Here is a 72089-nt window from a genome sequence, read left to right as displayed (position 1 = left end):
TGGTCACGGCTTTCTTAGCCAAGTACTTTCCTCCTCAAAAGCTGAGCAAGCTTAGAGCTGATGTTCAAACCTTCAGACAGAAAGAAGGTGAATCTCTCTATGAAGCTTGGGAAAGATACAAACAGTTGACCAAAAAGTGTCCTTCTGACATGCTTTCAGAATGGACCATCCTGGATATATTCTATGATGGTTTATCTGAGCTATCAAAGATGTCACTGGACACTTCTGCAGGTGGATCCATTCACCTAAAGAAAACGCCTGCAGAAGCTCAAGAACTCATTGACATGGTTGCTAATAACCAGTTCATGTACACTTCTGAAAGGAATCCTGTAATCAATGGGACGCCTATGAAGAAGGGAGTTCTTGAGGTTGATACTCTGAATGCCATATTGGCTCAGAACAAAATATTGACTCAGCAAGTCAATATGATCTCTCAGAGTCTGCATGGAATGCAAGCTGCATCCAACAGTACTCAAGAGGCATCTTCTGAAGAAGAAGCCTATGATCCTGAGAACCCTGCAATAGCAGAGGTAAATTACTTAGGTGAACCTTATGGAAACACCTATAACTCAACATGGAGAAATCATCCAAATTTCTCATGGAAGGATCAAAAGCCCCAACAAGGCTTTAATGATGGTGGAAGAAACAGGTTTAGCAATAGCAAACCTTTTCCATCATCAACTCAGCAACAGACAGAGAACTCTGAACAAAATGCTTCTAATTTAGCAATTCTAGTCTCTGATCTATCTAAGGCCACTGTAAGTTTCATGAATGAAACAAGATCTTCCATTAGAAATTTGGAAGCACAAGTGGGCCAGCTGAGTAAAAGAATCACTGAAATCCCTCCTAGTACTCTCCCAAGCAATACAGAAGAGAACCCAAAAGGAGAGTGCAAGGCCATTGACATAAGCGCCATGGCCGAACCTGTGAGGAGAGGAGAGGACGTGAATCCCAAGGAGGAAGACCTCCTGGGACGTCCAGTGATCAATAAGGAGCTTCCCTCTGAGGAACCAAAGGACTCTGAGGCTCATCTAGAGACTATAGAGATTCCATTGAACCTCCTTATGCCCTTCATGAGCTCTGATGAGTATTCCTCTTCTGAAGAGAATGAGGATGTTACTGAAGAGCAAACTGCCAAGTTTCTTGGTGCAATCATGAAGCTGAATGCCAAATTGTTTGGCATTGATGCTTGGGAAGTTGAACCTCCCTTGTTCATCAATGAACTAAGTGATCTGGATCAACTGACATTGCCTCAGAAGAGACAGGATCCTGGAAAGTTCATAATACCCTATACCATAGGCACCATGCTCTTTAAGGCTCTGTGTGACCTTGGTTCAGGGATAAACCTCATGCCCCTCTCTGTAATAGAGAAACTGGGAATCTATGGGGTGCAAGCTGCTAAAATCTCACTAGAGATGGCAGACAGCTCAAGAAAATAGGCTTATGGACAAGTAGAAGATGTATTAGTAAAGGTTGAGGGCCTTTACATACCTACTGATTTCATAGTCCTGGATACTGGAAAGGAAGAGGATGAATCCATCATCCTAGGAAGACCTTTTCTGGCCACAGCAAGAGCTGTGATTGATGTTGACAGAGGTGAAATAGTCCTTCAATGGAATGAGAACTCCCTTGTATTCAAAACTCAAGGATCTCCCTCTGCAACCATGGAGAGGAAGCAGAAAAAGCTTCTCTCCAAGCAGAGTCAACCAGAGCCCCCACAGTCAAACTCTAAGTTTGGTGTTGGGAGGCCACAACCAAACTCTAAGTTTGGTGTTGAACTCCCATATCCAAACTCTAAGTTTGGTGTTGGAGAGTCTCAACAAAGCTCTGCACATCTGTGAGGCTCCATGAGAGCCCACTGTCAAGCTATTGACATTAAAGAAGCGCTTGTTGGAAGGCAACCCAATGTTTATCTAATTCTTATTTTTATTGCTTTTCATGTTTTCTTAGGTTCATGATCATGTGGAGTCACAAAATAAACAAAAAAATCAAAAACGGAATCAAAAACAGCAGAAGAAAAATCACACCCTGGAGGAGCATCTGTCTGGCGTTCAAACGCCAGAACAGAGCATAGTTCTGGCGCTGAACGCCCAGAATGGGAGCATCCTGGCGCTGAACGCCCAGAACAAGCATGGTTCTGGCGTTCAACGCCAGAAATGGCAGCAAATGGGCGTTGAACGCCCAAAATGGGCACCAACCTGGCGCTGAACGCCCAGAGTTGTGTGCAAGGGCATTTTACATGCCTAAATTGGTGCAGGGATGTAAATGCCTTGACACCTCAGGATCTGTGGACCCCACAGGATCATCTCAGGATCTGTGGACCCCACAGTATCCCCACCTACCTCATCATCTCTCTTCCCATTCATGATCATCCCTTCTACTTTCCATTTACCACTCACATCCATACACCTACTACCTTCAAAAATTCAACATCTCTCTCCCACCCAATCCCACCCATATGGCCGAATACACACTCCCATCCATCTCCTCCATATCTTCTTCTTATTCTTCTATTCTTTCTTCTTTTGCTCGAGGGCGAGCAACATTCTAAGTTTGGTGTGGCAAAAGCATAGCTTTTTTGTTTTTTCCATAACCATTGATGGCACCTAAGGCCAGAGAAACCTCTAGAAAGAGGAAAGGGAAGACAAAAGCTTCCATCAAGGGTTTATAGCTCAGTGGTAGAACATTTGACTGCAAATCAAGAGATCCCTGAGATACCTCAGGGGATTCATTTTCTTCCACACAATTATTGGAAGCAACTAAGGGTGGAACATCAGGAGCACTCCATCATCCTTCATGAAATCAGAGAAGATCTAAAAGCAATGAAGGAGGAACAGCAAAGACAAGGAATAGACATAGAAGAGCTCAAGGACATCACTAAGGTGGACTCATTCCTTGTCCTTACGTTATCTGTTTTTTTGTTTTATATGTTATGTGCTTATCCATGTTTGTGTCTTCATTACATGATCATTAGTAGTTAGTAACTTTGTCTTAAAGTTATGAATGTCCTATGAATCCATCACCTCTCTTAAATAAAAACTGTTTTAATTCAAAAGAACAAGAAGTACATGAGTTTCGAATTTATCCTTGAACTTAGCTTAATTATATTGATGTGGTGACAATGCTTCTTGTTTTCTGAATGTATGCTTGAACAGTGCATGTGTCTTTTGAAGTTGTTGTTTAAGAATGTTAAATATGTTGGCTCTTGAAAGAATGATGACTAGGAGACATGTTATTTGATAATCTGAAAAATCATAAAAATGATTCTTGAAGCAAGAAAAAGTAGCAAAAAAAAACAAAGCTTGCAAAAAAAAAAAAAAGTAGGCAAAAAAAAAATATAGAAAGAAAAAGAAAAAGCAAGCAGAAAAAGCCAATAACCCTTAAAACCAAAAGGCAAGGGCAAATAAAAAGGATCCCAAGGCTTTGAGCATCAGTGGATAGGAGGGCCTAAAGGAATAAAATCCTGGTCTAAGCGGCTAAACCAAGCTGTCCCTAACCATGTGCTTGTGGCGTGTAGGTGTCAAGTGAAAACTTGAGACTGAGCGGTTAAAGTCAAGGTCCAAAGCAAAAAAAAAAAAAGAGTGTGCTTAAGAACCCTGGACACCTCTAATTGGGGACTTTAGCAAAGCTGAGTCACAATCTGAAAAGGTTCACCCAATTATGTGTCTGTGGCATTTATGTATACTGGAAAACAAAGTGCTTAGGGCCACGGCCAAGACTCATAAAGAAGCTGTGTTCAAGAATCATCATACTGAACTAGGAGAGTCAATAACACTATTCGAAATCTGAAGTTCCTATAGATGCCAATCATTCTAAACTTCAATGGATAAAGTGAGATGCCAAAACTATTCAAGAGGCAAAAAGCTATAAGTCCCGCTCATATGATTGAAACTATGTTTCATTGATAGTTTGGAATTTATAGTATATTCTCTTCTTTTTATCTTATTTGATTTTCAGTTGCTTGGGGACAAGCAACAATTTAAGTTTGGTGTTGTGATGAGCGGATAATTTATACGCTTTTTGACACTGTTTTTAGTATGTTTTTAGTAGGATCTAGTTACTTTTAGGGATGTTTTCTTTAGTTTTTATGTTAAATTCACATTTCTGGACTTTACTATGAGTTTGTGTGTTTTTCTGTGATTTCAGGTATTTTCTGGCTGAAATTGAGGGACTTGAGCAGAAATCAGATTCAGAGGTTGAAAAAGGACTGCTGATGCTGTTGGATTCTGACCTCCCTGCACTCAAAGTGAATTTTCTGGAGCTACAGAAGTCGAAATGGCGAGCTTCCAATTGCGTTGGAAAGTAGACATCCAGGGCTTTCCAGCAATATATAATAGTTCATACTTTGGTCAAGAATTGACGACGTAAAATGGCGTTCAATGCCAGCCTTCTGCCCAAATCTGGCGTCCAGCGCCAGAAAAGGATCCAAAACCAGAGTTGAACGCCCAAACTGGCACAGAAACTGGCGTTCAACTCCACAAATGGCCTCTGCACGTGCTACACTTAAGCTCAGCCCAAACACACACCAAGTGGGCCCCGGAAATGGATTTATGCATCAATTACTTACTCATGTAAACCCTAGTGACTAGTTTATTATAAATAGGACCCTTTACTATTGTATTAGACCATCTTTGGATTACCTTATGATCCTTTGATCACGTTTTGGGGGCTGGCCATCTCGGCCATGCCTGGACCTTCACTTATGTATTTTTAACGGTAGAGTTTCTACACTCCATAGATTAAGGTGTGGAGCTCTGCTGTTCCTCAAAGATTAATGCAAAGTACTACTATTTTCTATTCAATTCATCTTATTTCGCTTCTAAGATATCCATTCGCACCCAAGAACGTGATGAAGGTGATGATTATGTGTGACGCTCATCACCATCTCCCCTATGAACGCGTGCCTGACAAACACTTCCGTTCTACATGAATTAAGCCAGAATGAGTATCTCTTAGATCTCCTAACAGGAATCTTCGTGGCGTAAGCTAGAATGATGGCGGCATTCAAGAGAATCCGGAAGGTCTAAACCTTGTCTGTGGTATTCTGAGTAGGATTCAATGATTGAATGACTGTGATGAGCTTCAAACTCGCGAGTGCTGGGCGTTAGTGACAGACGCAAAAGGAGGGTGAATCCTATTCCAGCATGATCGAGAACCGACAGATGAATAGCCGTGCCGTGACAGGGTGCGTGAGCATATGATTCACTGAGAGGAGGGGATGTAGCCACTGACAACGGTGATGCCCTTGCATAAAGCCAGCCATGGAAAGGAGTAAGACTGATTGGATGAAGATAGCAGGAAAGCAGAGGTTCAGAGGAACGAAAAGCATCTCCATTCGCTTATCTGAAATTCTCACCAATGATTTACATAAGTACCTCTATCCCTATTCTATTATTTATAATTCGAAAACCACATAACTGTTTTATATCCGCCTAACTGAGATTTACAAGGTGACCATAGCTTGCTTCATACCAACAATCTCCGTGGGATTCGACCCTTACTCACGTAAGGTATTACTTGGACGACCCAGTGCACTTGCTGGTCAGTTGTATCGAAGTTGTGACAGACTGTAAAACTAGATCAGAGTATCTGGCCTAAGAAGCCATTACCAGAGATCACAATTCGTGCACCAATCCTCGTGACTCCTTCCATCTGTAATTATTTCGACCTTGATGCATGTTTCTGTTATAGCTTCCATTCCTTTCAACAACATTAGAATCAAACTCAAAGCGACGGGGGTGAGAATTCATAGTAACTAATAAAAATTAAAAACAAAAATAAAAATAAATAAACAGCAAAATAAAATATTTACAATAACCATTAATAAGGCACACGTTTGCAATTTCCCGGCAACGGCGCCATTTTGACGATTAGATTCTTGCTGGTAAAGACTTTTATGAAAATAATCGCGTTGTAAGTATAGTTTCTAAACCAACAAAGAATCCTTTCATACAAAAACTTTGGTTGTCACAAGTAATAAAACCCAATAAAATTTATAACCGAAGTATTTAAACCTCGGGTCGTCTCTCAAGGAATTGCAGGGAGGTGTATTATTATTGGTTATGAGTTTTCTGAGAAATTTGGAGTTTGGGCAATGGGCACAAAAATAATTATAATTTAAAGCAATGAAAAATAATAAGAGATTTATGTAATTAAAATAAAAAGTCTTGAATGAAAGAATGATTAATTGGAAGTCCTATCCTTGTTGGAATTCTCTCAAGTGTAGTATAAAGAGGTTGTTGTTTTCACTTAGTTAACCCTTTCTAAATAAAGGAAAGTCAAGTGATTGAGCTAACTCTTATTCGCAAATCCTAGTCCTCTCCCTTGGGAAGGTCTAGCGTTAGTAAATATAGAACTAGCCAACAACTTCCAAATTAACTATCCACTTGAGCATTCCAACTCAAGTGTCTCCTCTTAATCAATTCATCAATTAAAGTAAGAATGTAAAAAGCTAAATTAAAATCATAAATCTGAAATACCTCAAATTGCATTTAAACATAAATTCAAATCTAACATGAAGAGTTTATAAACCAATTTGGCTAAATAAATAATTACCAAGAGAAATAGAGCAACTAAAGTAATAGAGTAAATAAAAGTAGAAGAGAAACATAAATTAAAGGAACATTGAACCTGGAATGAAGAAATAACCATTAAATTAAGAGAAATCCTAATTCTAAAACCTAAGAGAGAGGAGAGAGCCTCTCTCTCTCTAAAACTACATCTAAAACCTAAAATTGTGAATTATGAATGTTGTGTTTGTTGTATATTCTTACGAATGGATGGATTCTCCCACTTTATAACCTCTAATCTGTGTGTTCTAGGCCGAAAACTGGGTCAAAAACAGCCCAAAAATTGCCTCCAGTGATTTCTGATACGTACAGGTCGCTGCAGAGCCACGCGTACGCGTCATCCACGCGTTCGTATGGATTGCATTTTTTCCAGGTCACATGTCTTCGTAATCCACACGTGTGCATCGCCTATCTTCAGGGCAGCTATGACAAATTATATAATGTTGCGAAGACCCAGATGTTAGCTTTCTAACGCAACTGAAACCGCCTCATTTGGACCTCTGTAGCTCAAGTTATGGTCGATTTAGTACCAAGAGGTCTGGTTGGACAACTTTAGCAGTTCCTTCAGTTTCTTGTATTCCACTTTTGCATGCTTCCTTTCCATCCTCTAAGCCGTTCCTGCCCTATAAACCCTGAAATCACTTAACACACATATCAAGGCATGGAATGGTAATAAGAGAGGATTAATAATTAGCAATCTAAAGGCCCAGGAAACATGTTTTCAATCATAGCACAAAATCGGGAAGGAAAATGTAAAACATGCGAAATCTATGAATAACTGTGAGTTTAGTGGATAAAATCCACTCAATTAAGTACAAGGATATACCATGAAATAGTGGTGCATCAGCCAGCTGTTTTACCACTTCTCAACTCAATGGCCTTGCAATCTTTTCTTGGGTTCACCACTGTATCACCTAAAAATGTACTTGCAGACCTCTCAGGTATTTGCTTGCTCAGCTGGCCCATTTGTACTTCTAAGTTTCTAATGGAGGCAATGGTTTCCTGCATAAAACTCCTCATTATCTCCCAATTGGAATCTTCTTGGGATTTAGAGTTTGCCTGCTGAGTTGGTTGTTGCTGCTGAGACTGAAATTGGCAGTTATTGTGATTGTTCTGTTGGAAGCCGCCCTGAGAATTATTGTTGAAATTCTGAGGTCTCTGAGGTTGGTCCCTCCACCCAAAATTTGGTTGATTCCTCCATTTCGGATTGTATGTCTTAGAATATGGATCATTGTTGGGATTTCTAGGGCCACTCCCCATGTAATTGACCTGTTCAGAAGAGCATTGAGCATAGTCATAATTATCATTTTACACAAAGTTACCTGTCATGTCATAAGAGGTCTCTTGAGATGGGTTTTGGGTGTTGATAGCTGAGACTTGCATTCCATCCATCTGTTGAGTAATCAGATTTATTTTGCTGAGACATAAGCTTATTTGTAGCAAGAAGAGCATTAAGAGCTTCTACTTCCATAACACCCTTCTTCTGAGGAATCTCAGAGTTCACAGGATTCCTGTTAGATGAGTATAAATATTGGTTGCTAGCAACCAATTCAATCAGCTCAATTGTCTCCTCCGGTGTCTTCTTCTTGTGTAATGAACCCCCTACAGAATTATCTAAGCACATCTTGGATATTTCACCCAAACCTTCATAAAAGATGTCTAGTTGGGTTCATTTAGAGAACATGTCCAGAGGGCATTGCCTAATCAGTAGCTTGTACCTCTCCCAAGCTTCATAAAGAGTTTCACCATCTCTCTGCCTGAAGGTCTGAACCTCCACCCTAAGCTTAGTCAGCTTCTTTGGTGGGAAAAATTTAGTAAGAAACTTCGTAACAACCTTGTCCCAAGTATTCAAGCTCTCCTTGGGTTGGGAATCTAGCCATAGCTTTGCTCCATCCCTCAGAGTAAATGGGAAGAGCATGAGTTTATACACCTCTGGGTTCACTCCATTTGTCTTCATAGTATCACAAATCTACAAAAAAATTAGAAATAAACTGATTTGGGTCTTCGTGAGGAATACCATGATACTGGCAGTTTTGTTGCACCAAGGTGACCAATTATGGCTTTAACTCAAAGTTGTTCGCAGTTATAGGAGGCACCACAATGCTTTTACCATAGAGATCTGCAGTAGGAGTAGAGTAAGAGCCAAGCACTCTCCTTTGTTCTTCACTCCCGTTCGGATTTGCCACATTGGCATTAACAGCATTATTGTGATCCATGATGGATTCTGCAGGCTTGCTAAGTCTTGCTTGTTGTAAACGTCGCCTACAAGTCCTTTCAGGTTCTGGATCAAAGTCTAACAGAGGTTCCTTGTCTCTGTTCCTACGCATAAACAAACAAAATAACAAGAAAAAATGGGATTCTCTACGTCAGAGTGCAGAGAAGTCCCAGTGAGGTATTCTGTGTAAAATAATAAAATAAAAATACTAAATAAAATAATTAAATAAATTTTGAAAATAATAACTAAAATTAAACAGAAATTTTCAAAAATTAACAGGAAAAATAAACAAGACAATTAAAATAAAATTAACTAGGTGACACCAAACTTAATTTCAGAAATTAAGGAAAAATATTAGTGTTATTTTAAAAAAAATTCGAAATTAATAAACAAAATTTAAATAAAATTAAAACTAAAATGCCTAATCTAAGCAATCAAACAACTAATAGTTGTTAATCACAGTCAATCCCCGGCAATGGCGCCAAAAACTTAATGCGGTATTTCTAACCACAAACTAACCGGCAAGTGCACCGGGTCGTACCAAGTAATACCTCAGGTGAGTGAGGGTCGATCCCACGAGGATTGATGGATCAAGCAACAATGGTTGATTGATGAACTTAATTAGGAAAGTAGAAAATAGTGTTTGAATATTCAAAGAGCATTAAACAATTGTACAGAAATTAAAATAGTGAAGTGAATGGGTTGGGAGTAAAGTATGGAGAAGGCAGTTAAGGTTTCAGAGTTATCTATTTTTCTGGATCAACTTTTCTTACTAACTATTTCAATCATATAGGATTTAATTTATGGAAAACTATATGTGACTAGACCCTAATTCCTTAGACCTTTCTAGTCTCCTCTAAAATTCATCAACAGCCAATTCCTTGGTCAATTAATTCCAATTAGAGGGTGATGATCAAATTCCAATTTATATGCCACAAAAACTCTAATTACCCAAAAATAAAAGAATTATATGTCATGTATCCCGTTAAATTCAGATAATTGAAATTTAGGAGAATATGTTTTCAAGCTGTTGTTCAAGTAAAGAGCTTTTCCAAGTTATACAAGAACTCAAATAGAAAGAGGGTCATACTTCCGTTCCACCCAAATTCATAAGATAAACAGCAAAAACAATTCTTAAATTATAAATCCATACATGAATTAAAATAGAAAAAGCAATAAAATCAATCCATACAAATAGACAGAGCTCCTAACCTTAACAATGAAGGTTTAGTTGCTCATGGTTCAGAGGAGAAAACTAGGATTGTAAATCGTGAATTGGAACAATGTTGTCTTCAAATCACCCTGTTGGAATCCCCTTTTTATTTCTAATCCTAATTAATTTAAAATCTATCTTCTAAAACTAAAATAATATCTTTTCCTAAAAATAATATTTGAATTTAAATTAGAATTAATTAACAAGTTTTCAGTTGATGGGTGGGGACCACTTGTTTTGTCCATTCTGCAGCTTCTAATCTGTGTTTTCTGGGCTGAAAACTGAGTCAAAACAGCCCAGAAATCGCCCCCAGCATTTTTCTGCGTTTTCTGCACGTGGCGCATGTCATGCATACACGTCAGTCACGCGTACGCGTCGATGGTCTTCTTCGCATGTCACGCGCACGCGTCAGTCACTGTACGCGTCGCTGAGCAAATCTTCAAATCACGCGTACGCATCAGTCACGCGCACGCGTCACCATGGAAAGCTCCAAATCACGCGCACGCGTCAGTCACGCGTACACGTTGTTCCTCGCTGTCATCCCCTTTTGTTCTTGTGCTTAGAAACTCCATCAAATCCAGCCGAATGCTACCTAAAATAAACAAAATTGCAAAAGACTCAAAGTAGCATCCATATTGGCTAAAAGATAATTAATTCTTTATTAAACTCAACAAATTAGATGCAAATTCACTAGGAAAAGATAGGAAAGATGCTCACGCATCAATAGGTTCAAAAATATAAAAATGATATTTTAAAACTAAAAAGGTGAAATTTGAATTTAATGAATTTTTCTGAATTGAAAAATGTATATTTTGCGAAAGATTTTTGTAAAAATGTGTATCGGTACTTAAGCCGGCAATACCGGCTCTAGTCTGTCTGATACCGTGTTTTAAGAAAAATAAGATTTTGAAAATTTAATTTATTATTTTGAAAGGAAAAAAATAATTTAGAATTGAAAACCGGGCGCTAATCTTAAAGGTTTCGACCCAAAGTAGGTCAAACGGATCTAAAACGCTAACGAGTTAGATCAGGCCGAAGTTGGGCCCAAGCCCAACTTATATAAGACCTTTAATAAGGATTTGCATCCTCATTTCAGCATCAAAGAGAGAGAGAAACGCGAATTGAGAGAGAGGGGATTGTGGTGCTATTCATCACTATCTTCCGAGAGCCATATCTTGAGCAACGGAGCTCCAATTGACGAGCCGTTTGCAGCCACGCAAAGCTCTTGTCGAGCTCTTCATTTCTATCTAAATTTTGTTGGTGAAAAATTGAAACTCAAGCTCCAATTTCCAGCCATAATAATTCTGCATTTTTTGGTTTGGTTTTTGAGTATGTTTTGTGATTTTGATTGTTTAGGTGATCTCTAGTAGCGGGTAACTGTTGAGTTTTGCTCCTAATCTTCTAATGTTAGTTTGAGCTTTGGTGCTTGTTGAAGTTGTCTTGGCTTTTTGGAAGATTGTGGGATCCAAGTTTTAGTGTGTTGTGCATATTAGGGATTGGCCAAGGTATGGTTTCAGTTTCTTCTACGTAATACATAATATTTCTAGACACTTAGGCTAGTGGACCTTAGGATAGGATTGAATTGATTGTTGGAAATTGTTGAATTTGATTATGCATGATGGTGTTGTTCATTTGATGAATTGTGATGTTGAACTTTAATGTTGTTATTCATTATTGAAATGAGGTTTGAAAATGATGATTGGATTGTTGATCGTGAATTATGAGCTTATTGATATTGACAAAGGTTGGAAATGGAGAAATGATGCTTCGAGTGTAAACATTGATAATTTGAGGAAGGTAAGGGAGAATTTTGGATGAAATTAGTGAAATTTCATGATGGTAGGATGAGGAATGAATTGGAAGGTGTATGAACATCATTTAGGTTTATTGGAACTGTTTTGGTTGTAGGATATTTGGTTTTGATTGTGAATTTTGGAAGTTTGAGAACCTCGTTAATTTTTGGTAAAAATCAGTTTTTGGTTAACTTTGACAGATTATAACTTTAGCCTCAATTTTTTAAATTAGTTGAAATTTGTCTTGAATTAAAGTTAATTTAAAGATCTTTAAATTAATATAAAGTTTGATGAAAATAAATTTTTGTAGAGGAAGTTAATTATGAACGTTTAAAGTTTGGTGTTAAAAAATTAATTTCTGCAACTTTACAAAATTTTGCGATTCTGGAAGGGTATGTGTACGCGAAGCACTCATATGCGAGCATGCCATTCTTTTTGGCACCTATGCATATGCAAACTCTTGTATGCGTATGCAAGAGGGGTAAATTCTGGAGGTGTATGTGTATGCGAACCACCCATACGTGAGCGTGCCATTCTGTTTGGCACCAATGCGTACGCGAACTCTTGTATGCATACGCAAAATAGGCAAAATTTTATGTATGCATATGCATACAATGGGTATGCGTACTCATAGACCCTGTTTTCTAAAAAAATTATTTTTCTTCGTTTTCAAGGGTTCTCTAACTTTCTAAACTTCCTTTAAATGCTGTTTACGAGTACTATCGAGGAATTAGGTTCTCATATTACTAAAGATGAGTTAGTGATTTATTTTAGTGAATTTCTATATGAATTTAGAAGATGGAGACTTAGGGTTCTGGAGTACTGAGGATGGATTAGTTGAGTAAGATGGCGGAGTGTTATAGTGACGATTGAAATAATGAATTGTGAATTTCATATTGATGATGTTGAGACGAGTCAAGGGCTCGGAGTGGGCTGAATATTGAAAATGATTTGTGAAAGCCCCTGATATATTGCTTTATGCTGAGACTGTTGTGTCTTTATGCACCTCGGGCAAGGATTGTGGCAGTCTCCCACTTGTCGAGGTCGTGGCGCTGGCGTAAGGACGGTGGTTAATCCCACTTACGTTGAGATGTGAGGGCTGAGGTTGTATCCCGCTCGCATAACCTTCTCTGCTGTATGAGTGTGCAGAGCCTATATCTCTGGCGTAGCAAACTCCCTGCTACATGAGTGTGTAGAGCCTATATCTCTGGGCATGGCAGGAAGGCTACATCTACAAGAGTGTGTCGGGTTGGTATTTGTAGACCGATAAGTGATATCATGAGCCAATAGGAAAGGCATTCATCATATTCATCTTCTACTTATTTGATTGCTTTGCTTAATTTCTGTTATGCCAAAATGAATCACATGTTTACTTGCTAATTATTCTATTTATTGTACATGTATCTTACTTGTGCTTTACTTGTCTGCATTACTTGTGTTTTCTGCTGGGATTGAGGAAGTTTGGTAGGCGGTGTCGATGGGATTACACGAAGGTTAGGTTGGCGAAGGCTATGGGATACAGCGGTGTGATTAGTATTAGTTAGAAATCCCCTAAGTGTAGATGACCCTGTTATTATTTATGGTTTAAGTTATTTATTTTGCTAAGTTGGATATCTGTTTGGTATGAAGCTCTAGGATTGCCTCTGGCATCCCAGGGTCTTACATCTTACATTACTGGGTACTATTACCATATTGAGAACCTCCGGTTCTCATTCCATACTTTGTTGTTGTTTTTTAGATACAGGGCGTAACCCACCTCAGTGAGTTGCTTGATGGTGACAAAGCGGAGGACCTTTATCATGTTTTGGAGTCTTTTGGTTATTTTGAATTAGTTCTCTCACTTTTGTACTTATATTTGCCTTAGAGGCTTACTTTGAGAGAGATATGGTATAAGCTATTTTTTTTTTACTTTCAAAACTCGGTATGTCTGTATATACTAGTCGGCTTAAACTCCGCGGGTTGCGGCTAGTACTTTATAACTATCCTACTTATATATCTATGTATGTCTTGATATCTCGTATCTATATCTTGTGCCTCGATTCGTGTAGCTTCGTGTGAACGTTTCGCGCTTTTAAAACTCTATTTTTGAGCTTACTTCTTCATCGGGCTTCTAGAACTATTATTTCTTTCTATATATATACATTAATATAAAAGCCTTAGGATTGTCGTGACCTCTGATTACCCTGTGCTTTACGACATAAGGTAAGGCTTAGGGTAATTAGGGTGTTACATTTAGTGGTATTAGAGCTGTTCGTCCTCATGAGCCTGTAGAATGGACCGATTGTACTTCATTGCATACTCTGTGTCTTTTTCTTTCATGCTATTTAGGTTATCTGTTTGATATTGCATAGCATGCTTGTTTGTGAGTGTCTTTTTGGGATAATTGAAGCACTAGGTTTTTGATATTGAGACTGATCACCTTGATATCGACTATTTAGTGTAGATAGGAACCCTAATGGCTACTTGTGGATGAGGTCATACTCGTACCCAGGGAGGAACTGAGAATAACCAACCGGCCGATAACCATGCCGAGTTTATGGCGGCGATGGCCAACTTGGCTCACACCATGGAGGCGAATGCTGCTGCGACTTTACAAGCTGTACAGAGATTGGGGCAACCGGCGGGAACGGAAACAAAAATGGGGATGGAAATTGCAATGGAGACGGAGACAATAATGACTTGGGAGGTGCTCCAATGACTTCGGCTTCGTTTATGAAAGTTCACCCACCGACATTCAGAGGATCGACCAACTCAACTGAAGCGGACAATTGGTTCCGAGCTATGGAGCGTGCACTACAGGCTCAACATGTCCCGGCTAACCAATACGTGGAGTTTGCGGCCTATCAGCTGTTAGGAGAGGCACAACATTGGTGGCAAGGAGAGTGCAGTTGCTGTGACTTTCGAGTGTAGAAACCCTTTGGGATGTGTTTCAAATGGCGTTCTATAAGAAGTATTTTCTGGAGTTAGTGAGAGAAGCAAAGGAGTTAGAGCTTATGCAGCTGAAGCAAGGCTCAATGTCAGTAGCAGTGTATACAGGCAAATTTGAAGAGCTCTGTAGGTTCTCAAGGGTATGTCAGGGAGCCCCTGAATCTTATGAGAGTTGGAAATGTATCAAGTACCAAGGAGGTCTCAAGGATGACATCATGACTGCTGTAGCTCCCTTGGAGATAAGAATGTTCTCAAAACTAGTGAACAAAGCTCGAGTTGTAGAGGACTATGCTAAGAAGGTAGCTGAGGCAAGAGGAACTTGTGGTTATACTGACAACCGAGCTCGTGGCGACCAAGGGAATAGAACTTTAAGAAAGATGGACACACTCCTCAACATCTTCAAGGTCAAGGAAACTTCAAAAGGGACAACAATATTCAGTTCCACCAGATGAGGGAAAGCCGTCTGTGCTATACTTGTGGGCGTCCTGGACATATATCCATGTATTACCACCGTGGGAGGAACCGAGAGGTGGGTAGGAGTCAGCAACCAGGCCGAGTATTCACTATGGATGCAGGGGAGGCGACAGAGTCGGATCCAATAATGAGAGGTAAACCTATAAAGTTGTTATGATATGTTTCTAAGAACCAGTTGGCTTAGTTTTATCTTATGGAAGGTTGTCGTAAGTTTGGTTGAACTTAGAGATTCGTTAGAGGGACTAATGGAGAAGGAGGCTTTTGATAGATGTGGCTGAGTAATCCGGATTCTTAATGATGATAATAAAAGTGACGCAGCGGAAGGCGGGAGGGAACATCGACACGATAGGATGACGGTGGACAAGATGCTTTGGCAACTTTTTTGGGTTGACAACGTTGATAGTAGAACGCTTCGTGGAGGATATATCACGCAATTCGAATTTTGGGGACAAAATTCCTTATTAGGAGGGGAGGATGTAAGAATCGGAGTTTTCACGTAAAACTGCTTTAATAAAATAATAACTTTAAATTGCCCGGGATAGGTTCAAAAATATAGAAATGATATTTTGAAACTAAAAAGGTGAAATTTGAATTTAATGAATTTTTCTGAATTGAAAAATGTATATTTTGCGAAATATTTTTATAAAAATGTGTACCAGTGCTTAAGCCAGCAGTACGGTTCTAGTCTGTCCAATACCATGTTTTAAGAAAAATAAGATTTTGAAAATTTAATTTACTGTTTTGAAAGGACAAAAATAATTTAGAATTGAAAACTGGGCTCTAATTTTACAGGTTTTGGCCCAAAGTGGGCCAAATGGACCTAAAACACTAACAGGTTGGACCGGGCCCAAGTTGGTCCCAAGTTGCATCCTCATTTCAGCACCAAAGAGATAGAGAAACGCGAATTGAGAGAGAGGGGAGGGTGGTACTATTCATCACCATCTTCCGGGAGCCATATATTGAGTTACGGAGCTCCGATTGACCAGGCATTTGCGGCAACGCGAAGCTCTTGTCGAGCTCTTCATTTCTATCTAAGCTTCGTTCGTAAGAAATTGAAACTTTAGCTCCAGTTTCCAGCCCTAATAATTCTGTGTCTTTGGATTTGGTTTTTGAGTAAATTTTGTGATTTTGATTGTTTAGGTAATCTCTAGTAGCAGCTAATTGTTGAGTTTTACCCCTAATCTCGTTGGGTAAGGTAAAGTCTCACAAAACCCTTATGTTTAGTTGTTTTTGTGAACCTTAGGTTTTGATTTTGATATATATATATATGATGTTAGTTTGAGCTTTGGTGCTTGTTAGAGTTGCCTTGGCTTTTTGGAAGATTGTGGGATCCAAGTTTTGGTGGGTTGTGCATATTGAAGATCGGCCAAGGTATGATTTCGATTTTTTCTATGTAATATGTAACATTTCTGGACACTTACGCTAGTGGACCTTAGGATAGGATTGAATTCATTGTTGGAAATTGTTGAATTTGATTATGCATGATGGTGTTGTTCATTTGATGAATTGTGATGTTGAACTTTAATGTTGTTATTCATTATTGAAATGAGGTTTGAAAATGATTATTGGAGTGTTGATAGTGAGTTATGAGCTTATTGATATTGATAAAGGTTGGAAATCAAGAAATGATGCTTGGAGTGTAAACATTGATAATTTGAGGAAGGTAAGGGAGACTTTTGGATGAAATTAGTAAAATTGCATGATGGTAGTATGAGGAATGAATTGGAAGGTGTATGAACATCATTTAGGTTTATTGGAACTGTTTTTGTTGTAGGATATTTGGTTTTGATTGTGAATTTTAGAAGTTTGAGAACGTAGTTAATTTTTGGTAAAAACAAGTTTGTGGAAAATTTTGACAGAGCATAACTTGAGCCTTAGTTTTTTAAATTGGTTGAAATTTATCTTAAATTAAAGTTCATTCAAAGATCTTTAAATTGATATAAAGTTTGATGAAAATAGATTTTTGTAGAGGAAGTTATGAACGTTTAAATTTTGGTGTTAAAAACTTATTTCTGCAACTTTACAAAATGTTGCAATTCTGGAGGGGTATGCGTATGCAAACCACCCATACGCAAGCGTGTCATTCTGTTTGGCACCTATGGTACATGAATTTTTGTATGCATACGCAAAATGGGCAAAATCTTATGTATGCGTACGCATAAAATGGGTATGTGTATGCATAGACCCTGTTTTTCTGAAAAATAATTTTTTTCGTTTTCAAGGATTCTCTAACTTTCTAAACTTCTTTCAAATGCTGTTTACGAGTACTATCAAGGAATTAGGTTCTCATATTACTAAAGATGAGTTAGTGATTTATTTTAGTGAATTTCTATATGAATTTAAAAGATGGAGACTTAGGTTTCTGGAGTACTGAGGATGGATTAATTGAGTAAGATGGCGGAGTGTTGTAGTGACGATCGAAATAATGAATTGTGAATTTCGGATTGATGATGTTGAGACTAGTCAAGGGCTCAGAGTTGGCTGAATACTGAAAATGATTTGTGAAAGCCACTGATATATTGTTTTATGCTGAGACTGTTGAGTCGCTATGCGCCTCGGGCAAGGGCTGTGGCAGTCTCCAACTTGTCGAGGTCGCAGCGCCGGCATAAGGACGATGGTTAATCCTGCTTACGTTTAGATGTGAGGGCTGAGGTTGTATCCTGCTCGCATAACTTTCTCTGCTGCATGAGTGTGTAGATCCTATATCTCATACATAGCAGACTCCCTGCTACATGAGTGTGCGGGGTCTATATCCCCGGCATGGCAAATTTTTCTACTGCATGAGTGTGTAGAGCCTATATCTCTGGACATGGCAGGAAGGCTACATCCGAAAGGATGTGTCGGGTTGGCATTTATAGACCGACAAGTGATATCACGAGCTAATAGGAAAGGCATTCATCATATGCATCTTCATTATATGCATCTTCCACCACTTTGTACTGTACCCCACGTTGGATGCTATATGTCTTCACACGTAACACGGCCTCCTCTTTGTTCTGAAACTGGCTGACCAACCTGAAACTCTGATAGACCTCCGGTATCCTGAGTATCTTTGGCACCAAATCCAACAGGTTTGCCAAGAACCCCCTCCTGTCTCATGGCATCCAAGTCCAAAGATAAAATGTGCGGGCGGTACTACTGAGTTCCTGAGCTGGACGCGCCGCCAGCCCCAGCTGGATAGGTGGATTACTCACTGTTATGTCATCACCGCTATCATTGGCAATGATGTCTGGCTCCACATCATTAGCGTCATCATCATCCGGCAACGCATCGTCTATACGATCCGGTGTCCCACGCTGTAATGAAATTGGCGTCTTATCAATAATACCAACTTCTCCGTTACCATTGCGGTCGAGATCAACTGCAAAGGACGGGGAGGAAACCACCATTTCCTGAGGTGCAATAACAGGCACGGATGAAGATGCACAAACGGGTCTCGAACTAGAACAGGCTGCCGTTGTTGGAGTTTGGGAATTCTGGTTCGAACCACCTGAGCTGGAGACCACATCTACAAGCTTTGCTAACAGCTCAGGTGTCCTGACCTTGGAAAACTGCCGACGACAATGGAACAGAACCTCCAAATCCTCATCACTCCGTATGACAAACAAATCGTATTTCACATCATGTCGTAGAACTGAGATTAGAATGTGATAAAATAACTTCTCAACCCATTTCACGCCTTGCAACCCCAGTTTCTGTATTATAGAATTTAGGAAGTCAGCGAAGCTCGTTGTAGGTTTCAGAAAAATACTGAGGGGATCCTTATCCGTAAACTTAATACCAGAACGTGTTCTTTTCTTAATTGACCCTCTATAATGCACCAACACTAAAAAATTCTCCTCACTAGCCATTGTATTTCACTCTAATGGGAGAAATTCATGTTCACACCATATTTATACACGTTGGGTGCTTGCTAATTCGAAGCAGTCAATTTTGAATTATACACACATAAATTGAAACAGACTCATTCGAATTACTAGGGCTCTCCTTGCATGTATAATTCGAATCACTCTAATTTGAACTACCTTAACACTATATGCATGTCTAATTCGAATCAAGCTGATTCGAACTACGTAAGACTTACATCCATGCATAATTCGAATTGGACTAATTCAAATTAAAAGAACCTCTACTAATTTGACTTTGTCTAATTCAAATTACTATTGCTTTCCCTAATTCGAATTACATAGGAAGGTCCTTTTGTGTGATCCAGGTAACATTTTTTAATATGGTAGAATTAGGTAATTTTGTTCTCCATTTGGTTTAATTGTGTTATTTGCCCTATATAATAACAATGTAAGAGTATATTATAAAAAATAAGAGTAAAGTATTATTTTAGTCACTAATGTTTGGGTTGAATAATTTTAATTTAGTCCCTAATAGTTTAAACGTCCTATTTTAATTTTAAAAATTTTCAAACGTCATATTTCAACCCCAAAAAAGTTTTAAGCAGGTTAAATATTGTCCTACCATTAAATTTAACATAAATAATTTGCATATTAAAGAGTTGATAAACCCCTATTTTATGATGTATTTTGTGGTCAATTGAGTGTTTTTATCAATCCTTCACCCACTTATTTATGTAAATTGCATGGTTTTACTGTTCCTTCCTTATTTTATGATATATGTGAAAACATGTTTCCTATGCTTTAAAAATATTAAAATTAATTATCCTTTATTACCATTCGATGCTGTGATCTGTGTACTAAGTATTTTCAGGCTTCATAGGGCAGGAATGGCTTAGAAGACAGAAAGGAAACATAAAATGGATGAAAAGCACAAAAATGGAGTTTTGAAGAGAAAGGCAGCGACGCGTACTGATGACAAGTCATCTTAGCCTATTTTAACTAGTCTTTTTCTTTTGTTTTCATTAGAATTATGCACTTTCTTGAGCTACAAGCAAGCCAATTAGGTAGATTTTCATGTTTCCTTTGATTTAATCAACCATGTATGAATTCATGCTATTTCATGAGGTTTTATACTATAATTGTTACATATTATGAAAGAATGAATATCTCATGATTTCAAGCATAGCTTTGATGTGTTTGGTTGATTAATGATAGGTGAAGAAAGCTTGGAGAAAGGTTGAAGCAAGAAGGAATAGCTAGGAGTAAAGAGAAGACAATGGAATAAGTGAAATTAAACCAGGAAGCAAAAAGCTGGACCTAAAGTTAGCCTCAAACTTTTGCACAAACTTTTGGGTGAAAAGTTAGCCCCAACGTTAGCCCCCTAACTTTGAGGCTAACGTTGGCATGAAGAAAATCTCCCTGGGCACCAAAAGTTTGCGCCAACGTTAGCCCCCTAACTTGGTGGCTAACGTTGGCACATGAAAATCACAAGGGGAGGAGCAAAAGTTTGCGCCAACGTTAGCCCCTAACTTGGTGGCTAACGTTGGCGCCACAAGTGCACAAGGTAAGGCCAACGTTAGGGCCAAAGTTAGACCCCTAACTTTGGCACCAACGTTGGTATCAGATGGATATAGCTGCTGATATGAAAAGTTTGGGCAAAAGTTAGCCCCCTAACTTTTGCTCAAACTTTTGGTCCAACTTTTGCAAAACTCAAACCCGGTTCAATTGGTTCGTTTTGGTTCCTCTTCAAACTCCAAGAGCAATCAACCAAGGCCTCTTTCAACCCAATTCCACCAAGAGCAAAGGCCCAACTCAAGGCTTGAAGATCATTGGAAGAAAGTGTATAAATAGGATAGAATTCAAGTTCTTCAGAGAGCTTTCTTTTGGAATTTTCATAATAGTTTTCGGAAAGCTTTTGATATTGAGTGATCTTTAATTTCTTTGTCTTGGGGAAGGAGAATACACTTCTCTTCCTCTCAGTTTTATTACTTTCAATTTCAATTACAATTGTCTTGGATTTTTGGGTTGGAGAATTGAAGAAATTCTGTTTCAATCTCAACCTTGGATCTGACTGCTTTATTTACTGCTTGATTGAATTTCAATTTCTGTTAATTGCTCTTCATCCACTTTCTTTGAATTTCAATTACAATTTCTTGTTGGATCTAGGAAGGCATTGAGATCTAGACTTGGTTTTCTAGTCTCTGGGTCCTGAGATCTAATTTCCCAATTTTACATTTTCTGTTTACTGTTTTCATGTTCATTTACTTTTCTGCTTCAAGATCCAATCTAACCCAAACCTTCTTCTACTTCTCTGTTTGATGCAATTTACTTTTCCTTGTTTAAATTCTGCAAATCCAATCCCCAATTCCCTTTACAATTCCAGCCGTTTACATTTCTTGCACTTTAAGATTCCGCAATTTACTTTTCTTGCATTCTAAGTTTCTGCTATTTAATTTCTTGTTCTTTAAGATTCAGCACTTTAATTCCCTGTTCTCTTTACTTCCATGCAATTTAATTTCTGCAAATCACAAAACACTCAACCAAATCTTGATTCGCTTGACTAAATTAACCACTAAGCTAAAATTGCTCAATCCTTCAATCCCTGTGGGATCGACCTCACTCCCGTGAGTTTTTTATTACTTGATATGACCCGGTACACTTGCCGGTTAGATTTGTGTGTTTTGGGGAAAATTTATTTTTCACCAAAATACTCATCACGTACGCATGGACGACGCGAACGCATGCCTAGCGCAAAATAGCAGCGACGCATACGCGTGGACGATGCGGACGCGTGCTTTGAGCAGAACGCAAATGACGCGTATGCGTGACCCACGCGCACGCGTGACGAACGCCACATGCAGGAATCTGCAGAAAACGCCCTCAGCAATTTCTGGACCCTTTTTCGGCCCAAATCCAAGCCAGAAACACATAATATATGCCAGAGAATGGGGGAATAAAAAACAATGAGTAGAACGATTCATACAACATTCATAATTCACAATTTTAGGTTTTAGATGTAGTTTCACTACAAAAAAATTATTTTTAGTGGCCATTTATTTTACTTTTAGCGGCAATAAAAATAGCCACTAATACATTTACCGGCAATTAAACATTAGCCGTCTTATGCTTTGCCGCTAAAACCTTTTAGCGGCAATTATAACATTTGCCGGTAAAGACTGTATATAACTTTTAGCGGCTATTTTCTTGGCAATTTATATGGCCACCAAAAGTAATTCTAAGATTGTAATGTTGTTCACTTTTAGTGGCTATTACTATTGCCGCGAAAACCTATTTTACCGGCAATTTATATGGCCACTACAAATAATTATAAAATTGTAATGATATTCACTTTTAGTTGCCATTACTATTGCCACTAAAATCTTAAGACTTTTTAATTATACTCACTCTTTTAGAAATAATAACCTATCATTTTTCTAAAATTTCAAATTATTTTTACCAACAATTATTATTATTGTACATAATATAAATATACTAAAATTAATTACTACAAAATTAATTACTAAAATTATTTTTAATTACTACAATTAATTATTATTATTATTATTATGGAGGCAAAGTGCTTTGACTGTCATTTCATTGGTGACATTCATTAGCAGCAGACATGAGATTCACTAAAATACCACAAAACTATAAATTGATCTTTCTAAACATATGGAACAGATTCAGTTGATTATACCATTCTCCAAAAAAATATCCATGCCTGTAAATGGTCCACACTCTACAAACCACCAATATAATTGTTGTGAAACCAATTATGATAGTAGATAGATACACTACATGTAATAAAATACACAAAAATTTATTGTAGATGATCACTGAAAAAAGGATAATAAAATGCGATATATTAACATAGCATAGCATCAAAGTTTACTATATTTCAGAATAAACACAATTGGAATCTATCTATCTTAATTGTAGGATTCATTTTAGACACAGGCTGAAATTCTGCAACTGTACTTAGCTTTGGATTTCAAACATGGACTGTAACATACCCGAGGATTTAGTGAAGAAGCAACAGTTCGATACTGCAGGCAAGTTTGCAAGCAACTCAGGAAAGAAATACAACAACCAATGTATATCATCAGTCTATGGTGATATAATGTAATCAAACAGCCTGTGATAGTTGAAATTCAATAAAATGCCAGTATTCCACTATAACCAGAAACTAATCATATGGACTGCTGAATTGCCAAAATGTCATATGAATACCCGTCATAGAAAAAAAACTGTTCAATGTTAAGAGACATACTAAACCAGACATAGAAATTGATGTGTTCTATTTGTCATATTCTAACACTCAAAATACTATGATTCTATGAAGGAAAGATACCAACTAACATTGAATTAACTTAACTGGAACCTTCAGTGATAAAACCTTCCTTGTGACCTTCAAAGCCAGGCCGCAAAAGCTTTTTCTCTCTCTTTGCGATTTTATGCATCTTCTTCTGATGAATCCTCTCAGAAATATTATCTGATCTCTTTTGCTGCTTCTTTGCCTTCAACTGGTCCCTTGTTTGAATTCCCTCTTTCCATTTCTCTGCATTCTTCTGTTGCTTCTTCTTCTCTTTACGAATGCTTTTTTCTAACAGCTTGGGATCATCATCATGAACCTTAATCCCCGATGCTCTATCCAATGCTGCTTTCCACATTTGCTTCTTTGCAACAGCCTCACCTTTCTCGGGATTATTCTTCACTTCCTCCAACTTCTTTGCCCTTTCAAGTTCCTTATGATTTGAAAGTTTCCTCTTCTTCTTACCTTGCATCTCACCATCTGTAAGTTTGATATGACCAAACACAAGCTCATTTGAGGTCTCGGCAGCATCCTTCTTCACTTTCTATGTAGACTCTTTCTTTGCAACTTTATTTTCTTCATTTTCACTACCTTCTTGCGTTTCCTGTCCTCAAACCTTCTCTTCGCATTTCTATCCTCCCTCTTCTTTGCCCTTCCCGAATTCTCGCAACTTGAATGAAACTCCTCAAGCTTACGATGAAGCTTTTGCCGAAGCTCTTCATAAGTCATAGACCGATTGTCCCCTTCAAGGGCAATGGGCTTAGCCTCACCGTCCTCCTCATCGCTACTCTCATTTGCTTTCTCCTTACCCAAGTTCTGCTTCAACAAGTCAAGAGTAGTGGCAGGGGGATTTTCAGGATCCAACCGTTCCCTTCAAGACTTCTTAATATTCTCCTTAGTTTCCCTCTTCACCTCAGCTTTCTTAGCCTTGCTGAGACCCTGAAACCACGGCTTATCCTTATCGTCGGTTAGAAGGAAAAGCTTGGCAGGGATGAGTTCAATCAACTTGTCAAAGAAAAGAGTATGGTCATGAATCACAGAGTCTAAATCTTAAACTGCATCAGCCTCTGCAACAGATTGTTGCTTCTTCTTCCTCATCTTCTTCTTCCCTGGGTCACAGAACTGAAATTAGTTTCCATTAGAGTTTAAGGTGGGAAAGCCTAGTTACTGAAACCTATGTGAAACTCAAAAATTCATCACTAATAATGGGAAAGCTTGTTACGAAATTGAACCTATAGATGATAAGAAAATGGAGGAGGGAAATTGGCACCTAAACCTTAGTGCTCTGAAGTAGAAAACCAGCAAATAGATGGAAAACGGAATAGCTGATCTTTTGCTATAGCAAATAGATCCTGCCACAGAAATATAATTTTGATTTCGAATAACTGAGTCAGAACAATTATTTTTGCAGCAATAAAACAATCAGCTGAAGGAATAATATAATATTGAAATACAAACCTCACCAATGGCAGAAAGAGTCTGTGCCTGATCTGGTGTCTGGTTAAGCAGATTGTTCAAGAAAAATTGTACAGATCTTCTTACCTGCAAGCCAAACACCTCTATTGCTTGTTAAACTAAATAATCAACTTAAGGTTCTTACTGATGATAAGTCCCCTGTAGGTTGAAGTGCTCCTAGGTCTATGAGGCTTTGCATTACCTGCATCACATATATGTCAGATTCTATTTTCTTCTTGGTGAAGAAAGAGCATCACTAGACAACAATGAAGATATATATTAGGTAATGCCTTTTTTATCTACCAGTCAAATATTTGAGTTGTGCATCACGCTTTGCACCATAGCGAATTCTTGAAATTGAAGGGACTAGTTGTGGCGGCTGAATCCATTTGAATTATGTAACACAAAAACCATTAATTACTTGTATATAGGTCAAGTATATTACTGCTAGTATAAGTCCTATTCAAATCATTGAGTATGACTATCGACTCTTAAAGAGAAGAGAAAACAAAGAAAATAGGTAAAAAATCAAAGATACTGACCCAGTTTTGATCTTCTTCGTCTTCCTCTGCTCCAGCACCAATGTGATGACTCCATTGATGAACTAATGAAGGATTCTTGTCAGTTTCATCTTCTTCTTGGGTCTACCTCTGCCTCTAGCTATAGTACAATCCTACCTCTGATTCACTATCCTAATTTGAGCCTATAACCAAAGATTAAATTGAACCATTATTCTCTATAATCAACTCTAATATAGCAATTCCTACCTCTGATTAGTTGACAATGTCAAAACATCAAAGTTAAACTCACACATCAATAAAAAAGGAACAAATCTGTAACAAGGAAAAAGGCACTGACAATCGAAGATCGAGAGACTGAAAACCCGCTCTTGGCTAAGTAATGCTTCACCAATTCATCAGGTATCTGAGAAGAAGAAAGAGTTGGTCCAATGTTCAATCAAATTTAGGAAACAATTCTAATCAAGGAGCTCAAGCATAGATATTACATAAATAGAAGAAAGCAGAACGAACCATAGGAGTATAATCCATTAACGAAGCGAGAAACTCAGTGTGTGCAGCATCGCATCATGCCTCCTCCATCGCTTGATTGCGGATTATGGTTAGGGTTCATCTCCTCCTCACTCTATCTGTACAATAATCTACCTTGCAAATTTATCAATTTTCTTAGAATTTACTTCAAATTCATATACACGAGCCATTCACATTATGCTAAGTTTGTAAATTAAGGATTAAAAAGTCAAGAGAAAAATTTTCAGTACGCAAAAATATGCATTAAACTAATCAAATTGAGAAGAGTGACACGCAATTGCTTCCTATCCTGCCATAGAATGCTGACAGAGAATGCAACAGCATCATTCATAAATGAGATGTGTTAACGGGAGAGGCTCTTTCTCTCGATCTCAGGGGATTCCGCGTTGCTACAAATCTGGAGATGATGCATTAGCGGAGCTCGATCCCATAAGCTTTATGACAGCAGCGAAAAGCAAATGAACAACGGTGGCGGGGACGACGGCTACGACGAACTTAGGGTTTTGGCGATGAACTCTCTCTTCTCTTTGAATCTCTCTTTTTCTGACACTCGCCACTCCTCTAATCTCACTCTTCCTCTATTTAGTTGGGTTTTGCCGTTTTGCCGTTTTGGGAGAGTTTTAGACTTTTAGTTTAATTATGAATATTGATAATAAAGCTTTTTTTTAGTTATGTTATTAAGAATAATAGCGGCAATAGACTATGGCCACAAAATTTTGTTAATAAAAACATTTTTTTTGTATTTTTCAGTGACAACAGATATATGATTACTAAAATTTTTTATTAAAAATATTTTTTGTATTTTTTAGTGGCAATAATAATAATTGCCACTAAAATATATACTATTATTGGCAAATATATAATTGCCACTAAAACATAACTTAAATAAATAAAACAATGGCTATTATATTATTGCCACTAAAAGTTTGTCGCTAAAACTAACTTTTTTTGTAGTGTTTTCTAGAGAGATATGTTCTCTCTTCTCTCTTAGGTTTTAGGATTAGGATTTCTTTTACTTTTTGGTTATTACTTCAATACCAGGTTCAATGTTCCTTTAATTTATTTTCTACTTCTATTCACTCTAATACTTTTATTTGTATTTGACTTATGTTGCCCAATTGGCTTATGAACTTTTCATGTTAAGATTTGAATATTCTATTTAATGCAATTCGAGGTATTTCAGATTTATAATTGTTTTACTCTATTTATGATGCTTTCAACTTAATTTAGATTTTTTTTTTCTTTTGGCTTTGGTTAAGTAATTGGTAACACTTGAGTTGTCAAACTCAGCAGTTGATTGAGATTTGGGAATTGCTGATTAATTTGGATCGCTCTAAAACTAGTTTTTTCATGGGAGTTGACTAGGACTTGAGGGTCAAATTAATTGGTCCACTTGACTTTCCTTTATTTAGCAAAGGTTAACTAAGTGTGAGCAATAGCAATTCTCATCACACCTAATAAGGATAACTAGGATAGAATTTTCAGTTCTTGTACCTTGCCAATAGTTTTTTTTATAATTATTAATTTATTTTTCTTGTCATTTAAATTACTTGTTCCTTATTTTAAAAACCCAAAACAAAATATACTTTTTCCATAACCAATAATAAATCATACCTCCCTGCAATTCCTTGAGAGACGACCCGAGGTTTCAATACTTCGGTTATCAATTTTATTGGGTTTGCTTAAGTGACAAACAAGTTTTTGTATGAAAGGATTATTGCTTGGTTTAGAAACTATACTTGCAACGAGAATTTATTGTGAATTCTAAACCATCAATCTTCAGTTCATCAAGAGTCAATAGCATTCGATTTTAGTATGGAAGTAAATCGATCCACCAATGATTACTAATATAAAAAATTTTCCTTTGATTTTTAAGCGTTGATAATTGATTGTTAGGATTTGGAGTTTAGAATAAGAAGAAAATTGAAGAGAAAAAGTATTACAAGAAAGTTTTGGTTATGTTTTTCTAACACAGGGAAGAAGATATGATTTAACTAGAAACGTTATTAACATACACATCACTCATTTTGTTAACTATCAGTGTCAAATTTAATGGTAGGACAATATTAAACATGTTTAAAATTTTGAGATAGAAATAGGACGTTGAAAACATTAGAGACGAAATTAGAATTTGGTCCGAACATTGGAGACCAAAATAGTATTTTACCCTAAAAATAAAAAGAAAATTGCTCTGATATTTTTCAAAAATTAAAAAATAAATTAATTTTTCTTATATATTATTGTATAATAGGTTTGTTTTGCCTATTTTTAATATATAAAACAAAAATAATCCAACCGATGGTTAAAGTTTGAATAAAAGTAAACTTTTAAAATATATATTAAATACATTCTAAGATTTTATAAGTATTTCTCAAATTTTATAGTCTTATAAGAATAAAAATGATTCAATATGTTAATCATCCAAAATTCAATTCAAATATAATAATATTCTAAATTGAAATAGAAAATATAAACAAATCTATTTTATGTGTTAAATGTGTATACAACTAACTAAGCTTATTATGCAATAACATATCACAATTTACTCTTTAATTTACCGAACTAATTGCCTAAAAGAATGTTATAAATGAGTTGAATGTATGTACATATATAGTTTTCTTTCCCCTACTTTTCTCTTTCAACCGAACATCTCATTTATCATTTATGTATGTTTTCGCAATATATTATTACCTACACTCTGCCATTTCGTAGGATTGGTGGTTGTGAATATCGTGATGCTTCATCTATTATTATTACCTATTGTTTCTGATTGTTAAACAAAAAGAAGGCAATGTCTGCAAATTCCTCAAGTTTTATCAGATACAAGCAGTTGTAGCAGTATTCTAAGTACGGTATTTGAACTATTAACAAATAACAATAGCAAACTTCCCATTTATTTATTAGGCCCATGCCTTGACACATGATGACAAACTGTGACCACCTTTTGTTCAATCACCGATTTAGGCGAGCATTAAATATTCTCCAATTATTTTTCATCTGTAAATTACTACCACTAGTTTCTATACTTCCATATCTAGCGGTAGGTGAAGAGAAGGAAGGAGACGCGCGTATTGTTTCATTGTTTATTTGTACAAAAGCACACATGTGCTAATTAATGCAACGGATTTCATATAAATAGAATACTTGTATCAGTTATGCTCTAGCTAATATGAACCATTACTAATTAAATAAAAATATACTGTATTTTTAAATTATTTATCTAAATCTTAATATTAAAATAACCATTCACACATCTAATAAAATAAACATTTAATATATCTATTGTTCACATTATTTAATATTTTTATTGTTTACCTATACTTTTCCTACTTGTATAATTATATTATTCTAGACTGTGTTTGGTTTAAAATATGGGATATTGAGTCAAAAATACAGAAACATAAAATTGTATTTAATAGATGAGATATGAATAAAAATATTAAATTAGTATATTTTATTTTTATTCTATTAAAAAAGATATATAAACATTAATAAAAAGACACAATTTATTTTTTATTTTTTTATTATTTTTATTAATTTTTTATAATTATATTTTATTATTATATCTTTTTTTTCAAATTTTTGAATGAAAAAAGAATGAAAATAAATTAAATTTTTATAATTTATTCTAATTTATTGCTAAACAAAATACAATAACACTAATTTTTGTATCTCTATCATTTATATCTTATTCTTGTCTTAATCTATTTTCAGAATCAAATGCAACCTTAATTTCTTTCTTTGGTTTCAAGAGATATACCATAAATTTTGAAGTTAGTTCCATGGTGGTTATTACAATGATATGAAATTTTGATAATACTTAAAAAAAAATAAACACCTAAATTGATATTTAAGCTCGTTAATAAGTTATAGTTCAAATGACATAATCTTTCTATACTCACCTAAAAAGTTGTGGGTTCAAATCTCCCTATCTTCAGTAAAAATAAATTAAACTTTCATCTTTTATTATTTTTTATATTTAGTTTATCATTAAATAAAATACAAAATAACTAATTTTTATATTTTCTCACTTGTGTCTTGTGTTCTTAAAATTAAATACAACCTAAAAAAATTTCAGATCAAATATCTAAGTTCTTTATAAATTTTTATTCTTTAAAAGTCTTCAAAAATTTGATAGGTTCTTGTGTCCTTTTGAAGGGTCCGTAATTTTCATTGTAGAATTATGCTAGCTAGATAATATTACACAAATATATATTTATTTGTAAAAGTATATACTAATTTCCCTGGGAAAATTTGATATCCAATAATCCTGCTACGGACATAAGTATTTGAAGCAGGAAAAATATTATACAAGATATGAATAGATTCTCTCAATTTATAGTTACGTTAGCAAACACTGCAAAGCCAATAGGACTAATAAGGAATACCAAACAGCATTCTTGGATGATGATGAACCATTGATCACCCTCACCCCTGCTTCTCTTTTTTTTCCAACAAAAAATTGAATGGAGGTTGTGTTAAATTCCCCTGGAGAAACATTTCAGAAACAACCTTATACATTGCCTCAGTTAAATGAACACCATCCCAATTAATGTAATGTGAAGGGCTAATGCATGCAGTGGCATTTGGTGTTCCACACGTGGCATAAACACTGAAGTTGTAAGGTGGTTCTCCATATCCACAACACACTTTGAAAACTTCTGTGAAACCATACTTGCTTGGGTTCTTCATTACGGCGCGGTACGCGTTCCAGTAATCGGCATAAACTATGATGGATTCAGGGTACTGTTTTCTCAACTCTTGAATCTTTTCTTGCAGCACAAGGTTGTGGTTGTAGCTCTGGTTGTTAGCGCTTTTGACACATCCTATGTCGTCCCTGTTGTCCGGCGAAGCGAGGTACATTGCCAGTGGCAAGCAACCAGTGAGTGGCAGACCCTGCACAACAATGTACTTGGCACCCTTCTCAAGCAGACTCTGCACACACACATTGTTTTAAACTTGTTGATGGATCTGCTTAGTAACTATATTTTACCCAAAAAAGCATGCTTTTGGGTTATAAAAGTTGGTATAAAACCATGTAATTTGTAACAAATTCTTTAGAATAGCAAAATTCTAAATCAAACAAAAGAAAGAACTGCCATAAGCTATTGACTGCAATACAATATCAAGTTTATAAATAATGCTATGTGTATACTGTGTACAAAAAAATCAACCTTCGTCAACTAATTATTTTGTATTTATGTATAAAAATATGCATTGTTTAAATCATTTTTAATGTGTATTTTATATTTTAATATATATTTTATAAGAATAACTAATTTTGTGATTAATTTTTAATTAGTTATTCTTGTCCACCTAACATCTTTAAAAGTTTATTATAATATTTTTCAATTTTAAAGACACGGATAATCATATTCATATAATAATTGTTGTTGTAACTGACAAGTGTCTTAAAAATATTAATATTACTGAACTATTTTGAATATTAATATATTCAGCATATTATAAGCTTTTAAAAAAGTTATATGAAGATTTTTTATTTATAATATCTTTAATTAATGTCCTAATTATTAGCATGACCCTTCAAATTATTATCCTGCAACTACAACTGTGGTTGCAGTGTACTAATTCAATAACCTAAACCATCAAATGATAAGTGGGTACAAAAAAGGAGGTCAAGAGGGTTGCTATTTAAGTATTTTACCTGCAAAACTCCAGTGGTACTACTGATTGCTAGCTTCCTTATGGTATCATCAGGAATATTGGATCCAAGAGTGTAAGCATAGTCATTCACTCCAATCTCACCAAACCAAAATAGTGTCTCATTGAAATCAGTGCACCCTGATTCTACTCCTTCACATCCTTGGCTCTCATTAAGGTATCTGTTACCAACCGTATAAGAACAGAAACCAATGAGTAAAGCTACAATGAGATTTAGTTTGCATACTATTTTCTATGGGTGTTCGACAGTGCACTTTGAACAAGTTGAGTCAAAAATTTATTCGAACTAAATATTAATTTTATTTGTGGTACGATTTGAAAAAAAATCTGATCTAATTTCAAAAAGATTGAATTGAATTTATGATTTTATAAATTAAAAAAATTAAATTTACATAATAAATTTTAATCAAATTATAAATAACTAACAATAATTTAATAAGTCTCAACAATATTTTGAAAAACCAAAAATAACATAATAATAAAAATATAATTATAGATTAATTAAAATAAAAAAATAAATAAATTTCATTTTGAACCTAACATATTTATTAAATAAAATAATACATGAATAATATAAAAATGTATAACAAATTGAATATATTATAAATAAAATTATAAATATAATAAAATAATATTATAGCACATTATGTGATTTGGATTGGATTAGATTAGTTTTAAAAAGTATATTCGAAATTTGATCTATTTCCATACATTTTGCAAGAAATAGAATCAATCAAATTCAAAATTAATACGATTTTAATTGATTTTTTGTTTGAACTAAATTGCATGAACGATCTAATTTGGATTGATTTAGATTTGTTAGACAGAAATAGAGGTTAGGAGTAACCGTTAAACCATAAAAAATATCACTAATATAATTAGATATTTGCTATGATATAAAATTATAGTGTACAATTGCCAAAAAAAAAATAGTTAATATCTAATTTAAAAGTATAAAAATTAATAAATTTTAAATATTTAAAATTTGTTATAAAAAAATTAATTCGACAAAAATTTGACACAATAATAGACACTTGGTTATGTAATTATCAAGTTATACGATGTACATTACACTTTGAATGCACTTGATGACAGAAATACAAAGATAAAAAAATACATAAAAATTAAAGAATCATTTGTATACTCTCTTCCATTATAAAATTATATATTTTTTTTGTAACACTAGAGAATCTAGTAATTTTTATAAGATTGCACCTCTATAAGAGTACCTGTTAAACCAAATAAGCTGTGATTGTATAGATTGAGGGGTAACATCAAGAGAAAGATTGTTCCTCACAAAGAATGCATGGTTTATTGCTGTGGAACCAGCAACAGCAAAGTTAACACCAAAAGTGTCATTTTTACCCTTCTTCAAGTGCTTGTAAGGCGGCAAATACGGCATTGAGAGTGATTCAGTTACAAAATCTATGACAAGTCTTCCATCGCTGTATCTGTTTGTGGAATGGTTGAAGAAGGTGCTGCCGTACGGCGCGTTCGACACGTGGCCGAATCCGCTTGGGCCATTGGCATTCTTGGTGTTGCCGGTGTCCGTGAATGAGTCCCCAAATGCATAGATCTTCTTGAAGAGTCTTGTTGTTGTGGCAGAAGTACTTGAAATCATGCATATGGTGGTTATTGTTAGAACGACGAAAATTGGCAAAGAAGAAAAAGATCTAGAAGAAGCCATTTTCAAATGGCTCAACTATTTTGTTTTGCTTTCAGTGAGTAATTGGAAACTTGATTTTTGATGTTGTGTTTAGAAGCTTATCTATTTATACACGTGACTTTGAGATATGTATACATATGTATTAATATACTATTATACTATATACATACACATGAAATCAGAATAATTTGTACATACATTTACAAATCATAATTGTGTTTTTTTTTTTTTTTCTCTCTCTCTCTCTGAGTATTAGCTAAATATAGTTAAATATACTACTCCTGCATCTAGTAGCTGCCCATACTGAAGAAAATTAAAAGACTAGGCGAAAATTAAAGAGGACTTATTTATATATATATAGCAGAGGTTACTTATTAGGGCTATACACTTAGGTTTGTGAAATTCAATAAGAAAAATTAAAATAATATAGCATGAAAATTGTTTTACAATATTCAGATTTCAGACATGATGAAAATTGAAATATTAGATAGAAATTTAAAATTTCTATAGAATTTAATTTTGATACGCTATCAAATAATTTTACATGTATATTTAATTGAGTTATGTTATACATACAAGTTTTTTTGACTTATAAGTCTTACAAGTTGAGCCAAATCTAACAAAAATTGCATTCACTCACTGCATTCTCCTTTTGCTTTGCGTTTCTCCTCATTTTTCTTCCCGTATTTCATCTTTATCGTTGTTTTTTTATTACCATTGTTGTTGCTGCATTTTTTTCCTCCTCCTCTGTCATTCTATTGATTTTGCAATATTATGTTTTCTTTTTTATTTGATTTTTTCTCCCAAGAAAAATTATAAGAAAACGAAATAAGAAGACGAGGAAGAAGAAGCAGTAGAAGATGAAGATGCAATAGAAGATGAAGAGGAGGAAGAGATAAGAATAAAAATACACCCAAAAATTCTTAAAATACACCCAAATATCTTCGTATTACATCCAAATATTTTCGTGTTACATCCAAATTTGCTGCAAATATAGAAAAATATTTTCTCTAATGCTGCATTTTTTTCTTCTTTTTTTTCCTTATTTCTTTCTTTCTTTTAGTTAAATGAATGTAAGTTCATCCTCTTTCAAGTAATTTTGCAGCATTATGTGTTTCTTCTTCTTCTTTGTTTGATTTTTTTGTTTTTATTCTTATTAAGAAAGTAAAATAAGAAGGAACTTGAGAAGGTAAAATAAAAAAGAAAAGATGAATAAGAAAAAAAAGAAGAAAAAATTGTGATAATGATAAAAAAAGAAGAAACAGTAGAAAATGAGAAAGAGGAAGAGGAAGAGTTTTGAATTATGCATAACTTATTAGGAAAAAAATACGCCAAAAATTCTTAAAATACATCCAAATATCTTCGTATTACACCAAAATATCTTCGTGCTACACCCAAATTTGCTGAAAATACAGAAAAATATTTTCTCTAATGTTGCATTTTTTTCTTCTTCTTTTTTTCCTTATTTCTTTCTTTCTTTTAGTTAAATGAATGTAAGTTCATCCTCTTTCAACTAATTTTGCAGCATTATGTGTTTCTTCTTCTTCTTTGTTTGATTTTTTTTTGTTTTTATTCTTGTTAAGAGAGTAAAACAAAAAGAAACTTGAGAAAGTAATATAAAAAAAGAGATGAATAAGAAAAAAAAGAAGAAGAAGATGGTGATGATGATAAAAAAAGAAGAAACAGTAGAAGATGAGAAAGAGGAAGAGGAATCGTTTTGAACTATGCAGAACTTATCAGAATAAAAATACACCCAAAAATTCTTAAAATACACCAAAATATCTTCGTATTACACCCAAATATCTTTGTACTACACCCAAATTTGCTGCAGAAAAATCTTTCCTCTAATGCTATATTTTTTCTTCTAAATTGAACCACACCTTAGCCTTGGATTCAATACAATAATCAATTTCGTTCTTGTTCAATTGACAATTTGAACCTGAATTATTTATTATTTTCAACAAACGAGATAACTGATGAAGAAGGAGAAAGAGAAAACGAAAAGAAGAGAAGAAATTTCAATGAAAAAAGAAGGAGAAAGAGAAGAAGAAGGAAGAGGTGGTGTTGATGACGACGATAACGAGAGAGAAAAATTACGAAAAAGAAGAAGAAAAGACACGAAGAAGACGAAGAAGAAGAAGAAGAAGAAGAAGAAGAAGAAGAAGAAGAAGAAGAAGAAGAAGAAGAAGAAGAAGAAGAAGAGGAGGCACGGAGAAAGAAGAAGAAGAAGAAAAAGAGGCACAAAAAAAAACGTGAAAAACGCGTGAATATAAATAATTTGTATGACTTGTATGGAAAAACGCTTGTATATGGAGAATAACTCTATCTAATTAGATAATGTCACATGGATAAAAATAGCTACTTTTTATATTATTCGCATGAATGATCATCAAAAAACACGCAAACACTTTACAGTGTCTGCATCAAAATTAAACTCATTTCCATAATCATGCAGAGTTTTATTTTTGATTCGGTTTCAGATTACGTTAATAGGCCTACTAACACATGGTAGGAGAGAGTTTGCTGTTGTTGATTTATGGTTTGATACATAAATAGATAAACGTATTTAAATACTGCACATCAATTTTCAAATAAATAAAAGTGTGGTTGATAAAAGTATAAAACGGGAGAAATTTCTCCTTAAAGAATTGAAATAGCTGAGGCCTTAATAAATGAACATGTGCACACACCAACGGTTTTTGAAGGTGATTTAGTGCAACATCAGAAAAGCATGATAGAGAGTGCAGTGATGAGCGGTGACAAGTAGTAATAGTAGCTGGGTAGTTCTTATCTTATGGTATGTAAGGTGAATTTAAATTTGCTAGCAAATTTTGGTTGAATTTTTGTGTGCGTCTCATTAATGGCCACCAACGACCTCTGTATCAATCACTCCTATTGATTAAATGAATGAATTGGGATGTGTGTGCTTCATTGTCCCGACAACATAGTAAATATTATACAAAATTACAAATAAAACAAAAGTAGTTTGTAAAATTTTTTGAAATAAATCGACTAACTTTATAGAAACTAATAAATTCGCCGATCATATTTCTATACAATTTGGTTTGTATTTCATTTTTCGTTTAATTCACATCATTTAAAATTTAAAATTTAAATACATATATTATTCATATTTTGCCCAAACTCATAAAGGCCGGACTCAATAAAGATAAAAGTCCATCCAAAAGGCGGCCTGTACTGCATATCCTATCTCTTTAAAGAGATTGAGAACAATAAAAGAAGTCCAGCTCTACTTGTTTAAGCAAGTAATTGTCTCAGCGAATCACTCCAACTATCTCTATCTTTTCCGAAAGATATATTCTAACAAATTCCTAAGATAAAGGGAACGATTATCCATCAATAAAAGTGAAACTACTCCAACAAAGGTCGTTAACAACTCTACTGTAAATATACTGACATTCCTCAGGTATATACACATTCTAACCTACTAAAATTTGCTTAAATCCCTTGCTGACTTAAGTATCGGAGTTTTTTGCAGGTACCACTCACCACCTCCTCACGAGGAACTCGGACGGCTGCACCTCGGTGTAAGAACAAGTCGGACGCTGCCTCAGAAGGAGTCTGGACCTTGCGTTCAAATCCAAAATTAATGTTTTAGGTAACCCTCGGAATATTGGCGCCTTTGCCGGGGACCTGCAGCTTGACCATCGACAATGGCAGATAATCTGTATGAAGACGGCCATACGGCATCGCAATCAGAACCCGAACCTCAACGAGACGACTTCGCACTTTCAATACCCCCACCACGCGAGAGGATGCACATTCCTCACAGAGAAGGAACGTCCGAAAACCCCCGGTTGAGGTGGATTCAATCAGAGATACATCCACTGAAAGAGGAAGCACCACCACATTCCACAGAGATACTAGGTTTGGTCCACGGCCATGATGGATGACTGGAGCAGCTCGAACAGGAAGCTAAACGTCAACGGGAAGCAGAACGGAAACTGCTAAGATAGGTACGATGGTGAAGGAAGCTAGAAGAAAAGCTCTTAAAATTGGAAGCCGATCTTTGAAAACGGAGCACTCGAGCATATCGGGAGAAAAGTCCTCTAGGAGGTGAGGATTTGTTCCTGGAAGAGATCATGCAGGCTAAAGTTCCAAGAAATTTCAAAACTCCTGACATGGATCTCTATGACGGAACAACCAACCCGATGCACCATCTCAACAACTTCAAAAGTTGGATAAATCTGTCCGATGTCTTTGATGCTACCCATTGCAAAGCATTCCCAACAACTTTGACTAAAGTTGCGATGAAGTGGTTCGACAACTTTACCCCCATGTCGATGACTTGTTTTGAGGACCTAGCAGAGAAATTTCTGACAAGATTCTTGATTCAGAAGGATAAGGTAAAACATGCCCCGAGTTTGCTGGGAGTTAAGCAAGAGATCAGAAAAACACTCCGAGATTACATGGAGAGATTCAATAAGGCGTGCTTGGAGATTCAAAACTTACCCACTGAAGCAGTAACAATGGGATTGGTTAACGCCCTTAAAGAAGGACCGTTTTCTCAATCTATATCCAAGCGACACCCGACTTTGTTGTACGAAGTACAAGAATGGACAAAAAAATATATCAATATGGAGGATAGCTCACGACTAAGAGAACCACTCACGACTAAGACAAAGAAGCTAAGAAGAAGGAAGAATACACCCCAGAGAAGCCTTGAAGATATCACAATTACACTCCTCTCCGGGTCTCTCTTGTAGATGTTTACAGAAAAATATGTCACACCGAGAAGCTTCCACCTCCTCGTCCATTTAAACACAAAAAGGTTGGAAGTCAGACAGAATACTATCAGTACCACAAACTCTATGGGCATTCTACCAACGACTGTTATGATTTTAAGAATGTCATAGAAAAGTTAGCCAGAGAAGGCCGACTAGATAGGTACTTGGCGGGTAGGTCGGATGACCCGAGGAAGAGAAAAAGAGATGAAGAAGGAGGACGACCAAAACATCCACCTCAAACCCCCGACCGCCACATACACATGATTAATGGAAGATTTTCTAGAGGAGGAATATCAAAATCATCATAGAAAAGGCATCTTAAAGAAGTGTACTAAGTCGAGGAAGATAACAGATCTCCTGACTTGTCCACAATCTCGTTCACTAAAGAAGATGCTCAAGGGATAACACCTAGCCATGATGACCCCGTGGTGATAACTATGATCCTCGTCATTGCAAACCTCTAAAGAACACTAATAGATCAAGGCAGCTCGGTAGATAGACTATTTAAACTTGCTTTTGACAAGCTCGGACTAGAAGAAAAGAATCTAAAGGCATACCCGGACAGTCTCTTCAAACTAGGAGACACTCTGATCCAACCTCTTGGATACATTTCCCTATACACCAATTTTGGAAAGGATGCAAAGTCAAAGACATTGAGCATCAACTACATTGTGGTTGACATCACCTCGACATACAATGCCCTAATAGGACGGACAACCTTGAACCGACTTGCAGCTGTTGTCCCTACAACCCACCTATGCATGAAGTTTTCTATAGCAAAAGGGATTGCCACCATAAAGGGAGATTAGAAGCTAGCTGATGAGCGGATAATTTATACGCTTTTTGGCATTATTTTTAGTATGTTTTTAGTATATTTTAATTAGTTTTTATTATGTTTTTATTAGTTTTTAAATAAAAATTACTCTTCTGGACTTTACTATGAGTTTGTGTATTTTTTTGTGATTTCAGGTATTTTCTGGCTGAAATTGAGGGACCTGAGCCAAAATCTGATTTAGAGGCTGAAAAAGGACTGCAGATGCTGTTGGATTCTGACCTCCCTGCACTCAAAGTGGATTTTCTGGAGCTAAAGAAGCCCAATTGGTGCGCTCTCAATTGAGTTGGAAAGTAGACATCCTGGGCTTTCCAGAAATATATAATAGTCCATACTTTGCCCGAGATTTGATGGCCCAAACAGGCATTCTAAGTCAGCTCAAGAATTCTGGCGTTTAACTCCAAAACTGGCACAAAAGCTGGAGTTAAATGCCCAAACTGGCACAAAAGCTGGCGTTTAACTCCAAGAAAAGTCTCTACACGAAAATGCTTCAATGCTCAGCCCAAGCACACACTAAGTGGGCCTGGAAGAAGATTTCTGCATTAATTACCTATTTCTGTAACCCTAGGCTACTAGTTTTCTATAAATAGGACCTTTTGCTATTGTATTTGGAGATCTCTTTTACACACTTGATATACTTTCATAGATCTTTTCACGTTTGGGGGCTAGCCTCACGGCCATGCCTGAACCTTGTTCTTATGTATTTTCAACGGTGGAATTTCTACACACTATAGATTAAGGTGTGGAGCTCTGTTATTCTTCATGAATTAATGCAATTACTACTGTTTTTCTATTCAATTCACGCCTACTTCTTCTCTAAGATATCACTTGTTCTTCAACTTGATGAATGTGATGATCAGTGACACTCATCATCATTCTCACATATAAACGTGTGCCTGACAACCACCTCCGTTCTACCTTCGATTGAGTGTGTATCTCTTGGGTTTCTAATCTAAGATTGGAACCTTCGTGGTATAGGCTAGAATTATTGGCGGCCATTCCTGAGATCCGAAAAGTCTAAACCTTGTCTATGGTATTCTGAGTAGGATCTGGGAAGGGATGACTGTGACGAGCTTCAAACTCGCGATTGTGGGGCGTGTGACAGACGCAAAAGGATCAATGGATCCTATTCCGACATGATCGAGAACCGACAGCTGATTAGCCGATGTTGTGACAGAGCATCAGGACCATTTTCACTGAGAGGACAGAATGTAGCCATTGACAATGGTGCTGCCCAACATAAAGCTTGCCATGGAAGGGAGTATGAATGATTGGAAGAAGGCAATAGGAAAGCAGAGGTTCAAGGGGAACAAAGCATCTTCATACGCTTATCTGAAATCCACCAATGAATTACATAAGTATCTCTATCTTTATTTTATGTTTTATTCATCTTTTAATTATCAATCCTCCATCACCATTTGAATCTGCCTGACTGAGATTTACAAGATGACCATAGCTTGCTTCAAGCCGACAATCTCCGTGGGATCGACCCTTACTCACGTAAGGTTTATTACTTGGACGACCCAGTGCACTTGCTGGTTAGTTGTGCGGAATTGTGACAAAGTGTGATTCACGTTTGAGAGCACTAAGTCTTTGGCGCCATTGTTGATGATCATAATTTCGTGCACCAAGTTTTTGGCACTGTTGCCGGGGATTGTTCGAGTTTGGACAACTGACGGTTCATCTTGTTGCTTAGATTAGGTACTTTTCAGAATTTATAAGAATGAATTCTAGAGTTTCAAGGTGATGTTCTTACCATCACAAAAGCTGATTGATTCCCATCAATTTAGCTATTGAATGTAATGTCCTGCTGAAGCTTGGCCAAACATGTCTAATCTTTTTAGACTGAAGCTTTAGACTAACATTGCATGATTCCTGGAATTCTCATTAAAAGTTTTGATTCTCTTTATTTTCTTTTCCATATAAGTTTCGAAAATCACAAAAAAATTTTTTTTATCATAAAACCAAAAATATTTTATGTTTCTTGTTTGAGTCTAGTATTAATTTTTAAGTTTGGTGTCAATTGCATGTTTCTATTCTTCTTGCATTTTTCGAATTCATGCATGTTCTTCATTGATCTTCAAGTTGTTCTTGATGATTTCAGTGCTCTGATCTTTAAATTCTCTTGTTTTGTGTGTTTTGTTGTTTCCCATATGCATTCTCAATTTATTAGGGTCTTTTATATGAAAATTTTTAAGTTTGGTGTCCTGCATGCATTGTTTATTTTATCTTAGTTGCATTCTTATTGTTTCTCATCATTAAAAATTCAAAAATATTTTCAAAATTGTGTCTTTTCAAGTCAATAATACAGAGAATTGAAGATTCAGAACATTCAGCAGAGGAATCAAACAGAAAAAGCTGGGCGTTCAAAACGCCCAGTGAAGAAGGAAAACTGGCGTTTAAACGCCAGCCAGGGCACCTGGCTGGGTGTTTAACGCCCAAAAGGTAGAGATTTGGGCGTTAAACGCCAGAATGGGCACCATTCTGGGCGTTTAACGCCAGGATGACACTAGAGGGAAGATTTTGTATTTTAATTCACATTTTTTTCAAGTTTTCATAATTTTTCAAAATCAAATCTTTTTTAAATCATATCTTTTCAATCATATCTCTTTCAAAATCAATTTCTTTCCATTTTATATTTATTTTTGCTATTTCCAAAAATCCTTACATCAATTAAAGATTTACTTCAAAATTTTCAAGTTGTTACTTGCCTATTAAGAAAGGATCAAACTTTAAATTTTAAAATCATATCTTTTAATTTCTTGATAGTCAAGTAATCAACTTTAATTTTAAAAATTTTCTTTTTCTAAATTGATTTTCAATCATATCTTTTCAAACATATCTTTTCAATCACATCTTTTTCAAAATTAATTTTTTCAATCAAATTTTTTTCTAATTTCAAAATCTTTTTCAAAAATCACTTTATTTCTTTCCTAATCTTAGTTTTCGAAAATCTCAATCAAAATTTCAAATTTTTTTTTAAAATCTTTTAATTAATTTTCGAAAATTCTTCCCCTCTTTTCACATCCTTCTATTTAAGGGACTAAGACTCCTCCTCAAGGTACAATTTGAACTCCCTCCTTCTTTATATATTCGAATTCTCTTCTCCACCTCCTCCTTCTATTCTTCTTTTCCTCTGACACCTCAAGGAATCTCTATACTAAGACATAGAGGATTCCCTACTTTCTTGTTCTCTTCTCTTTCATATGAGCAGGAACAAAGATAAAAGCATACTTGTTCAAGCTGATCCTGAACCTGAAAGGACCTTGAAGAGAAAGCTAAGAGAAGCTAAAGAACAATTCTCTTTAGAGGGCCTAACAGAACTCTTCAAAGAAGAAGAAACCATGGCAGCCGAAAACAACAACAATGCTAACAATGCAAGGAAGGTGCTTGGTGACTTTACTGCACCTACTCCTAATTTCTATGGGAGAAGCATCTCAATCCCTGCCATTGGAGCAAACAACTTTGAGCTTAAGCCTCAATTAGTTTCTCTAATGCAACAGAATTGCAAGTTTCATGGACTTTCATTGGAAGATTCTCATCAGTTCTTAGCTGAATTCTCGCAAATCTGTGATAATGTCAAGACCAATAGGGTTGACCCTGAAGTCTACAGACTTATGCTTTTTCCTTTTGCTATAAGAGACAGAGCTAGAACATGGTTGGATTCACAACCTAAGAAAAGCCTGAACTCTTGGGAAAAGCTAGTCAATGCCTTCTTGGCAAAGTTCTTTCCACCTCAAAAATTGAGCAAGCTTAGAGTGGAAGTCCAAACCTTTAGACAGAAGGATGGTGAGTCCCTCTAAGAAGCTTGGGAAAGATACAAGCAATTGATCAGAAGGTGTCCTTCTGACATGCTTTCTGAATGGAGCATCATAGGAATCTTCTATGATGGTTTGTCTGAACTATTCAAGATGTCATTGGATAGCTCTGCTGGAGGATCTCTTCATCTGAAGAAGACGCCTGCAGAAGCTCAAGAACTCATTGAAATTGTTGCAAATAACCAATTCATGTACACTTCTGAAAGGAATCCTGTGAATAATGGGACAAATCAGAAGAAAGGAGTTCTTGAGATTGATACTCTGAATGCCATATTGGCTCAGAATAAAATATTGACCCAACAAGTCAATATGATTTCTCAGAGTCTGTCTAGAATGCAAGCAGCAACAGGCAGTACTAAGGAAGCTTCCTCTGAAGAAGAAGCTTATGATCCTGAGAACCCAGCAATGGAAGAGGTGAAATACATGGGAGAATCCTATGGAAACACCTATAATCCTTCATGGAGAAATCACCCAAATCTCTCATGGAAGGATCAACAGAGACCTTAACAAGGTTTCAACAACAACAATGGTGGAAGAAACAGGTTTAGCAATAGCAAGCCTTTTCCATCATCTTCTCAGCAACAGACAGAGAATGCTAAGCAAAGCCACTCTGACTTAACAACCATTGTCTCTGATCTAATCAAAACCACTCAAAGTTTTATAACTGAAACAAGGTCCTCTATTAGAAATTTGGAGACACAATTGGGTCAGCTGAGTAAGAAAATTACTGAACTCCCTCCTAGCACTCTCCCAAGCAATACAGAAGAGAATCCAAAAAGAGAGTGCAAGGCCATAACCACATCTCACATGGCCGAACATGGAGAGGAGGAAGAGGCAGTGATTCCCACTAAGGAAGACCTCAATGGACGCCCACTGACCTCCATGAAGTTCCCTAATGAGGAACCATGGGAATCTGAGGCTCAAACTGAGACCATAGAGATTCCATTAAATCTACTTCTACCATTCATGAGCTCTGATGAATATTCTTCCTCTGAAGAGGATGAAGATGTCACTGAAGAGTAAGTTACTAAGTACCTTGGAGCAATCATGAAGCTAAATGCCAAGTTATTTGGTAATGAGACTTGGGAGAATGAACCTCCATTGCTCATCAAAGAACTGGATGACATGACTAGGCAGAGATTACCTCAAAAGAGATAGGACCCTGGAAAGTTCTCAATCCCTTGTACCATAGGCACCATGACCTTTGAGAAGGCTCTGTGTGACCTAGGGTCAAGCATAAACCTTATGCCTCTCTCTGTAATGGAGAAGCTAGGGATCATTGAGGTACAAGATGCAAGAATCTCACTAGAGATGGCAGACAATTCAAAGAAACAGGCTTATGGACTTGTAGAGGATGTCTTGGTGAAGGTTGAAGACCATTACATCCCTGCTGATTTCATAGTCCTAGAGACTGGGAAGTGTATGGATGAATCCATCATCCTTGGCAGACCCTTCCTAGCCACAGCAAAAGCTGTGATTGATGTTGACAGAGGAGAATTGATCATTCAAGTGAATGAAGACTCCCTTGTGTTTAAAACTCAAGGATATCCCTCTGTAACCATGGAGAGAAAGCATGAAGAGCTTCTCTCAATACAGAGTCAAACAGAGCCCCCACAGTCAAACTCTAAGTTTGGTGTTGGGAGGCCACAACCAAACTCTAAGTTTGGTGTTGAACCCCCACATTCAAACTCTAAGTTTGGTGTTGGGAGGTTCCAACATTGCTCTGAACATCTGTGAGGCTCCATGAGAGCCCACTGTCAAGCTATTGACATTAAAGAAGCGCTTGTTGGGAGGCAACCCAATCGTTATTATTCTATGATAATTTTCTATTTTCTATTTTCTATTTTATGTTTTCTGTAGGTTGATGATCATGTGAAGTCACAAAAACAATTGAAAAAGCAAAAACAAAGTAAAAAACAGAATGAAAAATGGAACACCCTAGAGGAGACAGTTACTGGCGTTTAAACGCCAGTAAAGGTAGCAGAATGGGCGTTAAACGCCCAGTTTGGCACCATTCTGGGCGTTTAACGCCAGAAAAGGGCACCAGACTGGCGTTTAACGCCAGGAATGGGCAAGAAGCTAGCATTAAATGCCAGAAATGGGCAGCAGCCTGGCGTTTAACGCCAGGATTTGCAGTATGGGGCGTTTTACACGCCACTTGTTGCAGGGATGAGATATCCTTGACACCTCAGGATCTGTGGACCCCACAGGATCCCCACCTACCCCACCACTCTCTCTCTTCTTCACCCATTCACCAATCACCTCAATACCTCTTCCCCAAAAACACCTCACCTATCAAATCCCATCATTCTCTTCACCACTCACATCCATCCTTCATAAAACCCCACCTACCTCACCATTCAAATTCAAACCACTTTCCCTCCCAAACCCACCCTCTATAGCCGAATCATACACACCCCTCTCACCCCTATATAAACCCATCTTTACTCCTTTATTTTCACACAACCTAAACACCACTTCTCCCCCTTGGCCGAATCACAAAGCCCACTCCATCTCCTCTATTTCTTCTTCTTCTACTCTCTTCTTTCTTCTTTTGCTCGAGAACGAGCAACCTTCTAAGTTTGGTGTGGTAAAAGCTAAAGCTTTTTGTTTTTCCAAAACCATTTATGGCATCAAAGGCCGGAGAAACCTCTAGAAAGAGGAAAGGGAAGGCAAAAGCTTCCACCTCCGAGTCATGGGAGATGTAGAGATTCCTCTCAAGGGTGCATCAAGACCACTTCTATGAAGTTGTGGCCAAGAAGAAGGTGATCCCTGAGGTCCCTTTTAAGCTCAAAAAGGGCGAATATCCGAAGATCTGACATGAGATCCGAAGAAGAGGTTGGGAAGTTCTCACCAACCCCATTCAACAAGTTGGAATCTTAATGGTTCAAGAGTTATATGCCAATGCATGGATCACCAAGAACCATGATCAAAGTGTGAACCCGGACCCCAAGAATTGGCTTACAATGGTTCGGGGAAAATACTTAGATTTTAGTTCGGAAAATGTAAGGTTAGCATTCAACTTGCCCATGATGCAAGGAGATGCACACCCCTACACTAGAAGGGTAAACTTTGATCAAAGGTTGGACCAAGTCCTCATGGACATATGTGAAGAGGGCGCTCAATGGAAGAGAGATTCAAGAGGGAAGCCGGTTCAACTAAGAAGGCATGACCTCAAGCCCGTGGCTAGGGGATGGTTGGAGTTCATCCAACGCTCAATCATTCCCACTAGCAACCGGTCCGAAGCTACTATAGACCGGGCTATCATGATACATAGCATCATGATTGGAGAAGAAGTGGAAGTTCATGAGGTTATATCCCAAGAACTCTACAAGGTGGCAGACAAGTCCTCCAGTATGGCAAGGTTAGCCTTCCCTCATCTCATTTGTCACCTCTGTAATTCGGCTGTAATTGACATAGAGGAAGACATCCTCATTGATGAGGACAAGCCCATCACTAAGAAAAGGATGGAGCAAACAAGAGATCCCATTCATGGACAAGAGTATGAGGAATTTCCTCACCATGAAATCCCTGAGATGCCTCAAGGGATGCATTTTCCTCCACAAAACTATTGGGAGCAAATCAACACCTCCCTAGGAGAAGTAAGTTCCAACATGGGACAACTAAGGGTGGAGCACCAAGAGCATTCCATCCTCCTCCATGAAATTAGAGAAGATCAAAGAACCATGAGAGAGGAGCAACAAAGGCAAGGAAGAGGCATTGAGGAGCTCAAGCACTCCATAAGATCTTCAAGAGGAAGAACAAGGCGCCATCACTAAGGTGGACCCATTCTTTAATTTCCTTGTTCTTTATTTTCTATTTTTTGAAAATTGTGCTCTATGTTTATTTATGTTTGTGTCTTTATTACATGATCATTAGTGTCTAAGTGTCTATGCCTTAAAGCTATGAAAATAAATCCATCACATTTCTTAAATGAAAAATGTTTTTAATTGAAAAAGAAAAAGAAGTACATGAATTTTGAATTTTAAAACAGTTTAATTATTTTGATATGGTGGCAATGCTATTGTTTTTCTGAATGAATGCTTGAACATTGTATATTTTTTTGAATTTGATTGTTTATGAATGTTAAAATTGTTGGCTCTTGAAAGAATGAAAGGAAAAGGAGAAATGTTATCTGATGATCTGAAAAATCATAAAATTGATTCTTGAAGCAAGAAAAAGTAGTGAAAAGCTTGCAAAAAAAAAAAAGAAAAAGAAAAAGAAAAGCAAGCAGAAAAAGCCAATACCCCTTTAAACCAAAAGGCAAGGGTGATAAAAAGGATCCAAGGCTTTGAGCATCAGTGGATAGAAGGGCCCACATGAATAAAATCATGGCCTAAGCGGATAAACCAAGCTGTCCCTAATCATGTGCTTGTGGCGTGAAGGTGTCAAGTGAAAACTTGAGACTGAGCGGTTAAAGTCGAGGTCCAAAGCAAAAAAGAAAAGTGTGCTTAAGAACCCTGGACACCTCTAATTGGGGACTCTAGCAAAGCTGAGTCACAATCTGAAAAGGTTCACCCAGTTATGTGTCTGTGGCATTTATGTATCCGGTGGTAATACTGGAAAACAAAGTGCTTAGGGCCACGGCCAAGACTCATGAAGTAGCTGTGTTCAAGAATCAACATACTTAACTAGGAGAGTCAGTAACACTATCTGGATTCTGAGTTCCTATAGATGCCAATCATTCTGAACTTCAAGGGATAAAGTGAGATGCCAAAACTGTTCAGAAGCAAAAAGCTAAAAGCCCCGCTCATCTAATTAATACTGATCTTCATAGATGCTTTTGGAATTCATTGTATATTCTCTTCTTTTTTATCCTATTTGATTTTCAGTTGCTTGGGGACAAGCAACAATTTAAGTTTGGTGTTGTGATGAGCGGATAATTTATACACTTTTTGGCATTGTTTTTAGTATATTTTAATTAGTTTTTATTATGTTTTTATTATTTCTTAAATAAAAATCACTCTTCTGGACTTTACTATGAGTTTGTGTATTTTTTTGTGATTTCAGGTATTTTCTGGCTGAAATTGAGGGACCTGAGCAAAAATCTGATTCAGAGGCTGAAAAAGGACTGCAGATGCTGTTGGATTCTGACCTCCCTGCACTCAAAGTGGATTTTCTGGAGCTACAGAAGCCCAATTGATGCGCTATCAATTGCGTTGGAAAGTAGACATCCTGGGCTTTCCAGCAATATATAATAGTCTATACTCTGTTCGAGATTTAATGGGCCAAACAAGCGTTCCAAGTCAGCTCAAGAATTCTGGCGTTTAACTCCAAAACTGGCACAAAAGCTGGAGTTAAACGCCCAAACTGGCACAAAAGCTGGCGTTTAACCCCAAGAAAAGTCTCTACACGAAAATGCTTCAATGCTCAGCCCAAGCACACACCAAGTGGGCCCGGAAGAAGATTTCTGCATTAATTACCTATTTCTGTAACCCTAGGCTACTTGTTTTCTATAAATAGGACCTTTTGCTATTGTATTTGGAGATCTCTTTTACACACTTGATATACTTTCATAGATCTTTTCACGTTTGGGGGCTGGCCTCACGGCCATGCCTGAACCTTGTTCTTATGTATTTTCAACGGTGGAGTTTCTACACACCATAGATTAAGGTGTGGAGCTCTGCTGTTCTTCATGAATTAATGCAATTACTACTATTTTTCTATTCAATTCACGCCTAATTCTTCTCTAAGATATCACTTGTTCTTCAACTTGATGAATGTGATGATCCGTGACACTCATCATCATTCTCACATATGAACGTGTGCCTGACAACCACCTCCGTTCTACCTTCGATTGAGTGTGTATCTCTTGGGTTTCTAATCTAAGATTGGAACATTCGTGGTATAGGCTAGAATTATCGGCGGCCATTCCTGAGATCCGGAAAGTCTAAACCTTGTCTGTGGTATTCTGAGTAGGATTTGGGAAGGGATGACTATGACGAGCTTCAAACTCGCGATTGTGGGGGTGTGTGACAGATGCAAAAGGATCAATGGATCCTATTCCGACATGATCGAGAACCGACAGCTAATTAGCCGATGTTGTGACAGAGCATCAGGACCATTTTCACTGAGAGGACGGGATGTAGCCATTGACAACGGTGATGCCCAACATAAGGCTTGCCATGGAAGGGAGTATGAATGATTGGAAGAAGGCAATAGGAAAGCAGAGGTTCAAGGGGAACAAAGCATCTTCATACGCTTATCTGAAATCCACCAATGAATTACATAAGTATCTCTATCTTTATTTTATGTTTTATTCATCTTTTAATTATCAATCCTCCATCACCATTTGAATCTGCCTGACTGAGATTTACAAGATGACCATAGCTTGCTTCAAGCCAACAATCTCCGTGGGATCGACCCTTACTCACGTAAGGTTTATTACTTGGACGACCCAGTGCACTTGCTGGTTAGTTGTGCGGAATTGTGACAAAGTGTGATTCACGTTTGAGAGCACCAAGTCTTTGGTGCCATTGTTGATGATCACAATTTCGTGCACCACTAGCACGCAAGTGCTACAATGAAAGCCTTAATTTAAAAGGCAGTCTTGGAGGGAAAGAAGTCAACACCATCGAGTTTGGAGGTGTCCGAACTTGAGAGGAGTCTCCAACCCGGAAGAAAAATAGAAGAGGTGCGACTTGGGGATCACCCTGAAAAAACAACGAGGGTTAACTTGGAAGAATGTCTGAAAAAGCAACTCATTGACCTTCTAAGAAGGAATCCCGACCTTTTCCCTTAGAAAGCCTCCGAAATGCCTGGCATAGATCCCGGCCTGATGTCCCACAAACTCGCCGTCTACCCAGGTTGTAGGCCTATCCAGCAAAAGTGGCGAAAGCTCAGACCCGAAAGGACACAGGTCGTGGAGGAACAAGTTCAAGCCCTATTAGAAGCATGATTCATAAAAGAGGTAAAGTATCCATTGTGGCTAGCTAACGTAGTTTTGGGAAAGAAACAAAACGGAAAGTGGAAGGTGTGTGTTGGTTACACTAACCTCAATAAGGCTTATCCCAAGGATCCATACCCATTTTCCAGCATCGATGCTCTGGTTGACTCAGCCTCCAGTTATCAATACATATCCTTCATGGATGCTTACTCGGGATACAACCAAATCCCGATGCATAAGTCGGGCCAAGAGAAGACCTCGTTCATAACTCCAAAATATAATTATTGCTTTGTGGTAATTCCCTTTGGGTTAAAGAATGCCGGAGCCACATATCAGAGACTAATGAACAAGGTGCTTTCTCCCTACTTAGGAAAACTCATGGAGGTATATGTGGATGACATGCTTGTTAAAACCAAGGTCGACTCAGCACTCTTGTCCGGCCTCTCAGAGGTATTTTCTACGATAAGGAAGCATGAAATGAGGCTAAATCCGTCAAAATGCACCTTTGCAGTAGAGGCGGAAAAATTCTTAGGCTTCATGCTAACTTAGAGGGGCATCGAAGTAACCTGGACAAGTGTAGAGCTATACTCGACATGAAGAGTCCAACCTATCTCAAAGAAGTTTAACAACTAAATGAAAGGTTGGCAGCTCTATCCAGATTCCTAGCAGGGTTAGCATTGAAATCACTACCCTTGTACTCAATTCTCAGGAATGGAAAGTGTTCCGAGGGTTACCTGAAACTAGAGGTCGATCTCGGATGAGATCTTCTGTACTGGTCGGTGTCGACGTGTCCGGCTAGTGAGTGGCGGCCGGAGCTGTCGTGTCCGACTTGTTGGCTGGCTGCACTGCTGATCCTTGGTCATCGGAGGATGGGGGTACCTGCAAGAGACTCCGATGCTTAAGTTAGCACGGGTATTAAGCAGGTTTATTATAGAATCAGAGTATGAGTTATACCTGGGTGCTCCAGTATATTTATAGTAGTGTGGGCTGACCTTTCTGATAAGATAAGTTAGTTATCTTATCTTATCTTATCTTATTTTAAGTGAAGTCAGCTTATCTTCAAGGGAACCGCCTTTATCTCTATAGGCTTGGGTTGCCTTTGGATTTAGGTCGTGTTCCTCTATTTGGGCCCTTTATTGGGCTTTCCTATCGATTTGGCCGACCTTTTTTAGAAGAGGTCGGGTAGCCTGACCTGAAGAGGTCGGTCGCTTTGTCGCCAATCATCCCAGGTCGGATAGCTCGACCCAGTGTATGAACAGTGCCCCTGCTTGAGCTCGGTCTTCTTTTTTGAGGTCGAGTCCTTGGCTTCGGTCCTTCTCTAGTGAAGTCGAACTCAAGCATTTAGTCGATTTCTTCCTTTGTAGAACCTTTTTGAATATGGAACGTTTTTCTCTAAAAGTGCGCGCTTGTGTATTAGCGCTTCTAGGGAACGTACGAGGGTTAAATTCCTTCATTAATTGGCATTTATTGCCCTGTTTCCTTTGGGTTTATTTTGAATTTCTACATTCAGAAAACGGTTTCTCTTCTTCGTTCTTCTTCGTAACTTCTTCTTTTACTTTCTCACTTTTTGCCTGCGCTTTGTCTTTGCTTTACGGCATCATTCAGCGATTTTTCGGGCGATTCCATTTTTGAAGCTTCTTTCTTCATTTCAGGTTGGTTCTTTCTTCCTTTCCTTCTTCATCATTTTTTTTCGCCTGATGGTGAGAAAGTTTCGATTTTTCTTTGAGAAAGTTTGGATCTTTCTGCTTTTGCTGTGCCTGGTTATTGTCGTAATGCGTGCTCTGAAGTTTCTTCGCCCTTTTGTATGAATCTTTTCGTCTTTCCTATTGCTTGATGCTCTTAGGGCTTTTGCATGTTATTGTTGTTTTCGTTTGTGCTTTTGATGATAATTTGTTTGATTCTGAAGAAAAGGCTGTGTCTTTGATGATTTCTGCTTGGCGTGTTTGATGTTGTCAAAGCTTTTTGCTGATAGACTGTAAAAAGATAGTGGCTTTGACGACTTTTTGTACTTTTTTGTGTTTTGCCTTTCTCCTATGAAAATGCTTGCTGTTTGAAATCTTCTTTTCTTGTTTGGGGGATTCCGAGATGTAAGCTGTAGATTTTTCCTGAAATCTTGCTTTGTTACTGTCTCCAAAGGATGCCCCAGGACTTTGGTTTGAGTCTTGGGGTTTTCCTTTTCTGTTTGTTCTTCTGTATCATATTGGTCGAGTTGTTGCGTCCTTTGCCCGAGATATTTTTTAGTAATCCAATCTTCTTTTCTTGTTGTAGGATTAGTTGGCCTCATGTCTTCTCGCAATAACATTGTAGATATGTCTTCCAAAGTTTCTGAGGGGATGTCTGACTGGTTGGACTCCCTTGTCTTAATGTGTGTCTCTATTGTGGATGCTGAGTTTTGTGTAGAGCTGAGGAAACGTCATAGGGTTTGTGGTGGTGGTGCCCGAGAGAGGGATTATGAGCTTGTGGCGCCCGACTCTGACGAGAGGGTTTGTTTTCCTACCTCTGTCGAGGGGGAGCGTCCTTTTTTCTACGCCTATGAGTATTTCTTCAGTCAGTTGAACATTACTTTTCCATTTACTGCTTTCGAGAGCGACTTGTTGTGGTCGTGTAATATTGCCCCATCCCAGCTTCATCCAAATTCCTTGGGTTTTATCAAGATATTTCAGCTGCTTTGCAAAGAGTTAGGCATAACACCTTCTCAGACTCTTTTTTTTATCTTTTTGTCTCTACCAAGCCTGGAGGTTCCTCCAAAAAGAAAGCTTCCTGGGCTTCTTTCAGGTCGGCCCAGGGACATAAAGTTTTTGCCATGTATGATGAGTCTTTTAAAGATTTTAAGAATTATTTCTTCCGAGTCCGTGCTGTTGAGGGGGTCCGCTCCTTTTTTCTTGATGAGAATGACGAGCCTGCTTTCCCTCTAGAGTGGTAAAAGAATGTGAGAGTGTCTCGCTATACATGGGAGATGCTTGATGAGGTTAAGCGGGCTTTTGTAGTTGTTCTTGAAGATTTATGGGGGGAACCACCCCATCTGGATACAAAAATATTTTTGAGTGATCCATCTTTGGTTCGAACTGCTTTGGGTACTGTCTGACTTGTTTCTGTACTTGTTTCTTAGTTTTGCTTCTTCTAGATAGTAACTTATCACTATGGTTGATTATGTAATTTTCAGAGATATCGAAAAATAACGATTCCATGAAGGCCTTCAAGAAGGCAAAGAAGGCTGCAACTGCTCAAAACATTTCGGCCAAGGTGGCGGGAAAGGGGTCTTCTCAAGTTTCGGTGAAGCTGCCCGTGCTGAGTTCTCCTGGGCCGAGGAAGGTGATCCCTACTCCTCGAGTTCGTCTAGCTGACCCTCCACAAACTTCTGCCGCCACTTCTGGTGCTCCTCCCAGCAAAAAACAAAAAACAATTGAGCCTTTCAACTTTGACGCTCCTGACTTTGATGCGGTGGAGTTTGTTGACCAATAGATCGGTCCTTATGGTGCCCTCCCCATGGATGATGTTTCGCTCCTTCGCCATTTAGATTTTATAACTCGGAGCAGCATCAAGATGGCCCATATGGGGGCTGCCCTGTATCGGACTGCTCAAAATCTTCCTCTCTATGCCACCAAAGCCTTTATGGAGGAGGCCAAATAGGAGTTTGATAGAATGGAGGGCTTGAAGGAGGAGCTTGAGGCTAAGGTGGCCAAACTGGAGAAGGATCTGAAGAATGAGAAGGCGAGTTCCCTTGCTCTGGCGGCTTCTGTGCGGTTGGCCGAGGATATGACATTGAGGCATAAAGACAGCTATGTCACAGCCTATCGGGAGGGGATGCGTTTGAAGGAGGAGTTGGAGAATGCCCGAGCTGATTACTCTGAGCTCCAGGGTCATCTTGTTGGCAGTGTGAATGCTGCTTACGAGAGCCTGAAGGAGCAGGTTCAAATTATTGCTCCTGAGGCCGATCTTACTCTTTTTAGCCTGGATAATGTTGTGAGGGATGGTAAGATTGTCCCTGATGACCAGGATGATGATGATGTCGAGCCTCCCCCTGTGCCTTCTATCAAAGTGTCAATTTCCACAGTTCCCCTAGTTGAGGCCGGCCAATCCGTTTCTGATCCGGACTGTCAGATCTTGAATTGGGATGATGGTACTGTGGATACTGTGCCTATTCAGACTCGCCCTCCTTCACCTCAGACTGATGCTGCCGAGAAGTCGCTGAATTTTCTTGGATATTTGTGTAGATAGCCCGACTTGTGGGCTTTTTAAACTCGTTATTTTTGTAGTCTTGAATATTATGCTGACTGTTGATACTCCTTTTGGTTGCTTGTTTAGCAACTTTTGATTTTGAAAAACAACAAGTAGCTTTCAAGCTTTTGGGCCTGACCCTGAAGCTTTATAATATTGTATTTTATATTATGCTTGTTTGCATTTGTCTTGGCACTTTTCTCTGAGAATACTGGAGCCTTGCTGTTTAGCCTCTTTGGATTGCTTTGTACTTATTACTTGTGGCTTGGAACCTTTGAGGTTGTGGATGTGTGGATCCAACTTGTATTTCGGTTTTCTGGCTTTTACTTGTATTAATCCATAACCGATTTCTTTACGTTCGTCCTCCTTCTAGTTATTTTTGTAGTCCTCTTTTTTGGACCTTGTCAGGTCTCTTTCAGGGACTACTTTTATAACTTGTTTGTTGTAGGAGACCGACTTCGTCAGGTCGATCTAAGTTATTTCATAATCCTCTCTCTTGGACCTTTGTCAGGTCTCTTTCAGGGATTACTTTTATAACTTGTCCGTTGTAGGAGACCGACTTCGTCAGGTCGATCTCTTCTAAGTTATTTCGTAATCCTCTTTCTTGGACCTTTGTCAAGTCTCTTTCAGGGATTACCTTTATAACTTGTCCGTTGTAGGAGACCGACTTCGTCAGGTCGATCTCTTCTATGTTATTTCGTAATCCTCTTTCTTGGACCTTTGCCGGGTCTCTTTCAGGGATTACTTTTATAACTCGTTTATTGTAGGAGACCGACTTCGTCAGGTCGATCTCTTCTAAGTTATTTCGTAATCCTCTTTCTTGGACCTTTGTCAGGTCTCTTTCAGGGATTACTTTTATAACTTGTTTGTTGTAGGAGACCAACTTCGTCTGGTCGATCTCTTCTAAGTTATAGAAATTCCTCTTTTATAGGGTTGGCCAGACCTCTTTCCAGGGATTTGCTGATAACTTGGGTTGACTTGGTCCGACTTCTCAACGTCGGCCAGTCTTTTAAGTTATTATTTAGCAATCCATAAGACCTCGTCAGGTTCTTTTTTCGGATCACTTTCGATAACTTCTTGCATTATTCTGTGTTCATCTTTGCCGATTTGTAGAAGGTGATTTCTATCTTTGTTTGGTCGACCTTTAGATGAATCGCGTTTTCATCTTTATCGGTCTTCCATCGTGATCGTGCAGTGAATCTGTTTTTCACTTTCTGTCGATCTGTTGCTTTATAATCGGACGATGAATGCTTCAGATTAATGCGTCTTGAGAATTTGTAGAATATCTAAAAATATATTTTATTCAAAAGCAAGTGCAAATATATACATGCGGGAGTTTTTCATCCCTTTAAGTCGGATAATTTCTGGATCTCCACTTGGTGCCTCATTAAAAAACCTTTTCAGGAAAAAGAGTGCATCCGAGATCTGTTACCTTCTCTAGCTATAGTACCTTCTTAGGTTGCAGGCGTGCCATGATCTGGGAAGCTCTCGTCCATCGAGTTCGGAGAGTCTGTAATAGCCTTTTCCAAGTACTTCTATGACTCGGTAGGATCCTTTCCAGTTTGCTGCCAGCATTCCTTCTCCGGGTCGAGTTGTCCCAATATCATTTCGGATTAGGATGAGATCATTCACAGCAAAACCTCTTAGCACTACCCTTTGGTTATATCTTGAAGCCATTCGTCGCTTTAGCGCTTCTTCCCTAATTTGGGCACTTTCTTGGATTTCCGGAAGTAGGTCGAGCTCTTCTCTTTGAAGTTGAGAGTTGGCTTCTTCATTGTAGTGGACTACTCTAGGCGACCCTTCCTCGATCTCTACTGGGATCATTGCCTCCACTCCATATGCTAGTCGAAATGGTGATTCATTTGTGGTGGAATGTGGTGTTGTTCGATATGCCCATAGGACTTGTGAAAGTTCTTCGGCCCATGCTCCCTTTGCATCTTGCAGTCTCCGTTTCAACCCAGCCAATATGACTTTGTTGGCAGCTTTGGCCTGTCTATTGGCTTGAGGATGTTCGACGGAGTTGAACTAGTGTTTTATGTTCAAATCGGCTACTAACTTTCTGAAGCCTGCATCTGTGAATTGGGTGCCATTGTCTGTGGTGATGGAATATGGAACCCCGAACCTTGTGACAATGTTCCTATATAGGAATTTTCGGCTTCTTTGAGCAGTGGCGTTGGCTAGGGGCTCTGCCTCGATCCACTTTGTGAAATAGTCTACCCCTACTATGAGGAATTTAACTTGTCCTAATCCCTGGGGGAAAGGTCCGAGGAGATCAAGTCCCCATTTTGCAAATGGCCAAGGTGAGGTTACACTGATGAGCTCTTCTGGCGGGGCGATGTGAAAGTTGGCATGTTTCTGGCATGGTGGGCAAGTCCTTACAAACTCTGTAGCTTCTTTTTGTAGAGTTGGCCAGTAAAATCCCGCTCGAAGTATCTTTTTGGTGAGGGCTTGTGCCCCGAGATGATTGCCACAAATGCCACTGTGTACTTCCTCTAAAACTTCCCTTGTGTTGGAGGTCGGCACACATTTTAGTAGTAGTATTGAAATCCCTCTTTTATATAGGGTGTTATTTATGATGGTGTAGTACTGAGCCTCCCGTTTTAACCTCATTGCCTCCTTCTCATTTGTGGAGAGTGTTTCTGTTTTGAGGTAATTAATTATGGGGGTCATCCATCCTTGATCCTGACTTGTTATGGCTAGGAATTTTTCCTCTTCCGAGATTGATGGATTCTGCAGCATTTCCTGGATGAGGCTTCTATTGTTGCCCCCTGGTTTGGTACTGGCTAGTTTTGAGAGTGCGTCAGCTCGGGCATTTTGTTTGCGGGGTATGTGGCAGATCTTATATTCCCCGACTTGTCCGAGCTGTTCCTTGGTTTTATCCAAATACTTTTTCATGATGGGATCTTTGGCTTGGTAGCTCCCTGTTATTTGTGAGGTGACTACTTGCGAATCGCTGAAGATGTTGAATTTTTGAGCTCCAACCTCCTTAGCCAGCTTTAAACCAGCTAGTAACGCTTCATATTCCACCTGGTTGTTTGAAGCTGGGAACCCAAATTTGAGGGAAAGCTCAACTTGGGTTCCTTGATTGCTTTCTATTATCACACCTGCGCCGCTTCCAGTTTTATTTGAAGACCCGTCCACATAGATATTCCATTCTATGGGGGTTTCTAGGGTATCTGTGAATTCTGCAATGAAGTCGGCCAAGTATTGTGATTTGATGGCTGTCCGAGCTTCATATTGGAGGTCGAACTCGGATAACTCGACTGCCCATTGTAAAATTCTGCCTGCTAGATCTGTTTTCTACAGTATCTCCTTTATGGGCTGGTCGGTCCGAACCTTAATGGTGTGGGCCTGGAAGTACGGGTGAAGTCGTCGAGATGTCAGTATGAAAGTGTAGGTGAACTTTTCTATTTTTTGGTAGTTTAGCTCGGATCCCTGCAATGCTTTACTGATGAAATATACAGGCTGTTGCCCTTTGTCGTCCTCTCGAACCAGTGCTGAGGCTACTGCCTGACTTCCTACTGGAAGGTATAATACGAGTGGTTCTTCCTCTCGTGGTCGAGTTAGGATAGGTGGTCGTCCCAGGAAATTTTTGAGATCCTGGAAGGCTTGCTCGCATTCCATTATCCATCGAACTTCTTTCCTTTCCTTAAAGTGGCATAGAAGGGGAGAGATCTTATCGTTGATCCTGCTAAGAATCTGGATAAGGCTGCTAATCTCCCGTTGAGTTGTTGTACCTCTCTGACACAAGTTGGGCTCTTCATGTTGAGTATAGCCTGGCATTTGTCTGGATTTGCTTCAATTCCTCTTTGTGTGAGCATGAAACCTAAGAATTTGCCTGCTTCTACTACAAAGGTGTATTTTATGGGATTGAGTCGCATGTCATGCTTCCTTATAGTGTCGAACACTTGGGCCAGGTTGGACAATAATGTCTCTTCGCTTTGTGTCTTTATTAACATGTCGTCCACATAGACTTCCATGATTTTTCTGATATAATCTGAAAAGACTTTATTCATTAGCCTTTGATAAGTAGCTCCCGCATTCTTGAGACCGAAAGGCATCACAATGTAGCAGTAATTTGCTTTTGGCGTCAAAAACGAGGTCTTTTCTTGATATGGTGGATACATGGGAATTTGGTTGTATCCAGAATATGCATCCATAAATGAGAGGTATCTATATCCGGAGGAAGCATCTACCAGAGCGTCAATACTTGGGAGTGGGTAAGGATCTTTTGGGCAGGCTTTGTTGAGGTCGGTGTAGTCGGTGCACATTCGCCACTTCCCATTTGATTTTTTCACCAAGATGACGTTAGCTAGCCATAGTAGGTACTTGACTTCTCTTATGAATCCTGCCTCCAGTAGTGCTTGTACTTGTTCTTCCATAGCTTGGGATCGTTCTGGCCCAAGTTTTCTTCGTCTCTGCTGTACCGGCCGAGATCCTGGATAAACCGCCAACTTGTGACACATTAGCTTGGGGTCTATGCCTGGCATGTCTGCGGCTTTCCATGCGAAGAGATTGACATTATCTCGTAAGTACTGTACTAGTAATTCTTTTGTGTTTCCTTTCAGGATCGTGCCAATATTAGTTGTTTTGTCCGAGGTATCTCCGATCTGAACTTTCTCTACTTCACCTTCGGGCTGTGGACGAAGTTCTTCTCGTCTCTGAACTCCACCAAGCTCAATTGTATGAAACTTTTCTCCTCTGCCTCTGAGGTTTAGACTTTTGTTATAACAGTAGCGTGCCATCCTTTGATCTGCTTTTATCGTAGCTATCCCTTCTGTAGTTGGGAATTTCATGCATAGATGTGGAGTTGAGACTATTGCGCCGAGTTGATTTAGTGTTGTCTGACCTATTAAGACATTGTAGGCTGAACTCACGTCGACCACAATGTAGTCTATCTTGAGTGTTCTGGATTGGTTCCCTTTTCCGAAGGTTGTATGTAGTGACACGTATCCCAGTGGTTGTACTGGGGTATCGCCCAGTCCGAACAGGCTGTTCGGGTATGCTTTAAGCTCCTTTTCTTCTAAGCTGAGCTTGTCGAAGGCAGTTTTGAATAAGATGTCGGCAGAGCTCCCTTGGTCTATTAACGTACGGTGGAGATTGGCGTTCACCAGTATGATGGTGATGACCATGGGATTGTCGTGTCCTGAGATTACACCGGATGCATCTTCTTTGGTGAATGTGATTGCAGGGATGTCGGGTACTTCCTCCTTCCCTTCGACATGATATACTTCTTTGAGATATCTTTTGCGGGATGATTTGGAGATTCCTCCTCCTGCAAATCCTCCGTGTATCATATGGACATGTCTTTTTGGCGTACGAGGTGATCGCTCAGTTCGTCCGACATCTTCATCCCTTTGTCTTTTTCTTTGCTCATTATCTCGGGTGGCCAGATACCAATTTAGTTTTCCTTCTCTCACTAATTTTTCTATGATGTTTTTTAAGTCGAAGCATTCGTTGGTGGAATGTCCTCGGACCCGATGATATTCACAGTATTCGTTCCGATTTCCTCCTCCTCTTTTGCCTTTGAGTGGTCGGGCTGGGGGTATCTTTTCTGTGTTACAGACTTCTTTGTAAATATCCACAAGGGACACCCGAAGAGGGTGTAATTATGATACTTTTTGATTTTTCCCCCGTTCGATCTTCCTTCTTCTTGGATTCTTTATCTTTATCTCGGTAGGTGAAACCGGATTTCGAGGCTTCTCCGAGTCGGGAATTTTCTTCCATGTTGATGTACTTCTCTGCCCGCTCTTGCACCTCATCCAGAAATGTGGGGTATTTCTTTGATATAGATTGGCTGAAAGGTCCCTCTCGTAGGCCGTTGATGAGGCCCATGACGGCAGCCTCTGTTGGCAAGCTTTGTATATCTAGGCATGTTTTGTTGAATCTTTCCACGTAGTTGCGAAGACTTTTCCGATCTCCTTGCTTGATTCCTAGTAGACTGGGGGCGTGCTTGGCCTTGTCTTTTTGGATGGAGAATTTGGCCAGGAATTTTTTGGCTAGGTCGTCAAAGCTTGAGATGGACTTAGGAGGTAAATTGTTGAACCATCTAATTGCTGTCTTCGTGAGAGTCGTTGGAAAAGCCTTGCAGCGGACAGCGTCTGACGTTGGGATTTTATGGTGGTAAAGAATTTCATAAAAATAGTCGCGTTGTAGATATAGTCTCTAAACCAACAGAAATCCCTTCGTACAAACGTTTTGGTTGTCACAAGTAACGAACCCCTAAATAAATTGATAACCGAAGTATTCAAACCTCGGGTCGTCTTCTCAAGGAACTGCAAGGAAGTATGTTCTTATTATTGGTTATGGAGATTGTAAATTGGGGTTTTGAGAATGAGGAGGGAATGATTTAATTAGCAAATAAAGTAAATGAAGAACAAGTAATTTAAATGGCAAGTAAAATAAATAAATGACTGAAAATAAACTTTTGGCAAGGTATGAGAAATTAGAGGTCCTATCCTAGCTATCCTTATCAATGATGATGAGAATCGAATCTTAATTCCACTTTGTTAACCTTTACCAAGATAAAGGAACGTCAAGGGATTAATTGGTTTGATCTTCGAATCCTATTTATTTCCTAAGAAAAGATTAGGATTATTGAAGTTCAATTCAATTAACAAAGATAACAATTATCATTCATGTTTGAGTTTGATAACTCCTGAGTTACTGATTTCTTAACCAAGACCAAAAAGGAGAAAAGTAAATCTACTGGAATAAAAATGTCTTCAGATGGGAATAACAATAATGTAAATAAGAGAAAGCAATATTAAACTGAAATACCTCAAATAACATTAATTCAAAAGAGTAATCTGTAACATGAATGTAGCATAAGCCAAATAGGCAACATAACTAATATAAGCATTAAAGTATCTCAAAGTAAGAGATAAATATAAAGTAAAAGAACATTGAACCTGGGATCGAGAGTCACTCCTAAAACTAAGAGAAATCCTAAATCCTAATCCTAAGAGAGAGGAGAGAATCTCCCTCTCTAAACTGAATCTAAATCATGAAAACTAAACTAAAGTGGTTTCTCCCTGAATGGATGCATTCCCCCACTTCATAACCTCTGGTCTATGCCTTCTGGACTTGGATTTGGGCCAAAAAGGGCTTCAGAATTTGCTGGGAGCATTTTCTGCAATTTCTGGTGCGTGGCCTCTGTCACGCGTCCGCGTGGGTCACGTGGTCGCGTCATTCGGAGTTTTCCTTGTCACGCGGTCGCGTCAGTCATGCGGCCGCGTCATATGTGTTCTGCTTAAGGCGCGTGGTCCCGTCGCCCATGCGATCGCGTGGATGCCAGTTCCTTCAAAAACTCCGTTTTATGCTTTCTTTCCATTTTTGTATGTTTCCTTTCCATCCTTTAAGTCATTCCTGCCTTAGAAGATCTGAAACTACTCAACACACTAATCACGGCATCGAATGGAATTAAAGGTAATTAAAATAATTAATTTTAAAGCCTAGGAAACATGTTTTTCACATACATCACATAATAAGGAAGGAAAAGTAAAACCATGCAATTAATATGAATAAGTGGGTGAAGGATTGAATAAATCACTCAGATTAAGCACAAAATATATCATAAAATATGGGTTTATCAGTGTCGGTGAAAGAACTGAGGATTGATGGTTTAGAAGTTATGATAAATACTCGTTGTAAGTATAGTTACTAAACCAAGCAATCAACCTTTCTTACAAAAGTTCTGGTTGTCACAAGTAACAAACCCCTTTTTAAAATTGATAACCGAGTATTTACACCTCGGGTCGTCTTCTCAAGGAATTGCAGGGATGTATGTTCTTATTATTGGTTGAGTCTTGTAAATTGAGGGTTTTGAAAGTAAGGAAACAGTATGTTGAATGATAATAAGAATAAAATAAATAACTATAAAATAGACTCTTGGCAATCTTTGAAAACTGGAAGTCCTATCCTGGTTATCCTTATCAATTGTAATGAGAATTAGATTTTTCTCCCACTTTGTTAACCTCTAACTATGAAGGTAAGTTAAGTGGATGAATTAATTCTGATTCCTCAAGTCCTAGTCTTTCCTTGGGAAAAGTTAGAGTTATTGGAACCCGAATTAATTATGGAAGAATTCCAATTTTCAATCAACCATGAGTTTGATAACTCAAGCGTCTCCAATGACTCAACCAAAGCCAAAAAGGGAAAAATCTAAATTATTTATATAAATAAAAGAAAGCAATCATAATTCTGAAATACCTCAAATTATATTAAATAAAGAAATCAATTCTAACATGGAGTTCATAAGCCAATTAGGCAACATAACTAATACAAGCATTAAAGCATCTGAAAGTAAAAGAGAAATATAAAATAAAAGGAATATTGAACTTGTGACTGAAGATGAGTTGAACTAAACTAATAGAAATCCTAAAATCCTAAATCCTAAGAGAGAGGAGAGAACCTCTCTCTCTAAAAACTACATCTAAAACTAAAAATTATGAATTATGAAAGCATGATTATGAATGGATGCATTCCCCCACTTTATAGCCTCTAATCTGTGTGTTCTGGGCTGAAAAATGGGTCAAAAACAGCCCAGAAATCACTCCCAGTGGTTTCTGTTACGTTCAGGTCGCGGGAAAGTGACGCGGAGGCGTCGTCCACGCGTTCGCGCGGATTGCAATTCGCAGATACGACGCGGGCGCGTCATTCACGCGTTCGCGTCGCCTAACGTCGGGGCAGCTATAGAAAATTGTATATCAAATCGAAGCCCTGAACGTTAGCTTTCCAATGCAACTGGAACCGTATCATTTGGATCTTTGTAGCTCAAGTTATGACTGTTTGAGTGCAGAGAGGTCAGGCTGGACAGCTTTAGCAGTTCCTTCAGTTTCTTGTATTCCTTCCACTTTTGCATGCTTCCTTTCCATCCTCTAAGCTATTCCTTCCCTGTAATCTCTGAAAACACTTAACACACATATCAAGGCATCTAATGGTGATAAGAGAGGATTAATATTAGCAATATAAAGGCCAAAGAAGCTTGTTTTCAATCATAGCACAAAATCAGGAAGGAAAACATAAAGCATGCGATTAGTATGAATAAATGGGTAAAGAGTTGATAAAAACCACTCAATTAAGCATAAGATAAACCATAAAATAGTGGTTTATCAACCTTCCCACACTTAAACATTAGTATGTCCTCATGCTAAGCTCAAGAGAAGCTATAAAAGAAGTGAAGAGGAATGGTAGAATGTATGAAATGCAACCTATCTTATATCAATGCAACTACATGCAAAATGTTTCTACCTACTTGGTTAAAAGTAAATAAATCTTCCAAGAGCAAATATGAATTGGATTTCACTAATTCAATTCATGAAAATGAAGTACAAATAGACTTGCAAGAAGAAAATAGCTCATGAAAGCAGGGAACAAGGGACTGAGCATCGAACCCTCACTGGTAGTGTATACACTCTAATCACTCAAGTGTTTAAGGTTCGATTCTCTCAATTCTCTACTAACCTTGCTTTCTAAGGCTTGCTCTTCATCTAACAATCAACATAAATTAATGCACAGATACACATCTCAAGAGGTCTTTTAAGGGTTGTAATGGGGTTAGGGTCAAGGTAGGATTGTATTTGGCCAAGTAGACTAAAATCTGAATCCTTAATTAACTTAAACTTTCCACCTAACTTAGACAATCCATGTAATCATAATACACCATCTAACTATCCATTAACCATGTTTTCCACATATTCATGCATTCTAATTTCAAGTACAGTACATATGCATTGCTTTCACTACTTACTTTGGGGCATTTTGTCCCCTTTTTACTTAATTGCTCTTTTTTTTTTCACTTCTTTATATATATATATATATATATATATATATATATTTTTTTTTTTCTTTTATTTTTCTCAATGCATATGATTAAATTATTGGATGCATGAATCATGTCCTAAGCATTTCTTTCACATTTTCAGAAAATTCTAACATACTCAATTCTCAAACCAAATGTTTCCAAATTCAACTTTTTCCATACTTAATTCATGAGCACTCTCACTAGTCTAAGCTAACTAAGGATTCAAATTAAGGACATTATTGTTTTCCGCTTAGAGTTAATGATGTGCTAAAGTAAAGAACAAAGGGGTATAATAGGCTCAACATTGGTTTGCAAAGAATAATGAAAGGGTAAGGCTATATGGGTATGTAAACTCAGTAAAACAAAGGCCTCAATCATGTAAGTGTATGCATACATCAAACCATGGAAATATAGAATTAAGCAAGACAAAGATCACAATTTTAGAGAGAAAAACACACACCAAAAATAAAATATTGGTTGGTAAAATGCAACCAATTCACATAGGCTCAAAAATCTCACAGGTTTTGTTTGTTCGAGCTCTAAATCATGTTCCAGTATAATATTTCTTCAAACAAGTGTAACATTAAATTTTTATTCAAATTAGTGAAATACTCTAAAAAGTTTCTTGAAAAAGAAAATATTACTTCAACCAAGTGGTAAAATATGCACAAAATCAAATAAATATGCAATCAAACATGCAAATGCAATAACTAACAAGGAAAATAAACCATTGGTGTTGAGATAGAAGAGTAACTAACCCATGGAGATCGATATCGACCTCCCCACACTTAAAGATTGCACCGTCCTCGGTGCATGCTGAGATGTACAAGTGGACGGGGGTTGTGGTTCCTCAGCTGGGGCTCTTTTTTTTCCTTTTCTTGCCGGTAGTTTGGGAGTAGCTTTCTCTTTACCCTTCTTGGTGGCCATCCTAAAAAGGGAAAAAGAAAGTAACTTTTAAAGCTAAGGGTTAGAGCAAGGAAGAGAGCGGGAAAGGTGGTAATCAATGCACAATAAAGAAGAATAACGTTAACACATGGTCATGACTACATGTGAAAAGTTCATCAATGGAAATATAGCAAGTGCATGTAATGACAATTAAATGCAAGATGTTTATTGGCATGCTGGCAAAGGCATGAGTAGCATAGATCAAGCATTCAATGTCCAAGTTAGATTACCAAGTCTTTCAAACTAACAACATGTTTGTAATAATAATTATATTTAATAATATAATATAAAAAGGGTTTTGTGAAAAGCAAGCATTTAGAGTGGTAGATAGAAAGAAATCGAAAAATAGTGCACAATGCCATACGGGCTTTTTCACAAACACATAGCAAGCATGGTAAATAAGCTATTGAAAGTATTAAATTGAGCATGCAAGCAACCCTTTAAAAAGTAATATATAATTGTCAAACAATTCCTTTAATAATCCACAGGTAAAGTAAATATATTTCCAACACCAATGAAAATGATGCAATGAATGAAGGTATGCAAATAAATTAAATAAAATAGAATGGAATAGAAAGAAAATAAGAAAGGAAGAAGAAAGAAATAAGAAAAGATAAAAAAATAAGGATTTGGAAAATAAAAATATAAGATATTTTGGCAGAGTTAGATGAGCTATGCGGCGCGAGCGACGCGGACGTGGGGCACGCGGTCGCGCGACTTGCGCTTATTCGGATTGACGCGGTCGCGTCGGTCACGCGGTCGCGTGACTCGTTTATTCTACTGGCGCGAGGGCAGCCTCGCACTCGCACAACTCTCTGTTCGAAATCTTATTTTGCCAAATTTCGGGTGACGCGATTGCCTGGGTCATGCGATCGCGTGAGTGGCCAATATTAGGATATGACGCGGTCGCGTCATAGGGCTTGTGCGTTTAGCACCAGTCCATCACCACTCCAGCACAACTTTCGGTCAAGCATCCATTTCACGTCGATATTCAGGTCACGCGGTCGCGTGGGTGACGCGGTCGCATGGGAGGCCAATGTTCCCACCTGACGCGGACGCGTCAGCGACGCTGCCGCATCGCGTGCGTGCTTTTTTTTTTGATGCAGTATGCAGAGTACAAAATGATATGGATGTTTTGAGTAAATCCAGGTTCAATGAAATAAAATAAAATAAAACTCAAAAACAAACAAAACAGACTAGAATTAAAACTGAAAAAGGGACGATCATACCATGGTGGGTTGTCTCCCACCTAGCACTTTTAGTTAAAGTCCTTAAGTTGGACATTTGATGAGCTCCCTGTTATGGTGGCTTGTGCTTGAACTCATCCAGGAATCTCCACCAATGTTTGTACTTCCAGTAGCCTCTGGGATCCCAAACTAGGCGCAGAAAGCCTTCAAGCAGGTTAAAGCAAGTGACAAGGCCCCAAGAGTGTTGATTGCCAGAATGAATTTCGGGGACCCAAATCTTGCTTTTGCACCCGTCTTCTAGCTGATTATCATGATTCCATCCGGGTGGTTCAGTCTTAGAATTCTCACTGAAGCGTCCAAACAACTTCCCAGACCCATTCAGTTGAGCTTTACACCAACCGTTGCGTTTAAACTTAAAACCCCTAACCATAATGAACCTTGCAGGACAATTCTTACCACTGACCATCTTCCTCTTACTCTTTATGCCACAAAGAGCTCTAAGTTGACCATCCGTCTCCAGTAGCCCATATTCAAGTGGAATTAGAAAGCTAAGGGATATGAATTTTACCCACTTGAATGTTGTGAAGGATGATGGCAACTTAGGGGGAGGGGTCTTCAATAACTTCGGCAAGGTAATTTCAAGCTCCACTCCCTTGTGCTCTTTGACAGCTTCCACCTCTTTGCAAACTTCTTTAATTTCAACCTCTTCCTCTTGGTAGCTTTCTTCCAATTCAATCTCTTCTTCATTACTTACCAAGGGCATGGGAGGTTGTGCTTCTTCTTCTTGAATCTCCATCTCTTGATCAACCTCTTCCAAGTCCTTAACCATGACATGCCTTGGAGGTTGTACACCCTCCTCAACATCAAATGCAACAGTCTTGGAAGGAGGCTCTATGTCTTGACTTTCCCATGGAGGTACAACATCTCTTAAGTCTACAACCACTTCTTCCTTTTTAATAATTGCTGCTTTGTCCAGTTGTTTAAGTATAAAATCGTACTCATCCTCGATGATTTTCTTTCCATGACAACTCCTTTCAACTACTCTTTCATCTTTAAGGGTCTCTCCTACCTTTACCCGTAGGGCCTCCTCTAGCTCTTTATGAAGTATGGATTCGCGAAGATGATTCCTTCTTTCCTGTTAAATATCAATAGCATAATTGGGATCATCTTGCTCTTGGATTGATGGATGTGGGTGCTCTTCCATGGAGGGTGGTGATGGGGTGAAAAGATCATTATGTGGTTGAAAAGGAAGTGCACTAGAGCTTGAGGGTTGAATATTAGAGTTAGAGGGTTGGTTCATGCAGGATATAAGATTTTGGAGTGTAGAGGTGAGACCAATGATGTTAGAGATGAGTGTATTGTTGTCCAATGGAGGTTAGGGTAGATCTATGTATGGCTCATTCGGTTCATGGGGTGGTTGGTATGGTGGATATGGGTTAGGGTCATATGGAGGTAAATGGTGTAAAGAGGCTTGTGAGTTTGGTGGTTCAAAGGTATGTTGGGGAGGTGGTTCATAAGCACAGGGTGGGGCTTGTTGGTAATTACAAGGGGGTCCACCATATCTATCAGCTTGGTATGCATTGTAGAGTGGTCCTTGCCCATGATATCTTGGAGGGTGTTGTTGCCTAAAGGGTTGATCAGATCCTCTTGGCTCCATCCATCTTTGATTACTTAGACCTTGATACATATTCCTGTTATAGCTTCCACTCCTTTCAACAGATTTAGAACCAAACTCAATGCGAGAGGGGTGAGAATTCATAGTAGCTAATAAAAATTAAAAACGAAAATAAAAATAAATTTAAATTAAAAGGTTATTTAAATTTTGAATTTGAAAATTAAATTTTGAAATTTGAAATTTGAAATTATGAAATTTAAATTTTGAAATTTGAATTTTAAATTTTTGAAATTTGAATTTTGAAATTTGAAAATTTTTAAATTTTAATTTTCAAATTTTGAAATTTAAATTTTGAAAAAAATCAACAATATAAGATAAAGCTTTGAAAAAGATTTAAATTTTGAAAAAGTTTGATTTTTAAAATTTTAAATTTGAATTTTGAAAATTGGAATTTGAAATTTTGAAATTTGAGTTTTAAATTTTGAATTTTTGAATTTAATGAGGAAAGAGAAAAACAATAAAATGACACCAAACTTAAAATTTTTAGATCAAAACGAAGAAAACAACTAAAAACAACTTGAAGGTCAAGATGAACACGAAGAAAAAATTTTTGAAAAATTTTTTAATAATTAAATAAAAACCAATAACCTCTTAATTTATGAAAAAGAAAAAATAAAAAAAAATAAAAACAAATAAACAAGCACAAAGAAAATATTTACAATAACCAATAATAAGGCACACGTTTGCAATTCCCCGACAACGGTGCCATTTTGAAAGAACTGAGGATTGATGGTTTAGAAGTTATGATAAATACTCGTTGTAAGTATAGTTACTAAACCAAGCAATCAACCTTTCTTACAAAAGTTCTGGTTGTCACAAGTAACAAACCCCTTTTTAAAATTGATAACCGAGTATTTAAACCTCGGGTCGTCTTCTCAAGGAATTGCAGGGAGGTATGTTCTTATTATTGGTTATGAGTCTTGTAAATTGGGGGTTTTGAAAGTAAGGAAGCAGTACGTTGAATGATAATAAGAATAAAATAAATAACTATAAAATAGACTCTTGGCAAGGTATGAAAACTGAAAGTCCTATCCTGGTTATCCTTATCAATTGTAATGAGAATTGGATTTTTCTCCCACTTTGTTAACCTCTAACTATGAAGGTAAGTTAAGTGGATGAATTAATTCTGATTCCTCAAGTCCTAGTCTTTCCTTGGGAAAAGTTAGAGTTATTGGAACCCGAATTAATTCTGGAAGAATTTCAATTTTCAATCAACCAAAGCCAAAAAGGGAAAAATCTAAATTATTTATATAAATAAAAGAAAGAAATCATAATTCTGAAATACCTCAAATTATATTAAATAAAGAAATCAATTCTAACATGGAGTTCATAAGCCAATTAGGCAACATAACTAATACAAGCATTAAAGCATCTTAAAGTAAAAGAGAAATATAAAATAAAAGGAATATTGAACCTGTGACTGAAGATGAGTTGAACTAAACTAATAGAAATCCTAAAATCCTAAATCCTAAGAGAGAGGAGAGAACCTCTCTCTCTAAAAACTACATCTAAAACTAAAAATTATGAATTATGAAAGCATGATTATGAATGGATGCATTCCCCCACTTTATAGCCTCTAATCTGTGTATTCTGGGCTGAAAACTGGGTCAAAAACAGCCCAGAAATCACTCCCAGTGGTTTCTGTTACGTTCAGGTCGCGGGAAAGTGACGCGGAGGCGTCGTCCACGCGTTCGCGCGGATTGCAATTCGCAGATAAGACGTGGGCTCGTCATTCACGCGTTCGCATCGCCTAACATCGGGGCAGCTATGGCAAATTATATATCAAATCGAAGCCCTGGACGTTAGCTTTCCAACGCAACTAGAACTGCATCATTTGGACATCTATAGCTCAAGGTATGACTGTTTGAGTGTTGAGAGGTCAGGCTGGACAGCTTTAGCAGTTCCTTCAGTTTCTTGTATTCCTTCCACTTTTGCATGCTTTCTTTCCATCCTCTAAGCCATTCCTGCCCTGTAATCTTTGAAAACACTTAACACACATATCAAGGCATCTAATGGTGATAAGAGAGGATTAATATTAGCAATATAAAGGCCAAAGAAGCATGTTTTCAATCATAGCATAAAATTAGGAAGGAAAACATAAAGCATGCGATTAGTATGAATAAATGAGTAAAGAGTTGATAAAAACCACTCAATTAAGCATAAGATAAACCATAAAATAGTGGTTTATCAGTCGGTGAGGTACATTCTGCTTCTGAAGTTGCTGAGGTGATGGTTGGGATCTGTAGTGCCATCATACAAAGTCATATCCGGGAGTTTGAAGTCCTTAGGAATTTTGGTTTTCATGATTTCCCTAGTGAATGAATCTTGATCTCTGCGTGAATTGTCCTCAGGGGTGGTCTGGATAGCCTTTGCTTGGAGATCGGCTTTGAGTTGTAGGATTTTATCTTCTAAGTCTCGACGTCGCCTTACCTCTCTTTGTAGATCCTTGCCAACCTCTCGTTGATGCTGTCTTTCTTTTTCGAGTTGCTTTAAACGATCTTGAAGCGCTTCTATTACTCCTGGATTTGATGAGTTTTTCTCTCCGTTAGATTCCGGAGTATCTTTTGGTGTAGTGCCCGCATTTTTATGCGGTGTTCTATCCTCTAGATCTGAATCATGGTCATTGTCATGGTCGTCCGCCATGGTGGTGGGATGACTTCCAGGTTCCCCGGCAACGGCGCCAATTTTCCAAGGGTTACCTGAAATTGGAGGTCGATCTCGGATGAAATCTTCTGTACTGGTCGGTGTCGACATGTCCGGCTGGTGAGTGGCAGCCGGAGCTGTTGTGTTCGACTTGTTGGCTGGCTGCACTGCTGATCCTTGGTCACCGGAGGGTGGGGGGTACCTGCAAGAGACTCCGATGCTTAAGTTAGCACGGGTATTAAGCAGGTTTATTGTAGAATTAGAGTATGAGTTATACCTGGGTGCTCCAGTGTATTTATAGTAGTGTGGGCTGACCTTTCTGATAAGATAAGTTAGTTATCTTATCTTATCTTATCTTATTTTAAGTGAAGTCAGCTTATCTTCAAGGGAACCGCCTTTATCTCTATAGGCTTGGGTTGCCTTTGGATTTGGGTTGTGTTCCTCTATTTGGGCCCTTTATTGGGCTTTCCTGTCGATTTGGCCAACCTCTTTTAGAAGAGGTTGGGTAGCCTGACCTGAAAAGGTCGGTCGCTTTGTCACCAATCATCCTAGGTTGGATAGCTCGACCTAGTGTATGAACAGAAAGCAATTTGAGTGGACTTCAGAATGTGAGCAAGCATTCTAAGAATTCAAAGCCTTTCTGGGACAACCCCCACACTTACCCGACCTATAGTTGGAGAAGAGCTTGTTCTCTACCTGACAGTGACAAGCCGGGTTATAACTTCAGCCCTGATCCAAGAAAATAAAAGGAGGCAGCAACCTATCTACTTTGTTAGCAAAGCTTTACAAGGAGCAGAACTGAACTATCAAAAGATAGAAAAGTTTGCATATACCTTTATCCTCACCTCTCGAAGGCTCCGACTTTATTTCCAGGCTTACACCATAAAGGTCCGCACTAATCAACCCATGAAATACATTCTACAAAAGACGGATCTAGAAGGACGGATGTTGTAATAAGCTATGGAGCTATCCGAGTTCGACCTAAAATAGGAGCCCGAACAGCCATCAAATCTTAATATCTCACCAACTTCATTGCTGAATATACAGAAGATCAAGGAAGCCCAACAATATGAAGCCTATATGTAGATGGGTCAACTAATAAAGCCGGCAGTGGGGCTAGAGTTATCCTAGAAAGCGAACAAGGAACTCAGATAGAACTCTCATTAAGGTTCGGGTTTCCTACTTCTAAAAACCAAGCAGAATATGAGGTCTTACTCGCTGGTTTGAAGCTGGTTAAAGAAGTAGGGGCAGAAAGGCTGATAGTATTTAGTGAGTCTCAAGTGGTAACTTCACAGATTAACGGTATCTATCAAGCTAAAGACCCTAACATGAAAAAATACTTAGATGAGGCACGAGAACAACTAGCATAGTTCTCAGAAGGTGAAGTCCGACATAAAACTCGGGAATCTAATGCCCGAGCTGATGCCCTCTCCAAATTGGCTAGCACCAAGCTAGGGGGCAACAATAGAAGCCTTATCTAGGAGACTCTACATGCACCATCAATATTAAAGGGACACGACATTTCGGAAGTAATGGTAATATCTAATCAAAATTTAGGATGGATGACCCCTATAGTCAACTATCTCAAATTTGATGTCCTCCTCAAGAATGAAAAGGATGCCCGAAGGCTCATAAGGGATGCACAAAATTATACATTGATCCACAATGTCCTATATAAAAGAGGAATGTCTATACCTCTCTTGAAGTGCGTTCCGACCTCCAACACAAAGGAGGTCCTAGAGGAAGTACACAGTGGCATATATGAAAATTACATGGGAGCCTGATCACTAGCAAAGAAGGTAATTTGGGCCGGCTTCTTCTGGCCAACGTTACAAAGAGAAGCCGCCGAGTTTGTTAAAAGGTGCCCACCTTGTCAGAAGCATGCCAACTTCCATGTGGCACCTCCCAAAGAACTTATTAGTGTACCTCACCATGGTCATTTACAATGTGGGGACTCGATCTCCTCGAGCCATTTTCCCAAGCTCTAGGACAAGTCAAATACCTCATAGTAGGGATTGACTACTTTACTAAATGGATCGAGACAGAACCAATAGCAACTATCACTGCCCAAAGAAGTCAGAAATTCCACTACAAGAACATTGATGAGCGGATATTTTATACCTTTTTT

The 72089-nt window shown here is 37.9% G+C and overlaps 2 protein-coding genes, 2 non-coding genes and 1 pseudogene across 4 annotated transcripts; 1 reads left to right on the top strand and 4 right to left on the bottom strand.

Moving 5' to 3' along the window:
* Positions 1 to 47: 47 nt before the first annotated feature.
* LOC112725557 (small nucleolar RNA R71) lies at positions 48 to 155 on the bottom strand. The gene has a single exon (XR_003164658.1). It is a non-coding gene; the product is annotated as a small nucleolar RNA R71 (small nucleolar RNA).
* Positions 156 to 23163: 23008 nt separating this feature from the next.
* LOC112723926 (uncharacterized) lies at positions 23164 to 24450 on the bottom strand (annotated as a pseudogene).
* Positions 24451 to 30054: 5604 nt separating this feature from the next.
* Positions 30055 to 33771, bottom strand: LOC112722200 (GDSL esterase/lipase At3g48460). The gene is made up of 3 exons (XM_025773172.3): positions 32768 to 33771; positions 31522 to 31699; positions 30055 to 30791 (listed from the first exon to the last, which is right to left on the bottom strand). The coding sequence occupies exons 1-3, from the start codon at positions 33223 to 33225 to the stop codon at positions 30285 to 30287; spliced, it is 1143 nt and encodes a 380-aa protein (XP_025628957.1). The 5' UTR covers positions 33226 to 33771; the 3' UTR covers positions 30055 to 30284.
* Positions 33772 to 37307: 3536 nt separating this feature from the next.
* Positions 37308 to 37931, top strand: LOC140176136 (uncharacterized). The gene has a single exon (XM_072206023.1). It carries the CDS (start codon positions 37308 to 37310, stop codon positions 37929 to 37931), a length of 624 nt encoding a protein of 207 aa, XP_072062124.1.
* A 4602-nt stretch (positions 37932 to 42533) lies between these two features.
* Positions 42534 to 42641, bottom strand: LOC112725269 (small nucleolar RNA R71). The gene has a single exon (XR_003164388.1). It is a non-coding gene; the product is annotated as a small nucleolar RNA R71 (small nucleolar RNA).
* Positions 42642 to 72089: the final 29448 nt, after the last annotated feature.

Source organism: Arachis hypogaea, chromosome 11 (assembly GCF_003086295.3).
Source record: "Arachis hypogaea cultivar Tifrunner chromosome 11, arahy.Tifrunner.gnm2.J5K5, whole genome shotgun sequence".
NCBI classification, from domain to species: Eukaryota; Viridiplantae; Streptophyta; class Magnoliopsida; order Fabales; family Fabaceae; genus Arachis; species Arachis hypogaea.
The sequence above is the reverse complement of the archived record's forward strand: the minus strand, read 5'-3'. Positions and strand labels throughout refer to the sequence as shown.

Bases quoted from the DNA above. Each gene is read 5' to 3' on its own strand.
- LOC112722200 (XM_025773172.3), bottom strand. From the start codon at position 33,225: ATGGCTTCTTCTAGATCTTTTTCTTCTTTGCCAATTTTCGTCGTTCTA. The intron at 31,700-32,767 runs GTACTCTTATAG...GGTTGGTAACAG, and splicing joins CAGCTTATTTGGTTTAACAG to ATACCTTAATGAGAGCCAAG. The intron at 30,792-31,521 runs GTAAAATACTTA...GTGTGTGTGCAG, and splicing joins GTACCACTGGAGTTTTGCAG to AGTCTGCTTGAGAAGGGTGC.
- LOC140176136 (XM_072206023.1), top strand. From the start codon at position 37,308: ATGCAGGCTAAAGTTCCAAGAAATTTCAAAACTCCTGACATGGATCTC.